The sequence below is a fragment of the Bufo bufo genome, chromosome 6 (genome assembly GCF_905171765.1).
Source record: "Bufo bufo chromosome 6, aBufBuf1.1, whole genome shotgun sequence".
NCBI lineage: Eukaryota > Metazoa > Chordata > Amphibia > Anura > Bufonidae > Bufo > Bufo bufo.
In genome coordinates, this window is record NC_053394.1 from 131,212,763 (window position 1) to 131,276,383 (window position 63,621).

The 63,621-nt window shown below is 44.0% G+C and overlaps 1 long non-coding RNA gene across 1 annotated transcript; it reads left to right on the forward strand.

Moving 5' to 3' along the window:
• Positions 1-35,526: 35,526 nt before the first annotated feature.
• LOC121003773 lies at positions 35,527-47,398 on the forward strand. The gene is made up of 3 exons (XR_005779603.1): positions 35,527-35,591; positions 46,523-46,560; positions 47,360-47,398. It is a non-coding gene; the product is annotated as an uncharacterized LOC121003773 (long non-coding RNA).
• The last annotated feature ends 16,223 nt before the right edge of the window (positions 47,399-63,621 follow it).

Below are 63,621 nucleotides of genomic sequence, written 5' to 3' on the forward strand. Positions count from 1 at the left end.
AACATCTCTGAGTTGTTGTGGCCACTCGATCAGGGGTGGACTGGGAACTTAAAGTGACCCTAGAAAAAAAAAACTATAAGTGGCCCCATGTGGTAGGCAAATCCAAACTGACTGAAGGTGGGGCAGCACAAGTAGGCAGGGCCAACAGAAGCAGACGGGGCCAGGAATACCTTAGTGCAGAACAAAATACCGCCCCAGCAGGACCAAATACCACATTGCAACACAAAATACTGCCGCCCTCACCACAGTATTCAACTGTATCGCCGTCCCGAGGACAGTGATAAACATGATCTAAGGAGGATACCTGCAGCCACTGGCCAGGTGTATATGTGCCTGGTGCTCATAGCATTAAAGGTGTTGTCTCATCATAGACAATGGGGGCATATCTCTAGGATATGCCCCCATTGTCTTATAGGTGCGGGCACCTATATCGAGAACAGAGCTCCGCAAGTGAAGGAGGGCGCACTGCGCATGCGCACCCGCCCTTCATTCATTTTCTATGGGGCCGGCGAAAATAGCCGAACGCTGGCTCGGCTATTTCCGCTGGCCCCATAGAAATGAATGAGAGCGGGGGCCGCGCATGCGCGGTACGCTCCCATTCACTTCTATGGGGAGCCAGCTTGGTGGTGGCCGGAACGGAGTCTTCCAGCCACCACCTTGCGGGGCTCTGTTCTTGATATAGGTGCGAGTCCCAGTGGTGGGAACCGCACCAATAAGACAATGGGAGCATAGCCTAGCGATATGCCCCCATTGTCCATGATGGGACAACCCCTTTAATTAACACTGAGAGCATCAGATGTACCCGGCTGGTGGCTGTCAGGAGGACTCGGGCAGCCCTGTGTGTCTCGGTCCACCGGGAAATATGGCCCAGTCTGCCCCTGCTAACTGTGGTCTCTGATCTCAAAGCTAGGTCCCAATCATACATGTTGACACTCTCTCAAGTCGTTCTGTCCTTACCAAGATTCCCATACAGATTGAAAGGTCACTGCCTCCCACAAGATCAGCACACTCCTTTTCTGCTGCTGTAGTGAGGGCTAGCTCATGCAACTTTATGCCCACATCCTATTTTATTTCTTTAGAAAAAATGGCTTGACCTTTGCACAAAACAAGCATTTATACCTTTCATGCCCCCCTATACCCTATTGCTGATTCGTTTGTTAATATGTAATCTCTGATTCGAGTTTAGAGACACAGCTGAGACCACTGTGCTACACAATTTCTGTGCTGCTATAGAAGTGAATGGGAGTCCCGGAGACAACATAGTACAATGTGCTACGTGGTTTCTGCATCTTGCTAGTTATAGAAACAGTATTGCTCACTGTGCCATGCAGTTTCCATAACTCCCATTCACTTATATGGGAGTTATGGAAGCAGCAAAGCACTGTGAGCACGGCTGTTTCTGTAAACCCGGCTACCACTCGTAGTCTGTATGTGACTGCCAGTCAGGGGCGTAGCTATAGGGGGTGCATCTCAGGCAGCAGGAAGGCTATGTGCACCCCTGGCCTTCGCCACAAAGCACTGAGGGAAAGGGGGAGTCCAAGCTGAACACTTTGCACCAGGGCCCATGAGCCTTTAGCTACGCCCCTGCTGCCAGTGGAATGAGGTTGGGGGACCCCTTTTCTAGAAATAGCAGTGGGTCCCTGGGTACACCTATCAGATATTTAGGACAGACAACGATATAGACATGGCATACATGTCTGAGATGAGAATATCCCTTTATCCTTGGCATCTTTTAGCACGGACAGAGTCCTGGATTGGAGCTGGGATAAATCTAAATATAACCATTTTTCCGAAGGATGATTGGTATAAGAACTAATTATTACTTGTATGTGCAAAGCTACGACTGTGCCTGAGGTCGGCTCTTATGGAAACTCACAAGTCCCCATAGTCATTTCCTGTTGCCATGGAGATAATGTAGCTATTGTCATTAATCAATTGCTCCGGATAGGTCCCTTGGAGACTTTTATTGCTTCGGCAGCTCCGTTTCTTTTCTTCTCCTTCTCTTTGATTCCTGTCCTCTCAATCTTGACCCCGAGAAGCACTATTTCCTTATAATAAGTGGAGACCTACCTCACCGCAAGCCTCCCTCTGTATTTTATTCTGGCTTTGCTATCTTTATGGCAGTTTGCGACTCGGCTAAAATTCTCAGTCTCTTCTCTCACCTATGTTTTCTACTATTCCTCTTCCTCCCCCTCAATCTCGCTCCAACACACATCTGTCCACGTCTTCTCTGCCTCCACCCACCATCCTCTGTACGTTTGCAACCCATTATTGATTTATTTTTGCTCTCAATCCTCCTCTCTCAATTTTTTTTATTTTTTATCTATCTAATCTGTGACCGTTATTTTTCCAAACTGGTCTCCAGCATTTTTTGCTGAGCGGTGATCCTTACAGGTTTCCAACTCCAACGATTCTGTTTTCTGAACTACATGCTGGGTACAATTCTTTAGTGTAGATAATATATTCAAAATGTATGCATGCAACATGGATATTTAAGATAGATAATTTGTGTATGTCCAAGCAAAGGAGTAGGAAGAGGGGATGGCGAGATTGTAAATTAATTTGAAGCCCAATGGATGGGGGAGAATCTATGGGTCCCACTGCAATACTAGAGAACCATATGCACTTTATATGAGTTATATGGGAAGTACTAATGACATCATCCTAATTGCCTAATGATATAATCAGACAAATTATACAGATAGGTCAAAATACTAATAAATACTAACCATTTTGGCAGGTCCTCGTGCCTATGGAGAGTGCATAGTCGGGGCCCCAGACCCTCACTGATCCTTTCTGTAACCAAAATGAGATTATTAACCCTAATACTCTTTTCTAGTAATGTGAAATTTACAAAGATAGAAGAAGAGATACCCACTCCAGTGATACTTGACAACAGGATGGTCTAGTGTGTCATGAGACCCCTCTTCCATATTTAGGGCCATTAATATAGCATTTTATGGACCTTTATCCTCCAATTATCTTGTATTTATATAATGAGACTGTACCATCTAATCAGTGTTGGGCTGGCGTGCTTAGGGTCCACCAGTAAAAGTTATTTTGGGGGCCCACAGTACGGATACATTCAAATATTACCTGCTCACACAGCAGCAAGATCCTCACAGATCACTGAATATGGGGGTCCCTGCAGTAACTCTGAGAAGGTAGGTCCTGGGGAAGGAGGACACTGGCTAGGTTTCCTCTATACCTAGAAGTCATCTCAGCTCTGATCGTGTCTATAATAATAAACTGGGGAGTTTCTTGAATAATCTATCAAGTTTTTATATGGACATAGGCTGGTTGAGGTGCTGTACATTGAACATACAGGGAGTGCAGAATTATTAGGCAAATGAGTATTTTGACCACATCATCCTCTTTATGCATGTTGTCTTACTCCAAGCTGTATAGGCTCGAAAGCCTACTACCAATTAAGCATATTAGGTGATGTGCATCTCTGTAATGAGAAGGGGTGTGGTCTAATGACATCAACACCCTATATTAGGTGTGCATAATTATTAGGCAACTTCCTTTCCTTTGGCAAAATGGGTCAAAAGAAGGACTTGACAGGCTCAGAGAAGTCAAAAATAGTGAGATATCTTGCAGAGGGATGCAGCACTCTTAAAATTGCAAAGCTTCTGAAGCGTGATCATCGAACAATCAAGCGTTTCATTCAAAATAGTCAAGAAGCATGTGGAAAAACCAAGGCGCAAAATAACTGCCCATGAACTGAGAAAAGTCAAGCGTGCAGCTGCCAAGATGCCACTTGCCACCAGTTTGGCTATATTTCAGAGCTGCAACATCACTGGAGTGCCCAAAAGCACAAGGTGTGCAATACTCAGAGACATGGCCAAGGTAAGAAAGGCTGAAAGACGACCACCACTGAACAAGACACACAAGCTGAAACGTCAAGACTGGGCCAAGAAATATCTCAAGACTGATTTTTCTAAGGTTTTATGGACTGATGAAATGAGAGTGAGTCTTGATAGGCCAGATGGATGGGCCCGTGGCTGAATTGGTAAAGGGCAGAGAGCGCCAGTCCGACTCAGACGCCAGCAAGGTGGAGGTGGAGTACTGGTTTGGGCTGGAATCATCAAAGTTGAGCTTGTGGGGCCTTTTCGGGTTGAGGATGGAGTCAAGCTCAACTCCCAGTCCTACTGCCAGTTTCTGGAAGACACCTTCTTCAAGCAGTGGTACAAGAAGAAGTCTGCATCCTTCAAGAAAAACATGATTTTCATGCAGGACAATGCTCCATCACACGCGTCCAAGTACTCCACAGCGTGGCTGGCAAGAAAGGGTATAAAAGAAGAAAATCTAATGACATGGCCTCCTTGTTCACCTGATCTGAACCCCATTGAGAACCTGTGGTCCATCATCAAATGTGAGATTTACAAGGAGGGAAAACAGTACACCTCTCTGAACAGTGTCTGGGAGGCTGTGGTTGCTGCTGCACGCAATGTTGATGGTGAACAGATCAAAACACTGACAGAATCCATGGATGGCAGGCTTTTGAGTGTCCTTGCAAAGAAAGGTGGCTATATTGGTCACTGATTTGTTTTGTTTTTGAATGTCAGAAATGTATATTTGTGAATGTTGAGATGTTATATTGGTTTCACTGGTAAAAATAAATAATTGAAATGGGTATATATTTGTTTTTTGTTAAGTTGCCTAATAATTATGCACAGTAATAGTCACCTGCACACACAGATATCCCCCTAAAATAGCTAAAACTAAAAACAAACTAAAAACTACTTCCAAAAATATTCAGCTTTGATATTAATGAGTTTTTTGGGTTCATTGAGAACATGGTTGTTGTTCAATAATAAAATTAATCCTCAAAAATACAACTTGCCTAATAATTCTGCACTCCCTGTATGTATGTAGTGCAGTAAGTCTACTGTGTTATGTCCACTTGTGCAGGGGGTGGGAGACTAGGAGCCCACCTTGCTCAGGGGCCCACCGGGTGATTCACCTGTACCCAGTGGCGTACACACAATCCATGGGGCCCCGGTGCAAAACTGATCCATGGGGCCCCCTCCCCATCCATCCCCCAACCCGCCGGTGCCCCCCCAACCTGCCTCCACCCCCCCCCACCATTCACCCAACATGCCTCCCAACAGTACCACTTTGTGCAGGACAGTCCGATTTTGGATGGCAATCCTGCTGTACTGCCATCTGTGGATGACACACTGTTATGGGGGATCTGTGGATGACACACTGTTATGGGGGATCTGTGGATGACACACTGTTATGGGGGATCTGTGGATGACACACTGTTATGGGGGATCTGTGGAGGGCACTGTTATGGGGGATCTGTGGATGACACACTGTTATGGGGGATCTGTGGAGGGCACTTATTGGGGATCTGTGGAGGGCACTTATGAGGGATCTGTGGAGGGCACTTATGAGGGATATCTGTGGATGACACTGTTATGGGGATATCTGTGGATGACACATAGATATGTGAACTCTCCATTATACTCACCTCGCCATTCCCCCGCCACTGCTGATAGTACTGAGCCCTCCGCTGTTCTACATTTCCTTCTCCTGTTCTCCACACGGCATTAAATGGCTGGGAATCCCCCTCAGCCAATCACTGACTGCAGCAATGACTCACCTCAGCCACTGATTGGCTGAGGGGGATTTCCAACCATTTCCTGTTGTGTCAAGAACAGGAAGTGGAGTGCATCAGGGACCCGGGCACTATCGGAACAGCAGTGGCATAGGAACCTCAAGGTGTGTATAAGATTTTTTTTTTTTTAACCATTTAAAGACTAGAGACATTGTTTTACTTTTGCTGAAATACCCCATTAATACCAGTATGAAGATCGACCTGTTTTCCAATCTTTGTGTATTTTTTCTTCATGTTTTTTAACCTTTTTTTTTGTTCTAACACATCAAAAACACACAGTCTTCTCGCTCATCTGAGCAAAATATGATCCTTCACTGAGGCGTAAATTCCTCCAAATGTCACTGGATCTGTCCCCATCTCACCTGTGACAAATGTATTCTGTTGCCACCCACACATCTAGTTCTTTCCTGATAACAGTGTCACATGTGTCTGTAGCAACAAACTGTGTGTGTGCCCGTGTATAGCACAGAGTAGGCCGCAAACATAGCACAGTAGAAATATCTGAATACGGCAAAAGGGAAAGCTTCTACATTCTCATAACAGGCAATTGAGTCTGGAGTCTAGGATGCTTGGATGAAAATTTGTAGGTGCATCAGAATGGTGTTCACAGCATCACCCTCACTAAACATATACAGATAAACATGGCATACATTCTTCTGTATTTTATTTCTATGCACAGCTTGTCACATGAGGCTCAGAGTGCAGACTCTTTCCATGTATAAATATCATACAAGATGAATTGCTATTTAAAGAGAATCTGTCACCAGGATCTTAGACTAGTATCTGCAGTAATACATGAATAGTACTGCAGATTGCTATGTTTTATTTTCCTACTGACCCCTGTTCTCCCGATGTCGGCGTTTAAAGCTGCACTGAAATGCATGTGCACATGACCCCTCTGCCATATGTTAGCACAGCACAGCAGTCCGGACTAGGTATTTCAGCGCATGAGGACCTTTTTACTGCCTGGCCCTGTCAATCAAAATGCAGAAGGTGCAGCAGTTACAGAGAGAGCAGAGCCTCTAGGTGTAAAGACAATGCCCCCGCTGCTCCGAGACGCTCATGTGCATATATTTAAACATAATTTTGCTCAGCAATACGGGCACATATGAATCTGGGACCAACACAGATGCCTTCAGCTGCCAAGTCCACGTACAACAGGTCAGCCAGTTCCAGAGGTACAAATCTGCTGACAGATGCCCTTAACCCCTTAAGGACTCAGCCCTATTTCACCTTAAGGACTGATAAGTGCTGATAACTTTAAAACGCTTTGACTTATCCAGGCCATTCTGAGATTATTTTTTCGTCACATATTGTACTTCATGACACTGGTAAAATGAAGTAAAAAAGATTCATTTTTATTTATAAAAAAAATACCAAATTTACCAAAAATTTGTAAAAAAAATTGCAAATTTCCAAGTTTCAATTTCTCTACTTCTATAATACATAGTAATACCTCCAAAAATAGTTATTACTTTACATTCCCCATATGTCTACTTCATGTTTGGATCACTTTGGTAATGATATTTAATTTTTTGGGGATGTTACAAGGCTTAGAAGTTTAGAAGCAAATCTTGAAATTTTTCAGAAATTTTCAAAAACCCAATTTTTAGGTACCAGTTCAGGTCTGAAGTCACTTTGCGTGGCTTACATAATAGAAACCACCCAAAAATGACCCCATTCTAGAAACTACACCCCTCAAGGTATTCAAAACTGATTTTACAAACGTCGTTAACTCTTTAGGTGTTCCACAAGAGTTAATGGAAAATAGAGATACAATTTCAAAATTTCACATTTTTGGCAGATTTTCCATTTTAATAATTTTTTTACCGTTACAAAGCAAGGGTTAACAGCCAAACCAAACTCAATATTTATGGCCCTGATTCTGTAGTTTACAGAAACACCCCATATGTGGTTGTAAACCGCTGTACGGGCACACGGCAGGGCGCAGAAGGAAAGGAATGCCATACGGTTTTTGGAAGGCAGGTTTTGCTGGACTGTTTTTTTTGACACCCATGTCCCATTTGAAGCCCCCTGATGCACCCCTAGAGTAGAAACTCCAAAAAAGTGACCCCATCTAAGAAACTACACCCCTCAAGGTATTCAAAACTGATTTTACAAACGTCATTAACCCTTTAGGTGTTCCACAAGAGTTATTGGCAAATGGAGATGAAATTTCAGAATTAAAATTTTTGGGCAAATTTTCCATTTTAATCCATTATTCCCAGTAACAAAGCAAGGGTTAACAGCCAAACAAGACTCAATATTTATGGCCCTGATTCTGTAGTTTACAGAAACACCCCATATGTGGTCGTAAACCGCTGTACGGACACACGGCAGGGCGCAGAAGGAAAGGAATGCCATACGGTTTTTGGAAGGCAGATTTTGCTGGACTGGTTTTTTTGACACCATGTCCCATTTGAAGCCCCCCTGATGCACCCCTAGAGTAGAAACTCCAAAAAAGTGGCCCCATTTTAGAAACTACGGGATAGGGTGGCAGTATTGTTGGTACTAGTTTAGGGTACATATGATTTTTGCACTGCACCGGCCCCGCCGCAAGTGTCCCCGCCTCCTCCCTCCCCACTGATACATTACTAGAAGGCACTTATGGGGATATGATTTTTTTTGTCTATATTACACTTTTTGTGAGGCAAGATAACAAGAAATAGCTGTTTTGGCACTGTTTTTATTTTTTGTTATTTACAACATTCATCTGAGGGGTTAGGTCATGTGATTTTTTTATAGAGCCGGTCGATACGGACGTGGCGATACCTATGTATACTTTTTTTTTATTTATGTAGGTTTTACACAATGATTTAATTTTTGAAGCAAAAAAAAATATGTTTTAGTGTTTCCATAGTCTGAGAGCCATAATTTTTTCAGTTTTGGGCCATTACCTTGGGTAGGGTATGATTTTTGCGGGATGAAATGACGGTTTTATTGGCACTATTTTGGGGTGCGTGTGACTTTTTCATCGCTTGCTATTACACTTTTTGTGATGTAAGGTGACAAAAAATGGTTTATTTAGCAGTTTTTATTTTAAGTTTTTACGGTGTTCATCTGAGGGGTTAGGTCATGTGATATTTTTATAGAGCCGTTCGATACGGACGCGGCTATACCTAATATTTATACTTTTTTTTTTATTTATGTAAGTTTTACACAATAATATAATTTTTGAAACAAAAAAAAATATCATGTTTTAGTGTCTCCATATTCTGAGAGCCATAGATTTTTCAGATTTTGGGCGATTATCTTAGGTAGGGTCTCATTTTTTGCGGGATGAGATGATGGTTTGATTGGCACTATTTTAAGGTGCATATGACTTTTTGATCGCTTGCTATTACACTTTTTGTGATGTAAGGTGACAAAAAATGGTTCATTTAGCACAGTTTTTATTTTTTACGGTGTTCATCTGAGAGGTTAGGTCATGTGATATTTTTATAGAGCCAGTCGATACAAACGCGGCGATACCAAATATGTACACTTTTTTTTATTTATGTAAGTTTTACACTATAACAGCTTTTTTCAAACAAAAAAAATGACGTTTTAGTGTCTCCATATTCTGAGCCATATTTATATATTTTTTTTGGGTGATTGTCTCAGGTAGAGGCACATTTTTTGCGGGATGAGGTGACGGTTAGATTGGTACTATTTTGGTGGGCAAACACCTTTTTGATCGCTGGCTGTTGTACTTTTTGTGATGTAAGGTGACAAAAAAATGGTTTATTTAGCACAGTTTTTTTTTTTTTTTTTACGGTGTTCATCTGAGGGGTTAGGTCATGTGATATTTTTATAGAGCCGGTCGATACGGACGTGGCGATACCTAATATGTATACTTTTTTTTTCCCCCTATTTTTTACCAATTTTTTTTTACTTTATTTGGTGAAAATTACGTTTTTGTTTATTTTTACTTGAAACTTACATTTTTTTGGGGGGAAAACTTTATTTTTTCAACTTTTTTTTTCACTTTATTTTTTGTCCCACTTTGGGACTTGAACTTTGGGGGGTATATTCCTTTACAATGCATTCCAATACTTCTGTATTGGAATGCATTGGCTGCAGTGGCGACTCTAGGAATAATATATGGGGGGGCACAAAGATACCACAGTCAAAAATGGGGGGGCAAAAACAAAATAAGTATATATAAATAAGATTACAAAATATGAGAGAATTGCGGTATGCAGGGATACATTTATAATAAAACTATTTACTTACAAAAGAAGCTGTTCAATCGTCTGCTGTGCCGTCTTCTGCTTGCTTCCGCGGTGGATCTGTGGAAGACACACTGTTATGGGGGCATCTGTGGATGACACTGTTATTATGCCTCTCATTAGCCCCCATATGCTGCCTCTCATCATTAGCCCCCATATGCTGCCTCTCATCATTAGCCCCCATATGCCTCTCATCATTAGCCCCCATATGCCTCTCATCATTAGCCCCCATATGCCTCTAATCATTAGCCCCCATATGCCTCTAATCATTAGCCCACATATGCCTCTCATCATTAGCCCCCATATGCCTCATCATTAGCCCCCATATGCCTCATCATTAGCCCCCATATGCCTCTCATCATTAGCCCCCATATGCCTCTCATCATTAGCCCCCATATGCCTCTCATCATTAGCCCACATATGCCTCATCATTAGCCCCCATATGCCTCTAATCATTAGCCCCCATATGCCTAATCATTAGCCCCCATATGCCTCATCATTAGCCCCCATATGCCTCATCATTAGCCCCCATATGCCTCATCATTAGCCCCCATATGCCTCATCATTAGCCCCCATATGCCTCTCCATTAGCCCCCATATGCCTCTCCATTAGCCCCCATATGCCTCTCCATTAGCCCCCATATGCCCCCAGCAGCCACATTTTTTTATAAAATAAAAAATCACTTACCTCTCCTGCTCCTGGACGCCGCCTGCCTCTCCTCAGTCGACTCTGTGCTCTGAACTGGCGCGCACAGCGTGAGGTCACAGAGCGCCCTCACGCTGTGCGCAGCCCTGCACAGCCGACAGCCGAGGACCAGGAAGTGGTGAGTACAGAGCGTTCACCACTTCCTGGTCTCTCGGTTCTAATGAGAGCTTCCATAATGGAAGCGCTCATTAGTATTCACCTGGGGGAATCAGCGGGGGGGCAACCGGGGGGGCAAAGGACAACATAGGGGGGGCGATTGCCCCCCCCCTAGCGACGCCACTAATTGGCTGTATGAGTAATACTGTGTGTATTACTCATACAGCTTCCTGCCTGTGAGATCCAGGGGGCTGGATCTCACAGGTTCGTCACCGGAAGGCAGCGCGATGCCTTCCTTAGACATCGCGCTGCCTTCCATGCCATCGGGTCCCCCCCACAGCCTCATGGGGACCCGATGGCACCGCCGCCCGCAACAACCGGATAAGGTAAAAGCCGCAAACCGCAGGTCTGAATTGACCTGCGGTTTGCGGCGATCGCTGATACGGGGGGTCACATGACCCCCCCTGGCGTTGTGACAGGATGCCGGCTGAATGATTTCAGCCGACATCCTGTTCGTATTAACCCCTGCAGCGCCGCTATCGCGATTTAAACTTAGGACGTACCCATACGCCCTGAGTCCTTAAGGATTCGGGAAATAGGGCGTATCGGTACGCCCTAAGTCCTTAAGGGGTTAAACACTACTGCCATAGACTGTAGTAGTTTGCAAAAATATTTAACACCTTAAGGACCTTGCCATTTTTCATTTTAAGGACCAGGGCGTTTTTTGGAAACTTGACATGTGTCACTTTTAGTGTTGAGCGAACACGAACTGTAAAGTTAAGATCCGTACTGAACTTTACGACTTTGCCAGAAAAGTTTGGGTTCGAATTCGGTGTTCGGGCATTTAATAAAGCTTGTTGAAAGGCTTTAGTGTAGCCAATCATCAAGCTTTTAAGCTGTGTGCCCTTAGAAGCCATCACAGCCATGCCTACTAATGGCATGGCTGCGATTGCCTGGTGCATCATGTGACCCAGCCTCTATATAAACTGGATCACGTGTAGCACCGCCCATCAGCTCTCAGTATTGAAGGGACAGAAAGCAGGCAGCTGAAGTGAGGGAGAGTGTTAGTGCGATTTTTGTGGGTGCAATACACCATCTTTGCACCCCTGACACAGATAGCTAATCATAAATCTGGCTGTTAATTCTGTGGGTGACCTACAGCGATTTTTTTTTGTGGGTGCAATGCAACATTGTACTTTGTACCCCTGACACACAAATATAATAGTTAATCCGTCTGTTAGTTAGGTGCACGTCATATACTCATTTTTTTGCGTGAAGTACACCTGCACTGCATACGTGACAGGGAAAATAATATAGTTAATCTGTCTGTTAGTTCAGTGGACCTCAAAGAATGAGGACAGCATCAAATAAGGAACATGGCCCATCGTGGTGCTGCTGGGGTTGGTGGAGCTCCTGTTGCAGGGAGAGGACGTGGTCAATCTGTGCCAGCTACACACCCAAATGAAACACCTTCCTCAGGTGCACGTAGGCGACAGAACGTTCAGCGTTATTTTGTAGGCCCGAATACCGGTGTACGAATGGTGAGGCCAGAACAAGTAGAGGCGATAGTAGATTGGGTGGCTGACAGTGCCTCCAGTTCCTTCACATTGTCTCCCACCCGGTCCCCTGCTGAAAGCGCAGAATAAGCACCTGCCGCCCATGGGCATCTGTCTTTCACCTCATCCCCTTGCAAATCAGCCAAGCAGTCTGAGCCCCAAGTCATGCAGCAGTCTATGATTTTTGATGACTCTGCTGGCAGGGTTTCAGAGGGCTGTCCACATAGCCCTGCTCCAGAAGTGGAAGAGATTGAGTGCACTGATGCCCAACCACTTATGTTTCAGGATGTGGACATGAGAGGACCACTGCAGCACGTCTCGGATGATGACGAAACACAGGTGCCAACTGCTGCAGCCTTCTACAGTGTGTAGACCGGAAAGGAGGGCAGGGGTGAATAGTGGGTGGAAGATTATGTGGAGGATGATGAGGTCCTAGACCCCACATGGAATCAAGGTCATGCGAGTGACGTGTGCAGTTCGGAGGAAGAGGCGGTGGTCACACAGCACCAGCCGCACAGCAAACGAGGGAGCAGTGTGAAAAAGCAGAGTGGCTGTCCCCTAGCCAGTATGCCTGCTACAGCCCACTGCACTCAGGGACTGAGCACACCAAAGCCAGCTCCAAGGAGTTCCCTGGTGTGGCAGTTCTTCAGACAATGTGCTGATGACAAAATGTGAGTGGTTTGCACGCTGTGCAATCAGAGCCTGAAGCGAGGCATAAATGTTCTAAACCTGACCACCACCTGCATGATCAGGCATCTAAATGCAAAGCACGAGCTGCAGTGGAGTAAACACCTCAAAAACCACGAAAGCTCTCAGGCTCCTCCTGGTCCCTCTTCTGCTGCAGTCTCGGCCTCTTCCTCCCCCTCTGGAGTGACAGTGGCACCTGCCACCCTGCAAACAGAGGATGTGGCAGCAACACCTGTCACGGATGGTGTACAGGAAACAAGACAATACCATATAAACAATGTCTCTCTGGATCCACAACTAAGGAACAAAGGGAGACCCCTGCAATAGACCTGCCGCTCTCCCTCACTGCTCAGCCTATGCGAACACCCCAAAGGTGGATGTCCGCATATCCACGTTTCTCGGCTATCTATTACCTGAAGACCCTACAATAGTGAAGGGACACGACTACCGGCTCCCTACACTGACACGGAGGGAGTCAGGGTCACCTGGATCCAGAAAAGACAAAATCATAAATACATAAACAGCACTTATCTTGCTGACGACTGACGACTGACGACTGGGAACTGGGAACTGGGAACAGCATGCACACACACTCCAGGAAGTTGTATCAGCCGCACACTACTGCATTATGGGGAGGAACTTAAAGGGTAGCGATCAGTCTGACTGCATGACAGCTGAGATAGACTAACGAGATGAGAAACTAAACCAAAACAAAGAAATTCAAGGAGGAGGATCTGAGAAGCTCCTGTGAACGCTTCTCAGCTGTCTGGCTGTGACAGTACCCCTCCCTCTAGGAGTGGACTCCGGACACTCAGGGCCCACCTTCTCAGGATGGGACCTATGGAAAGCCCTGATGAGACGAGAGGCCTTAATGTCCGTCACTGGGACCCACATCCTCTCCTCAGGACCATAACCCTCCCAATGAACGAGGTACTGGAGGGAACCGCGGACAAGACGAGAATCCACAATCCTAGAGACCTGAAATTCAAGATTTCCATCAACCATAATCGGAGGAGGAGGCAAAGGCGAGGGTACAATAGGTTGAACATAAGGTTTCAATAAGGACTTATGAAAAACATTATGGATCTTCCAAGTCTGAGGAAGATCAAGACGGTAGGCAACAGGATTGATGACAGACAGGATCTTGTAAGGCCCAATAAACCTAGGACCCAACTTCCAGGAGGGAACCTTCAATTTGATATTCTTGGTAGACAACCACACCAGATCACCAACATTCAGGTCCGGACCAGGCACACGTCTCTTATCCGCCACACGCTTATATCTCTCACTCATGCTCTTTAGATTATCCTGAATCTTTTGCCAAATAGATGACAAAGACGAGGAGAATCTGTCCTCATCAGGCAAACCAGAAGAGCCCTCTCCCGAGAAAGTCCCAAACTGCGGATGGAACCCATATGCACCAAAAAATGGTGACTTATCAGAGGACTCCTGGCGACGGTTATTTAAAGCAAACTCAGCAAGGGACAAAAAAGAACACCAATCCTCCTGATTCTCCGCCACAAAACAGCGCAGATATGTCTCCAGATTCTGATTGACGCGCTCTGTCTGGCCATTCGACTGCGGATGGAAAGCAGAAGAGAATGACAACCGAACCCCCAAGCGAGAACAGAAAGCCTTCCAGAATCTGGAAACAAACTGCGTGCCCCTATCAGAGACTATGTCTGAAGGAATCCCATGCAATTTGACAATGTGGTCAATAAATGCCTGCGCCAGCGTCTTAGCATTGGGCAAACCAGGAAAAGGGATAAAATGCACCATTTTGCTAAAACGGTCCACCACCACCAGAATCACAGACTTCCCCGAGGAACGAGGCAAGTCCGTTATGAAGTCCATGGACAGATGTGTCCAAGGACGGGAAGGAATGGGCAAAGGAAGGAGAGGACCTGATGGCCGTGAATGAGGGACCTTGGCACGAGCGCAAGTCTCGCAAGCTGCCACAAAACCCTCAACCGACTTACGAAGCGCAGGCCACCAGAATCTCCGAGCGATGAGATCCAGTGTGGCTCTTGCCCACGGGTGCCCAGCAAGGACCGTGTCATGGTGTTCTTTAAAAATCTTGTGTCTCAAAGCGAGAGGCACAAACAACCTCCCAGGAGGACAAAGATCAGGAGCTTCTGACTGGGCTGCCTGCACCTCTGCCTCCAATTCAGGAAAAAGAGCAGAGACCACCACACCTTCAGCCAAAATGGGACCCGGGTCTTCAAAATTCCCACCTCCCGGAAAACAACGTGACAGGGCATCTGCCTTCACATTCTTAACCCCAGGGCGGAACGTAACAACAAAATTAAACCTTGAAAAGAACAAAGACCATCTGGCCTGTCTCGGGTTCAGACGCTTGGCTGACTCCAAGTAGGCCAGATTTTTATGGTCAGTAAACACGGTAATAGGGTGTCTGGCTCCCTCTAGCCAATGGCGCCATTCCTCAAAAGTCAACTTGATGGCCAACAATTCCCTATCTCCCACATCATAATTTCTCTCTGCGGAGGAGAGTTTCTTTGAGAAAAAGGCACACGGTTGCCATTTGGCAGGAGAGGAACCCTGAGACAAGACCGCACCCACCCCTACCTCAGAAGCATCAACCTCAACTATGAAGGGTAACGAAATATCAGGTTGTACTAGGATGGGAGCGGAAGCAAAACTCTCCTTGATATTAGAAAAGGCCTTACGCGCCTCTACCGACCAGGAAGAAAAATCTACCCCCTTTCTGGTCATATCAGTGAGTGGTTTAACAACAGAGGAATAATTCAAAATAAATTTCCTGTAATAATTGGCAAAGCACAAAAAACGCATCAGCGCCTTCTGATTCTCAGGAAGCTCCCACTCAAGCACAGCGCGGACCTTCTCGGGGTCCATGCGAAAACCAGAAGCGGAGACAAGAAACCCCAGAAATTGGATTTCTGGAACCGCAAACACACATTTTTCCAGTTTCGCGTATAATTTATTCTCCCGCAGGATGAGCAAGACCTGACGTAAGTGTTCCTTATGAGTCTTGAAATCAGGAGAAAAAATCGAAATGTCATCCAAATACACTAATACAAATTTTCCCATTAAATGATAAAAAAATGCTGTTGACGAAATGCTGAAAAACGGCTGGGGCATTCATCAAACCAAAAGGCATAACCAAATTCTCAAAATGGCCCTCAGGGGTATTGAAAGCCGTCTTCCATTCGTCTCCTTCTCTGACCCTAACCAGGTTGTATGCCCCTCTTAGGTCTAATTTGGAAAAGACTTTAGCCCCAACAACCTGGTTAAACAGGTCCGGGATCAGAGGAAGCGGATAAGGATCACGAATAGTGATACTGTTCAGCTCCCTGAAATCCAGACAAGGTCTTAAAGAACCATCTTTTTTCTTAACAAAGAAAAAACCAGCGGCAACAGGTGACTTCGAGGGTCGTATGTGTCCTTTTCTCAGACTCTCAGAGATATAAGCCCGCATAGCGACCCTCTCAGGTTGGGAGAGATTGTATAAACGAGATTTAGGCAGCTTGGCGCCTGGGATGAGATTAATAGGGCAATCATACTCCCTGTGCGGAGGCAAACCCTGAACTCCACTCTCAGAGAAGACATCCAAAAATTCAGAGAGGAAAGGTGGTACAGTCTTAGTAGAAACCTCAGAAACAGATGTTATGAGGCAATTCTCTCTGCAAAAGTTACTCCAACCATTTATTTGCCTCGCTTGCCAATCAATGGTGGGGTTATGTTTAGTGAGCCAGGGTAGCCACAACACTAGAGGAGTAGGCAAACCGCTAAGGACGAAACATGACACATCCTCAACATGAGCATCACTCACAATTAAATGGATATTGTGAACTATGCCCTTTAATGATTTCTGAGAAAGTGGAGCTGAATCAATAGCAAAAACAGGAATATCCTTTCCCAAAGTGCATACCTGGAAACCATGAGTTATTGCAAATTGATTATCAATGAGGTTGACAGCTGCTCCACTATCCACAAAAATCTCACAAAAAATGCTCTTGCTCTCTAGCGCCACCCTAGCAGGCAGGACAAAACGGGAACTACAAGCAAATGGAAAACCTTCAATTTCCGCCTCAACCCTGCCAATAGTAACAGACGGAACATTTTTAAAAGATTTTTTCCTTTTTGTCTCTTTATTACTCCCAGAAAACTGCCTGAATCTCCTAGAGGGACAAACATTTGCCAGATGATTTATACCTCCACAACAAAAACAAACCCTCCCCTGCGGGCTGAATCTTCTATTGTCAGAGGCAATCAACCCCAGCTGCATGGACTCCTGCTCAGAAGGGGCTGACAGCGACTGAGACCCCTGTGCACAGAATGAGACCGCTGCACTGTCCCGGGACTGAGTATGACAGGAAGGAGAGATCTCTCCTCTCTCTCTAAGACGCCTGTCAATACGAACAGCCTGAGACATAGCAGAATCCAAGGAGGTAGGTCTTTCATGAAAGGCAAATGCATCTTTCAATCCCTCTGAAAGACCATGGCAAAATTGACTTCGGAGTGCAGCATCATTCCAACCCGTATCTGCTGCCCATCTCCGAAATTCTGAACAGTATATCTCTGCGGATTGTTTACCCTGGCATAACAGACGTAGTCTAGACTCAGCCAGAGCAATACGATCCGGATCATCATATATCTGACCCAGGGCTAAAAAGAATTCATCCACTGAACGAAGGGGCCGTGCCCCCTCCGGCAGCGAAAAGGCCCAGGACTGAGCGTTACCCCTGAGCAGCGATATAATGATCCCCACCCTCTGTTCTTCATCACCAGAAGAATGGGGAAGAAGGCGAAAATGGAGTTTGCAAGCCTCTCTAAAACGCACAAAATTCTCACTACCCCCGGAGAACATATCCGGGAGCGAGATCTTAGGCTCAGCACAAACTCCATGAACGCAAGCTGAACCGGTCACTTGAAACTGAGAAAAAGTCTTACGGAGATCAGCTACCTCCAAAGAAAGACCCTGAAAGCGTTCAGCCAAAAGTGAAACCGGATCCATGCTTGAGACGGTTTTGGCGGCTGATAATGTCACGGATGGTGTACAGGAAACAAGACAATACCATATAAACAATGTCTCTCTGGATCCACAACTAAGGAACAAAGGGAGACCCCTGCAATAGACCTGCCGCTCTCCCTCACTGCTCAGCCTATGCGAACACCCCAAAGGTGGATGTCCGCATATCCACGTTCCTCGGCTATCTATTACCTGAAGACCCTACAATAGTGAAGGGACACGACCACCGGCTCCCTACACTGACACGGAGGGAGTCAGGGTCACCTGGATCCAGAAAAGACAAAATCATAAATACATAAACAGCACTTATCTTGCAGACGAATGACGACTGACGACTGGGAACAGGGAACTGGGAACTGGGAACTGGGAACAGCATACACACACACTCCAGGAAGTTGTATCAGCCGCACACTACTGCATTATGGGGAGGAACTTAAAGGGTAGCGATCAGTCTGACTGCATGACAGCTGAGATAGACTAACGAGATGAGAAACTAAACCAAAACAAAGAAATTCAAGGAGGAGGATCTGAGAAGCTCCTGTGAACGCTTCTCAGCTGTCTGGCTGTGACAACACCACCACATCCGTCACCAAGCATATACACAATGTCCCATGGAAGGGTTCAGCTGTCCATCTCCCAAACACTGGAGAGAAAGAGGAAGTACTCCCCTACCCACCAGCGATCCCTTGCCCTGAATGCCAGCATTTCAAAATTCCTGGCCTTTGAAATGCTGTCCCACAGTACATGGTTCCCAGCCGCCACTACTTTTCCAGGAGAGCCATCCCCGCCCTGCACAACCAAGTGGCGGACAAAATTAGGTGTGCTCTGCGCAAAGCCATCTGTGGCAAGGTCTACATAACCACTGATACGTGGACCGGTAAGCACGGGCAGGGAAGTTATATCTCCCTAACTGCACACTGGGTAAATGCAGTGGCGGCTGGGGCTGAGGCAGATAGCAGTTTGGCACATGTCCTTCCGCTATCGAGGATTGCAGGACGTTTCTCTTTGCCTCCTGTTGCCTCCTCCTCCTACTCTGCTTCCTCCTCTACCGCCTCCTCATCTGGTCAGCGTAACACCTTCACCACCAACTTCAACACAGACAGGGAAAAACGACAGCAGGCTGTTTTGAAACTCATCTGTTTGGGTGAAAAAACCCACACCGCGCAGGAGCTGTGGCCGGGCATGGAACAACAGACCGATGAGTGGTTGGTGCCACTGAGCCTTGATGGTTTTTGTCGTGACGCCAGTACCGTTAATGGTGGTACAACCATAGGTAGTAATAATGAGGTAGACAGTGGTAAGATGCAACTCACAACTTTTACTTTAGAGGTCTTTCAGTTGCAGCAGTACAATTATGCAGTCTTTAGATGATACAGAGGTAATTCTGCAAATCCACTGTTGTAGGCTTGTCAGGTTTTGTGGTTTTGGAGCAGTGGGTTACTTCAATATCAGTGGAACTTCTGGTGAGGTTGCCGGAGGCTGTGGTATCCTTCACCTAAAATATCCCAAAGGTCCTTTATGCCTGGTTTACGGCTTTTATCCTTTGGATGGAGTTGAATCTTTCCTTTTCTCTTGTCCCTTTCTGGACTAAAACTTTTCTTTAGAGCTGAAGTGCTGGATCTGCACCTTTTCACTCTCCCAGTGTCAATATGCACACTGATCTTCACACTGACCTGTGGTCTCAGCTGAACTGATCTCCACTAACCACTGACCTGAACTAATCTGTTCTAATCTGATCTCCTCCCTCTCACTAGGCCTGACCAGGGTATATATAGGACCTGAACTTTATCCCCATCTAGTGGTGAGATGTATAAATTACACCTAATAGGCCTGTTAACAGGGATTTTGCAGATACACAAATGCAAAGTTATACATGACAACCTAGTGCTTGTAATAGAGTAAAAAGTGCTTTTAAGCAGTGCCCACACACACGTAGTGGGACGCTGCATACCCTCATGGTAAAATGTTAGTCGACCTCGACGTTGGTATGGTCTGAAGCTGTGGATCTCTAAGCCGTGTCCTGAAATACACCAAATACACTCCACCAAATATGCACGTGTGAATATAGACATTGCAATGCATTATCATGACTTTTCAATAACCTTCTGTAAATAAAGGGTTATGCACAAAAATACATTCTAGGCAAATATATAAAATATACCGCATACATTTTTTTCTTTATGGTAGATGTGTTACGGCCAAAATGGTTATAAGAGAATGATCTTACATAAGGGCAATAAAAGTCCATGACATGGGTGTAGAAGATAAAGTCCATACCTAAAATGGGGTATAAAACATGTATAAAAACATTTTAAAGTGCAAACATTTTGTTGTAGAACAGTAGAGCACAGAAAAGTTCTTTTGGGTACTTCACTTTAAATGTTGCATTAATAAAGTCCCTTGATAACCTGTAAATGGGGTAAAAAGGGGTTAAACATGGTAAAACACAACAGTAGTGCAACATTCTTGAGGTAGGTGGAGTCCTTGCAAAAGAACTTAGAGAGGGGCTCAATACAAAACAGGAAGAGAAGTCCTCTCAAACAATAGCAGCTCCTGCTCCATATTACGGATAAGACGGCCTACTTAATTGTAGGGATCCGAGCAGGAAGACACATCCGTCGGGATAGGGCTCCCAGAATCCCAAGAATCTGGACCCCAAAACAGCGCACAATAAGCAAAAGTCTCTTAAGCAAATAAAGGGGCTTATTCACATGCGACAGTCTCTCAAATATGGCGCAAGGGTTAATTATCCTGTTCGTGATGCCAAAAAAATAACCCTCCCAATGAACGAGGTACTGGAGGGAACCGCGGACAAGACGAGAATCCACAATCCTAGAGACCTGAAATTCAAGATTTCCATCAACCATAATCGGAGGAGGAGGCAAAGGCGAGGGTACAATAGGTTGAACATAAGGTTTCAATATGGACTTATGAAAAACATTATGGATCTTCCAAGTCTGAGGAAGATCAAGACGGTAGGCAACAGGATTGATGACAGACAGGATCTTGTAAGGCCCAATAAACCTAGGACCCAACTTCCAGGAGGGAACCTTCAATTTGATATTCTTGGTAGACAACCACACCAGATCACCAACATTCAGGTCCGGACCAGGCACACGTCTCTTATCCGCCACACGCTTATATCTCTCACTCATGCTCTTTAGATTATCCTGAATCTTTTGCCAAATAGATGACAAAGACGAGGAGAATCTGTCCTCATCAGGCAAACCAGAAGAGCCCTCTCCCGAGAAAGTCCCAAACTGCGGATGGAACCCATATGCACCAAAAAATGGTGACTTATCAGAGGACTCCTGACGACGGTTATTTAAAGCAAACTCAGCAAGGGACAAAAAAGAACACCAATCCTCCTGATTCTCCGCCACAAAACAGCGCAGATATGTCTCCAGATTCTGATTGACGCGCTCTGTCTGGCCATTCGACTGCGGATGGAAAGCAGAAGAGAATGACAACCGAACCCCCAAGCGAGAACAGAAAGCCTTCCAGAATCTGGAAACAAACTGCGTGCCCCTATCAGAGACTATGTCTGAAGGAATCCCATGCAATTTGACAATGTGGTCAATAAATGCCTGCGCCAGCGTCTTAGCATTGGGCAAACCAGGAAAAGGGATAAAATGCACCATTTTGCTAAAACGGTCCACCACCACCAGAATCACAGACTTCCCCGAGGAACGAGGCAAGTCCGTTATGAAGTCCATGGACAGATGTGTCCAAGGACGGGAAGGAATGGGCAAAGGAAGGAGAGGACCTGATGGCCGTGAATGAGGGACCTTGGCACGAGCGCAAGTCTCGCAAGCTGCCACAAAACCCTCAACCGACTTACGAAGCGCAGGCCACCAGAATCTCCGAGCGATGAGATCCAGTGTGGCTCTTGCCCCCGGGTGCCCAGCAAGGACCGTGTCATGGTGTTCTTTAAAAATCTTGTGTCTCAAAGCGAGAGGCACAAACAACCTCCCAGGAGGACAAAGATCAGGAGCTTCTGACTGGGCTGCCTGCACCTCTGCCTCCAATTCAGGAAAAAGAGCAGAGACCACCACACCTTCAGCCAAAATGGGACCCGGGTCTTCAAAATTCCCACCTCCCGGAAAACAACGTGACAGGGCATCTGCCTTCACATTCTTAACCCCAGGGCGGAACGTAACAACAAAATTAAACCTTGAAAAGAACAAAGACCATCTGGCCTGTCTCGGGTTCAGACGCTTGGCTGACTCCAAGTAGGCCAGATTTTTATGGTCAGTAAACACGGTAATAGGGTGTCTGGCTCCCTCTAGCCAATGGCGCCATTCCTCAAAAGTCAACTTGATGGCCAACAATTCCCTATCTCCCACATCATAATTTCTCTCTGCGGAGGAGAGTTTCTTTGAGAAAAAGGCACACGGTTGCCATTTGGCAGGAGAGGAACCCTGAGACAAGACCGCACCCACCCCTACCTCAGAAGCATCAACCTCAACTATGAAGGGTAACGAAATATCAGGTTGTACTAGGATGGGAGCGGAAGCAAAACTCTCCTTGATATTAGAAAAGGCCTTACGCGCCTCTACCGACCAGGAAGAAAAATCTACCCCCTTTCTGGTCATATCAGTGAGTGGTTTAACAACAGAGGAATAATTCCAAATAAATTTCCTGTAATAATTGGCAAAGCCCAAAAAACGCATCAGCGCCTTCTGATTCTCAGGAAGCTCCCACTCAAGCACAGCGCGGACCTTCTCGGGGTCCATGCGAAAACCAGAAGCGGAGACAAGAAACCCCAGAAATTGGATTTCTGCAACCGCAAACACACATTTTTCCAGTTTCGCGTATAATTTATTCTCCCGCAGGATGAGCAAGACCTGACGTAAGTGTTCCTTATGAGTCTTGAAATCAGGAGAAAAAATCTAAATGTCATCCAAATACACTAATACAAATTTTCCCATTAAATGATAAAAAATGCTGTTGACGAAATTCTGAAAAACGGCTGGGGCATTCATCAAACCAAAAGGCATAACCACATTCTCAAAATGGCCCTCAGGGGTATTGAAAGCCGTCTTCCATTCGTCTCCTTCTCTGACCCTAACCAGGTTGTATGCCCCTCTTAGGTCTAATTTGGAAAAGACTTTAGCCCCAACAACCTGGTTAAACAGGTCCGGGATCAGAGGAAGCGGATAAGGATCACGAATAGTGATACTGTTCAGCTCCCTGAAATCCAGACAAGGTCTTAAAGAACCATCTTTTTTCTTAACAAAGAAAAAACCAGCGGCAACAGGTGACTTCGAGGGTCGTATGTGTCCTTTTCTCAGACTCTCAGAGATATAAGCCCGCATAGCGACCCTCTCAGGTTGGGAGAGATTGTATAAACGAGATTTAGGCAGCTTGGCGCCTGGGATGAGATTAATAGGGCAATCATACTCCCTGTGCGGAGGCAAACCCTGAACTCCACTCTCAGAGAAGACATCCAAAAATTCAGAGAGGAAAGGTGGTACAGTCTTAGTAGAAACCTCAGAAACAGATGTTATGAGGCAATTCTCTCTGCAAAAGTTACTCCAACCATTTATTTGCCTCGCTTGCCAATCAATGGTGGGGTTATGTTTAGTGAGCCAGGGTAGCCACAACACTAGAGGAGTAGGCAAACCGCTAAGGACGAAACATGACACATCCTCAACATGAGCATCACTCACAATTAAACGGATATTGTGAACTATGCCCTTTAATGATTTCTGAGAAAGTGGAGCTGAATCAATAGCAAAAAAAGGAATATCCTTTCCCAAAGTGCATACCTGGAAACCATGAGTTATTGCAAATTGATTATCAATGAGGTTGACAGCTGCTCCACTATCCACAAAAATCTCACAAAAAATGCTCTTGCTCTCTAGCGCCACCCTAGCAGGCAGGACAAAACGGGAACTACAAGCAAATGGAAAACCTTCAATTTCCGCCTCAACCCTGCCAATAGTAACAGACGGAACATTTTTAAAAGATTTTTTCCTTTTTGTCTCTTTATTACTCCCAGAAAACTGCCTGAATCTCCTAGAGGGACAAACATTTGCCAGATGATTTATACCTCCACAACAAAAACAAACCCTCCCCTGCGGGCTGAATCTTCTATTGTCAGAGGCAATCAACCCCAGCTGCATGGACTCCTGCTCAGAAGGGGCTGACAGCGACTGAGACCCCTGTGCACAGAATGAGACCGCTGCACTGTCCCGGGACTGAGTATGACAGGAAGGAGAGATCTCTCCTCTCTCTCTAAGACGCCTGTCAATACGAACAGCCTGAGACATAGCAGAATCCAAGGAGGTAGGTCTTTCATGAAAGGCAAATGCATCTTTCAATCCCTCTGAAAGACCATGGCAAAATTGACTTCGGAGTGCAGCATCATTCCAACCCGTATCTGCTGCCCATCTCCGAAATTCTGAACAGTATATCTCTGCGGATTGTTTACCCTGGCATAACAGACGTAGTCTAGACTCAGCCAGGACTGAGCGTTACCCCTGAGCAGCGATATAATGATCCCCACCCTCTGTTCTTCATCACCAGAAGAATGGGGAAGAAGGCGAAAAATGGAGTTTGCAAGCCTCTCTAAAACGCACAAAATTCTCACTACCCCCGGAGAACGTATCCGGGAGCGAGATCTTAGGCTCAGCACAAACTCCATGAACGCAAGCTGAACCGGTCACTTGAAACTGAGAAAAAGTCTTACGGAGATCAGCTACCTCCAAAGAAAGACCCTGAAAGCGTTCAGCCAAAAGTGAAACCGGATCCATGCTTGAGACGGTTTTGGCGGCTGATAATGTCACGGATGGTGTACAGGAAACAAGACAATACCATATAAACAATGTCTCCCTGGATCCACAACTAAGGAACAAAGGGAGACCCCTGCAATAGACCTGCCGCTCTCCCTCACTGCTCAGCCTATGCGAACACCCCAAAGGTGGATGTCCGCATATCCACGTTCCTCGGCTATCTATTACCTGAAGACCCTACAATAGTGAAGGGACACGACCACCGGCTCCCTACACTGACACGGAGGGAGTCAGGGTCACCTGGATCCAGAAAAGACAAAATCATAAATACATAAACAGCACTTATCTTGCAGACGAATGACGACTGACGACTGGGAACAGGGAACTGGGAACTGGGAACTGGGAACAGCATACACACACACTCCAGGAAGTTGTATCAGCCGCACACTACTGCATTATGGGGAGGAACTTAAAGGGTAGCGATCAGTCTGACTGCATGACAGCTGAGATAGACTAACGAGATGAGAAACTAAACCAAAACAAAGAAATTCAAGGAGGAGGATCTGAGAAGCTCCTGTGAACGCTTCTCAGCTGTCTGGCTGTGACAACACCACCACGTCCGTCACCAAGCATATACACAATGTCCCATGGAAGGGTTCAGCTGTCCATCTCCCAAACACTGGAGAGAAAGAGGAAGTACTCCCCTACCCACCAGCGATCCCTTGCCCTGAATGCCAGCATTTCAAAATTCCTGGCCTTTGAAATGCTGTCCCACAGTACATGGTTCCCAGCCGCCACTACTTTTCCAGGAAAGCCATCCCCGCCCTGCACAACCAAGTGGCGGACAAAATTAGGTGTGCTCTGCGCAAAGCCATCTGTGGCAAGGTCTACATAACCACTGATACGTGGACCGGTAAGCACGGGCAGGGAAGTTATATCTCCCTAACTGCACACTGGGTAAATGCAGTGGCGGCTGGGGCTGAGGCAGATAGCAGTTTGGCACATGTCCTTCCGCTACCGAGGATTGCAGGACGTTTCTCTTTGCCTCCTGTTGCCTCCTCCTCCTACTCTGCTTCCTCCTCTACCGCCTCCTCATCTGGTCAGCGTAACACCTTCACCACCAACTTCAACACAGACAGGGAAAAACGACAGCAGGCTGTTTTGAAACTCATCTGTTTGGGTGAAAAAACCCACACCGCGCAGGAGCTGTGGCCGGGCATGGAACAACAGACCGATGAGTGGTTGGTGCCACTGAGCCTTGATGGTTTTTGTCGTGACGCCAGTACCGTTAATGGTGGTACAACCATAGGTAGTAATAATGAGGTAGACAGTGGTAAGATGCAACTCACAACTTTTACTTTAGAGGTCTTTCAGTTGCAGCAGTACAATTATGCAGTCTTTAGATGATACAGAGGTAATTCTGCAAATCCACTGTTGTAGGCTTGTCAGGTTTTGTGGTTTTGGAGCAGTGGGTTACTTCAATATCAGTGGAACTTCTGGTGAGGTTGCCGGAGGCTGTGGTATCCTTCACCTAAAATATCCCAAAGGTCCTTTATGCCTGGTTTACGGCTTTTATCCTTTGGATGGAGTTGAATCTTTCCTTTTCTCTTGTCCCTTTCTGGACTAAAGCTTTTCTTTAGAGCTGAAGTGCTGGATCTGCACCTTTTCACTCTCCCAGTGTCAATATGCACACTGATCTTCACACTGACCTGTGGTCTCAGCTGAACTGATCTCCACTAACCACTGACCTGAACTAATCTGTTCTAATCTGATCTCCTCCCTCTCACTAGGCCTGACCAGGGTATATATAGGACCTGAACTTTATCCCCATCTAGTGGTGAGATGTATAAATTACACCTAATAGGCCTGTTAACAGGGATTTTGCAGATACACAAATGCAAAGTTATACATGACAACCTAGTGCTTGTAATAGAGTAAAAAGTGCTTTTAAGCAGTGCCCACACACACGTAGTGGGACGCTGCATACCCTCATGGTAAAATGTTAGTCGACCTCGACGTTGGTATGGTCTGAAGCTGTGGATCTCTAAGCCGTGTCCTGAAATACACCAAATACACTCCACCAAATATGCACGTGTGAATATAGACATTGCAATGCATTATCATGACTTTTCAATAACCTTCTGTAAATAAAGGGTTATGCACAAAAATACATTCTAGGCAAATATATAAAATATACCGCATACATTTTTTTCTTTATGGTAGATGTGTTACGGCCAAAATGGTTATAAGAGAATGATGTTACATAAGGGCAATAAAAGTCCATGACATGGGTGTAGAAGATAAAGTCCATACCTAAAATGGGGTATAAAACATGTATAAAAACATTTTAAAGTGCAAACATTTTGTTGTAGAACAGTAGAGCACAGAAAAGTTCTTTTGGGTACTTCACTTTAAATGTTGCATTAATAAAGTCCCTTGATAACCTGTAAATGGGGTAAAAAGGGGTTAAACATGGTAAAACACAACAGTAGTGCAACATTCTTGAGGTAGGTGGAGTCCTTGCAAAAGAACTTAGAGAGGGGCTCAATACAAAACAGGAAGAGAAGTCCTCTCAAACAATAGCAGCTCCTGCTCCATATTACGGATAAGACGGCCTACTTAATTGTAGGGATCCGAGCAGGAAGACACATCCGTCGGGATAGGGCTCCCAGAATCCCAAGAATCTGGACCCCAAAACAGCGCACAATAAGCAAAAGTCTCTTAAGCAAATAAAGGGGCTTATTCACATGCGACAGTCTCTCAAATATGGCGCAAGGGTTAATTATCCTGTTCGTGATGCCAAAAAAATGGTTATGCAGCCAGCCAGTCGCAGGGGGAACACGTGAGGTTCACGGTGGACCAATGAGGGGCCAAATAATATAACACACAGTTCATCAGTTTACTAACGGTTAGCAAATAGCCTCCCTGGGCTGGCAGCACAGTGTTGAGGTGGACAGCACGAAATCCTCCGGGGCACGCTCTGTGGTAGGAAGCATCAGCCAAGATGGTGGTTGAGGTGCCCTTGATGTTAGGGGTGCTTAGGGTGCTTGTTGCGGCTGAGTCCCTTGATGGTTTTTGTCGTGACGCCAGTACCGTTAATGGTGGTACAACCATAGGTAGTAATAATGAGGTAGACAGTGGTTAGATGCAACTCACAACTTTTACTTTAGAGGTCTTTCAGTTGCAGCAGTACAATTATGCAGTCTTTAGATGATACAGATGTAATTCTGCAAATCCACTGTTGTAGGCTTGTCAGGTTTTGTGGTTTTGGAGCAGTGGGTTACTTCAACATCAGTGGAATTTCTGGTGAGGTTGCCGGAGGCTGTGGTATCCTTCACCTAAAATATCCCAAAGGTCCTTTATGCCTGGTTTCCGGCTTTTATCCTTTGGATGAAGTTGAATCTTTCCTTTTCTCTTGTCCCTTTCTGGACTAAAACTTTTCTTTAGAGCTGAAGTGCTGGATCTGCACCCTTTCACTCTCTCAGTGTCAATATGCACACTAATCTTCACACTGACCTGTGGTCTCAGCTGAACTGATCTTCACTAACCACTGACCTGAACTAATCTGTTCTAATCTGATCTCCTCCCTCTCACTAGGCCTGACCAGGGTATATATAGGACCTGAACTTTATCCCCATCTAGTGGTGGGATGTATAAATTACACCTAATAGGCCTGTTAACAGGGATTTTGCAGATACACAAATGCAAAAATATACATGACAACCTAGTGCTTGTAATCGAGTAAAAAGTTCTTTTAAGCAGTGCCCACACACACGTAGTGGGACGCTGCACACCTCCCACAGAGGACAGCTTGTCGTTGCCTCTGGGCAGCCTGGCAAATATAAGCAACTACATGCTGCAGTGCCTGCACAACGACTGCTAAGTTGCTCACATTCTAACCAGTGCTGTTTACTGGGTGGCCACCCTGCTGGATCCCTGCTACAAGGACAACGTGCTGTCCTTAATTCCGTCACTGAAGCGTGATCGGATGATGCGTGAGTACAAGCGCACGCTGGTAGACACACTGCTAATTCCCACCTGACACCGGGGCTCAATGGAAGCACAAGGCGAAGCAGAGGAGGAGGAAGAAGTCGCCAACGCAGCTGGGGCACCGCCAGTACTTCAGAAGGGAGGGTTAGCATGGCTGAAATGTGGAAAAGCTTTGTCAGGATGCCACAACAACCAGCACCACCAGCTGATTTGAAATGTCTTAGCAGGAGGCAGCATTTCAGCAATGTGGTGGAACAGTAAATGTAATTTTATTTTTTAGGATCTTATAAGGCTTAGAATTTTAGAAGCAAATTTTTTAATTTTTAAGAAAATTTCTAAAACCCACTTTTATAAGGACCACTTCAATTCTAAAGTCACTTTGTGGGGGCTTACAAAGTGGAAAACACTCATAAATGACTCCATTGTAGAAACTAAACCCCTCAAGTTATTCAAAACTGATTTTACAAACTTTTTTTTAACCCTTTAGGCGTTCCACAAGAATTAAAGGAAAAAGGAGATTACATTTTTAAATTTAACTTTTTGGGCAGATTCTCCATTTTAATTCATTTTTTTCCTATAACACACCAAGCATTAACAGCCAAATAAAACTCAATATTTATTACTCTGACTCTGCAGTTTATAGAAACACCCATATGTGGTCGTAAACTGCTGTATGGGAACACTGCAGAGCGCACAATTTTTTAAAGAAAAACAATCATGTTTTTATGTCTCCATTTTCAGAAAACCAAATCTTTTTTATTTTTTTGGGCGATTGTCTTAGTTAGGGTTGATTGGTACTATTTTGGGGTACATACTACTTTTTGATCGTTTAGTATTACACTTTTTGTGATGTATGTGACAAAAAAATTTATTTTTTGGCACGTTTTTTTTTTTTTTACGGCGTTCACCAGACGGGTTAGCTCTATTGATGGACGAACATCGGCCGGGACGGTTCGCAAACGAAATGTTCGCGAACCGCGTGTTCGCGGCGTGCCCCATTGACTTTAATGGCAGGCGACCCTGAAAAATAGTCCCACAACATGGACAGTGACATGCCAGAGGGGGATCATTGTCAAAAATTCCCACAAAAAATATGTATTTTAATCAGGGGCCATTTGTATGGGTCTTAAAGGGAAACTCTCAAAAATGTGCCCTACTGGAGCCTAGAAATTTTTTATTTTAGGCCACGGGAATACAGGCCCCAAAAATTAGGCACTCACCTGACAGAAAAGAACTCGTGATTATGTGACTGGAGGTACATTAGGAAGTCACTGGATAAAAATTTTACTGTCAGCCAGTACAGGCCCCAAAAATTAGGCATTCACCTGACAGAAAAGAACTTGTGATGATGTGGCTGGAGGTACATTAGGCGGTCACTGGATAAAAATTCTACTGCAGGCCACTGGAGTACAGGCCCCAAAAATTAGGCATTCACCTGACAGTAAAGGCCTTTTATGCCGCTGTATATACATAAGACAAGGACCATTCTTTGTTTTGGGTGGTGGCAGATATGTGTGGGCTGGCATGAGGAAATTCAATTACACGTGGTCGTCACAGGTGTTGAATTCCTCTGAGATCCATGCCTCATTCATTTTTAGAAATGTGAGGTAGTCCACACTGTCGTGAGCTAGGCGAGTGCGCTTATCGGTCACGATCCCCCCTGCTGCGCTGAACGTCCGTTCGACCAGGGATCCCCGAAAAATTTAAAGTCCCCATCAAACCCTGCTCTTTTTGCTGTGCACGGACCAATAGTTGTACACCGGGCGGGACCTGACAGAGACTAGACAAATCAACGATGGTCGCGTCATCTCGCGAGACAATGCGAGGATGACGTCAGCCATCACATGACCCGCTAAGGCCGGGTAAAGGGATACATCACGCAAGGCAAAGAGAATGAGATCGCAAGTAAAATCGCGATCACGTGATCCTACGCCACCTCCTAATATGCAGATTACTATCTCACCATGGTAACCGGCAATTCCATAAGCTCACCATCTCACCACGGCAACTCAAAAGCCCTACCATCCACATCTAATATTATGCACAACTATTTAGCAATAGAGAGGGGGCAGAATAATCCATGATAAGATTTTGGCGATATAACAAATCTATAACAGACAACAGAACCACAAGACTATATAGTTATAATAATATAACACAATATAGTGCTTTATAAGCGCAATGAAAGTGCTGAGTGCATAATAAATACATAATATTATCCTGAATGTAATCGAACACACTAAGCGGCAAAGCCACATCACAGTATAGCTATAATGACGTAAACAATAAATGCACATATAGCGCTAAAAAAGCGCAATAAAAGTGCTAAGTGCATAATAAATACAGAAATATTTCCCTAAATACTGAATTTGATAAAACACAGTAATTATATACAATAAGAGACATTAGATAATAATGACCTTAGAAGAGCCTTTAAACATTTCATATAATAAATAAATGAAAAATAAAGTGCTGGTGTAAAAACGCAAAAATAAAAGTGAAAAATAAAAATAAAAAAGTGAAGTAAAGTGCAAGTGCAAAGTGATAATAGAGTGGCATGCAGTGACCAAGATAAATATATTATAAAGTAAAAACACATAATCGTCATACGGTTCGAAGGCACATACAGTATATCTCATGATTCTATATAAGAGTGCCAATTAAAAAATCACAAGTTAAAATAACAACAGATGGTCCCCCAAATAGATGTCCAAAGAGAACTCCCTTAGTAGCTGAGGGTATCTCCAACAATAATCTCTTGTCCTTACTCCTGTATCCCCTTCCAAAATTCGGGTATATGTACACCAACCAAATAACCTGAAACGTATACGTAGTCAGCAGGTACTAGATACCATATGTGTATAACCTGTTAAAAAATAGAAAACAATGTTACTATAAAAAAAACTGTTAAAATCAACATACGTGAGCGGCTGGTTCGGAACCCGGACCGTAGATGCTATGTCACACCAATATGTGGAAGGCTACAGAAAAAGAAGAAGAACACATCCAGTAATAAAAGAGGGACTGATCTAAATGAATGGGGCAAAGCTATTGCCCTCACTCAAACCTGAAGGTGTAATGGTATTGAGGAGAAAAATCCATTTAGTTTCTCTTTGAGCCAGCACTTTTTTCCAATTACCACTTCTAGTGGTTAACTAAATATTTGGATATACTATTGCAGGATTACCAGCTACAGGGTGTTATACCCCCACACCCCTCTATAACCTTTAGGAGGGCAAAAAATGGCCAGAGATTTTCCTGGCCTGCCACAAGACGTCCTGGGCCCCGGGGTATTTGGCAACAAATCGCTGCATGATGTGTGTGCCATGCACAGCACATGTGTCAGTTTGCCCTGTTTTAGCATGCTCAGCAGATTGACACCGTTGTCGCACACCACTTTATCAACTGTCAAATTGAGCGGGGTTAGCCACTGATCGGCCTGTGACCGCAGAGCTGAAAGCAGTGCAGGATCGGTGTGGCTCTTGGATTCTAGGCACAACAGCCGCAGCACAGCATGGCAACGTCTCACTTGGGACATCGAATAGGTTCTGGGGAGCTTGGGGGGCGCAGCGGAAGAGGCGGTAGCAGTGGAAAAGGAGGAGTCAGTCGAGGATGAGACAAATGATGGAGTAGGAGGAGAAGTAGAGGCAAGCCTGCTTGCAATCCATGGCGTTAACACCAAATCCACATGGGAGCCACGGGGTTACATGCTTGACAGCCGTCAGAAGGCTCACCCAGTGGGCAGTAAAAGTTATGTACCTTCCCTGCCCGTGTTTGCTACACCACATGTCTGTGGTCAGATGTATCTTGGCACCAACACTGTGTGCCAGAGATATATTCACTTGCCGCTGAACGTGGCCATATAGCTCTGGGATGCCCTTCTGGGAGAAATATTTCCTTCCGGGGACCTTCCATTGCGGTGTGCCAATGGCCACAAATTTTCTAAAGGCCCCTGAGTTCACCAGTTTATATGGCAGTAGTTGGTGGGCTAGCAGTTCCGACAAGCCAGCATTCAGCCGTTGGGCAAGAGAGTTATCCGGCGTCATAAACTTTTTACGCTCGAACATTTGGGCCACGGAAGCCTGCCTTCTGCCAGATGAACGCGACGGCGGCACGGTGGAAGGTGGAGTGGAGGACAAATGGGAGGAGAAGGAGAAGAGGCAGGACGTGGAACGCCGGGAGTGAGGCTTTGTGGGTTCTGACGGCGTTGCTCCCACTGGGCTCGGTGATGGGAGGCCAGGTGCCTTTTTAAAGCGGTCGTCCCTAGGTGAGTGTTGGGCTTACCGCAACTTATTCGTTGACAGCATAGGCAGCAGATGGCAACACTATTGTGAGCAGCTGACATGTTAAAAAAAGCCCTCACTCTGGAGCCATGTGCCGGCGTCCTGGGAGCGCCAGAAGTGACCGGGCATAGTGGATGGCTCACTCCAGATACATTTGCAGTGTGATTTTTGCCTCCTATGCAATGTAAGTTCTGCTTGCTTCTCCTCCTTCTCCTCCCTCTCTGCTGCTCTGTCTCTCCTTCTGAATTCCCCTCCTCTTCCTCTCTTGTGGACAACCACATGACGTCCATCGACTTGTCATCGTCGTCACCCTCACCACCACTGACATTTGAGATCTCGGAGTAGGCAGCAACAGCGGGGAACTCCCTCCTTTGGCTGATCTGGGTACTTTCACCAGACCGCTGGGTGGCGTTCGTTGCTGCCTCCTCTTCTTTATCCGATGTCAAGAATGGCTGTGCATCGGTAACGTCTGGGAGTGGATGGGAAAATAATTCTTCTGACTCGAGTGGAGGGGCTATGGTGGTGGTGGTTGTGGTGGTGTATTTGGTGGTGCACACAGCAGAGTGAGGAGGGTGCAGATACAGAGGATGAGGAGGGTGCAGAAGCAGAAGGCTAAGTGAGCCACTCAACCAACTCTGGTGCACCGTTTGAAGTAATCGCACGTGCCTTCTCCAACTTCCCACTTAGGCTCCGGCCTGGTGCACCTGCCCGAGTCCTACCACCCCTGCGGAACAGCCTGCCTCTTTCTCTGCCTGACATTTTCAAAATGACCCTGTGCCTAAGTCCCTAGAGAAGAGCAGTATTTGGTGGAAACCAACAGGTATATCGAACCCCTTAATCGGTATATTGTGGAAGCAGGTATATCGCAGGCCTCAATCATAATTTAGTAGAAACAGGTATATCGAACCCCTTAATCAGTATTTTGTGGAAGCAGGTATATCGCAGCCCTCAGTTCGTATTTTGTGGAATCAGATATATCAAACCCCTTAATCAGCATTTTTTGGAAGCAGGTATATCGCAGGCCTCAATCAATATTTGGTGGAAGCAGGCATATCAAACCCCTTTATCAGTATTTTGCGGAAGCAGGTATATCAAACCCCTTAATCAGTATTTTGTGGAAGAATGTATTGTCACGGCTGAGGATGGGGGAAACCCTCACCCGTTCGATGCCAGGAGATGGTAGGTCGCTACTTGGCCAGGACCACAGAATTAGGGAGCAGGTCACCTCCTATCGCATCCCTAATCTGACCCAGACTCCTAGCTGCATGAGCCGACCATGATGGTAGGAGGGCTCATGCTCCGGAACCTCGGATCCCTACTAACCCTCCGCAGATCCCTGAGCTAGGAGCTGAGTAGACAGCCCGTTCCTCCTGGACGTGGAGAAACAGGAGTCTAAAGTGGCCAAGCTGCAAGGGGATAGGAACAAGAACAGCCTATGGATATGGCAGGAGAACTACACTAGTTCACACCTACCTGCCACAGCCTTGCTGACTGGATCCCGTGCTCACAGCTGATGTCCACACTATAAATAAATGGACACAGCAAACACACATACACACACAGGAACCCAGATCCATAGCTGCATTAAACATGAAAGGAAAACAACCTCAAGTTAACATCACATATAAACATTTGACATCACGTAAAAACTTATGACCACAAAGGTGGCCCTCATTGACAGATGGTAATAACCAGGAGGATGACTCCAGCTTACAAACAAGGCTGGAGTACCCCTCAGACTACAGGTCATTACTGAGGCTTTATAGCCCAAAGTGGCCACACCCACACACAGACACACCCAGTGTACACACACAAAGAAGGAAGTTAACCCTTCCTACACCAGGCACTGAAAGACTGCCACTTAAAGGAGAAATGTCCAAACAAACCTTACACTGCAGCTGTAACCGCAGGCAACGACATGCGTGGCAACTATGTCTTGGGAAACAGCCAGAAGGCCGAGACACTGCCACCACATGTAACACACCACACGCTGCCAAGGACAGCCACCAGTGAAGGGAAATGACACAGTGCACACCAAACAAGGAAAGTGAACACAAACAGACACACCAAACCAAAGGCAACCGCACGTATACCTGTTGTCCGCGGCAACCGCACTTGAGGCAAACAACTAAGTGCCCCCAGCTGCGGTTGACACAACACCCAGACCGCGGGCAACTGCATGTGGCTCCCAAGCAGTCACGACCATAACCATGGGCGTGACATGTATATCGCAGGCCTCAATCAATATTTGGTGAAAGCAGGCATATCAAACCCCTTAATCAGTATTTTGTGGAAGCAGGTATATCGCAGCCCTCAATCAGTATTTTGTGGAAGCAGGTATATCAAACCCCATAATCACTATTTTGTGGAAGCAGGTATATTGCACCCCTCAATAAATATTTGGTAGAAACAGTTACAGTATATAGAAACCCTTAATCAGTATTTTGTGGTAGAAGTTATATACAAAACCCTTAATCAGTATTTTGTGGAAACAGTTATATGAAACCCCTTAATCAGTATTTTGTGGAATCCGGTATATCGCAGGCCTCAATCAATATTTGGTGGAAACAGGTATATCAAACTCCTTAATCAGTATTTTGTGGAAGCAGGTATATTGCAGACATCAATCAATATTTGGTGGAAGCAGATATATCAAACCCCTTAATCAGTATTTTGTGGAAGCAGGTATATCGCAGGACTCCATCAAAATTTGGTGAAAACAGGTATATCGAACCCCTTAATCAGTATTTTGTGGAAGCAGGTATATCGCAGGCCTCAATCAATATTTGGTGGAAGTAGGTATATCAAACCCATTAATCAGTATTATGCAGAAGCAGGTATATCAAACCCCTTAATTAGTTTTTTGCGGAAGCAAGTATATAAAACCCTATAATCAGTATTTTGTGGAAGAAGGTATATCGCAGGCCTCAATCAATATTTGGTGGAAGCAGGCATATCAAACCCCTTAATCAGTATTTTGTGGAAGCAGGTAAATCATAGGCCTCAATCAATATTTCATGGAAACAGGTAAATCGAACCCCTTAATCTGTATTTTGTGGAAGCATTTATATCACAGCCCTAAATCAGTATTTTGTGGAAGCAGGTATTTAAAATCCCTTAATCAGTATTTTGTGGAAGCACGTATTTCGCAGGCCTCAATCAATATTTGGTAGAAGCAGGTATATAAAACCCCTTAATTAGTAGTTTGTGGAAGCAGGTATATCGCACCCTTCAATCAATATTTGGTAGAAACAGTTATATAGAACCCCTTGATCAGTATTTTGTGGAAGCAGTTATATATAAAACCCTTAATCAGTATTTTGTAGAAGCAGTTATATGAAACCCCTTAATCAGTATTTTGTGGAAGCCAGTATATCGCAGGCCTCAATTAATATTTGGTGGAAACAGGTATATCGAACCCTTTAATCAGTATTTTGTGGAAGGAGGAATATCAAACCCCTTAATCAGTATTTTGTGGAAGCAGGTATATTGCAGCCCTCAATCAGTATTTTGTGGAAGCAGGTATATCAAACCACTTAATCTGTATTTTTGGAAGCAGGTATATCGTAGCCTTCAATAAGTATTTTGTGGAAGCAGGTATATCAAACCCCTTAATCAGTATTTTGTGGAAGGAGGTATATCAAACTCCTTAATCAGTATTTTGGGGAAGCAGGTATATCGCACCATTCAATACCCCTTAATCAGCATTTTATGGAAACAGGTATATCGCAGGCCTCAATCAATAATTGGTGGAAGCAGGCATATCAAACTCATTAATCAGTATTTTGTAGAATCAGGTATATTGCAGACATCAATCAATATTTGGTGGAAGCAGATATATCAAACCCCTTAATCAGTATTTTGTGGAAGCAGGAATATCGCAGGATTCAAAAAAAATTGGTGAAAACATGTATATCGAACCCCTTAATAAGTATTTTGTGGAAGCAGTTATATCGCAGGCCTCAATCAATATTTGGTGGAAACAGGTATATCAAACCCCTTAATCAGCATTTTCTGGAAACAGGTAAATCGCAGGCCTCAATCAATAATTGGTGGAGGCAGGCATATCAAACTCATTAATCAGTATTTTGTGAAAGCAGGTATATCAAACCCCTTAATCAGTATTTTGTGGAAGCAGGTATATCAAACCCCTTAATCAGTATTTTGTGGAAGCAGGAATATCGCAGGCCTCAATCAATAATTGGTGGAGGCAGGCATATCAAACTCATTAATCAGTATTTTGTGAAAGCAGGTATATCAAACCCCTTAATCAGTATTTTGTGGAAGCAGGTATATCAAACCCCTTAATCAGTATTTTGTGGAAGCAGGCATATCAAACCCCTTAATCAGTATTTTGTGAAAGCAGGTATATCATAGGCCTCAATCAATATTTGATGGAAACAGGTATATCAAACCCCTTAATCAGAATTTTGTGGAAGCAGGTATATCGCAGGCCTCAATTAATATTTGGTAGAAGCAGGTATATCAAACCTCTTAATCAGTATTTTGTGGAAGCAGGTATATCGCACCCCTAAATTAATATTTGGTGGAAACAGGTATATCGGACCCCTTAATCAATATTTTGTGGAAGCAGGAATATCGCAGCCCTCAATCAATATTTGGATGAAGCAGGCATATCAAACCCCTTAATCAGTATTTTGTGGAAGCAGGTATATCATAGGCCTCAATCAATATTTGATGGAAACAGGTATATCAAACCCCTTAATCAGAATTTTGTGGAAGCAGGTATATCGCAGACCTCAATCAATATTTGGTGGAAGCAGGTATATCAAACCCCTTAATCAGTATTTTGTGGAAGCAGGTATATCGCACCCCTCAATCAATATTTGGTCGAAATAGGTATATCGAACCCCTTCATCTGTATTTTGTATAAGCAGGTATTTCGCAGGCCTCAATCAATATTTGGTAGAAATAGGTATATTAAACCCCATAATCATTATTTTGTGGAAACAGGTATATCGCAGCCCTCAATAAGTATTTTGTGGAAGCAGCTATATCAAACCCCTTAATCAGTATTTTGTGGAAGCAGGTATGTCGCACCACTCAATCAATATTTGGTGGAAACAGGTATATTGAACCCCTTAATCGGTATTTTGTGTAAGCAGGTATATCGCTGGCCGCAGTCAATATTTGATAGAAACAGGTATATCGAACCCCTTAATCAGTATTTTGTGGAAACAGGTATATCGCAGCCATCAATCAATATTTGGTAGAAGCAGATATATCAAACCCCTTAATCAGTATTTTGTGGAAGCAGGTATATCGCAGGACTCAATCAAAATTTGGTGAAAACAGGTATATCGAACCCCTTAATCAGTATTTTGTGGAAGCAGCTATATCGCAGGCCTCAATCAACATTTGGTGGAAACAGGTATATCAAACCCATTAATCAGTATTATGCAGAAGCAGGTATATCAAGCCCCTTAATTAGTTTTTTGCGGAAGCAGGTATATCAAACCCCTTAATCAGCATTTTGTGGAAGAAGGTTTATCGCAGGCCTCAATCAATATTTGGTGGAAGCAGGCATATCAAACCCCTTAATCAGTATTTTGTGGAAGAAGGTATATCGCAGGCCTCAATCAATATTTGGTGGAGGCTTCCGGTTCCGGCGCCAGCATGGTGAGAAGCGCGAACTGAGAGCTCCGCACCAGAGGACACAGATTCCCATATAAATCCCCTGTAAACAACTTAAAAAAAAGGCACGGAGTGGGTGAGAGTGGGCCGACTTGAATACAGTCCTAGTGGATGGACCGATACGTGGTGCAAATGGGGAGCAAATCTAAAAAGAACACAGCAAAGCCTGGAAAGGCGCCAACCGAGATAAAGATGGCGCTGTCACCTGAGGACGAAGCTCCGGAGATGTCGCAGCCGGACCGAAAGGAAAGTGAAGGAGCCAGTGAGTCATTTATTGCCACAGAGGAGAAGTTAGTCATAGACTACAAATTCTTAGCGATAGAAGTAGCGGCAAGAATCGCACCTGATTTACAGGAAGCTTTAACAGCCACAGTGGTAGCCTCCTTTAATGAGTTGAAAGCGGAGGTGGTACAACATGACTCGAGGCTGGAGTCGCTGGAAACAAGAATGGCTGAGATGGAGGGGGAATATGAAGAGGTACGCAAACAACTTAAGAGAGCCCTGAGGGAGAATGCCAATCTATGGGACAAAGTGGATGACTTAGAAAACCGCTCCCGTAGGAGCAACCTGCGGATAATAGGCCTCCCGGAAATGATAATGGCGAAAGACTTAGAAATAATATGTGCTAAAGAAATACCAGAGGCACTAGGCATAGGTGCTGATTGCAAGGTCGAAAGGGCACACAGGATAGGCCCTTATAACCCACAGCAGGTGCTAGAGAGAAGCGCAAAAAATATAAATGTGCCAAAATCTAAAATCAGGTCAAGACAGGTGATTGCCAAATACCTAAATTATGCCGACAAAGCCGCCATATTAAGGGCGTTCAAGCAAGCTGGAAAGGCCATTGAAATAAGAGGACATCGGGTACTACTTTTCGGAGATTTCTCGGCGGAAGTATCCAAAAGAAGAAGGGCCTTTGCTCCAATATGTTCCGCGCTATTCAAGAATCAAACAAGATTCTCTCTGCTATATCCCGCAACGCTGAGGGTTTTCTTCCCTAACAATAAGATGGAATCTTATACAGATCCGGAGGAGGCAGAAAACGCGCTTCAAGGAGTATTCACAAATAGACGGTCAGTACCAGCGATTGCTTACCACGACGTGGATCAGGCAACGTCAAGAGAAGACAGAAATCAGCCATGGCAAGGGTCCGGTGCGGTGAAGAAAATGTCCCGAGGAGAAATGGCTGCGGACTAATCAGTTGATAGACTATCTATACATGTGAAGTCATGATAAGTATACCGATTGTTGGTACAAGTGTTGTTTATCTAACATAATGACTTGCATTTTCAGGAACTGTCTGTGCATATGGTTGTGACTAGTTCTGAGGCTGTTAATCGAATTGTCATTTTACTGTTAAAGGTGACACACGCTATTAAGGTTGATGTATACTTAGATCGCATAGGTGTCAAGGGGAACGCAAGAAGGAGTTTTCTTTTCCTTTTCACTTTTGTTGGAAAAAAGTGAGGCCAAAGCTTGAATGCTGATGGGAAAGTTAAGCAAGGGTTCTGATTTACCCTGGAGTGTTACATGGGTTATGCATTTTGAGATGTTAGTTTTAGGGAAGGGAGGGATCCAGTTCATTAACACAGGTCTACAAAGGCAATTAACCAAGGAAAGAAATTCTAATGGATAGCCACATCAAAATTGTCTCCTGGAATGTTAAGGGGCTTCGGTCGCCGAAAAAGCGTAGGATGATTTTGAAGTTTTTAAAAAAAATGGGGGCAGATATTGCCTTATTGCAAGAAACTCATCTTCCAGAAGAAGAGCTAGATCGAATGAAAAAGTTATGGGTGGGAGAGGTATATGGATCAGGAGCCATAGGTAAGAAAGCGGGAGTGATTACACTGTTAAAAAGGGGACTCCCATATAAAGTAATAGGTCACACACATGACCAACAAGGTAGAATCTCCAGGCTAAATCTAGCAGATGGCGAAAAAACTATTAGTATTTATAACGTTTACGGGCCTAATGAGTATGACCGAGGTTTTTTTAACGCACTCACCAGAGATGTTTCGGCCGAATTAATAAAAATGAAGATAGTAGCAGGAGATATGAACGCGGTGCTAGATGAAAAGGAGGATAGAAGGAGAGGTCCTGAGAAAGAGGGAAAAAAATAAAAATCTGCTGATGTTAGGTTAGCACAATTCATTGAGGACGCAGGAATGATGGACATGTGGAGGGCCCGAAATCCTGAGGGACGGGAATACACGCACTACTCGCACGCTCATCAGTCGTGGTCGAGATTAGATTATATATTGTGTGATAAATCAGAATCACGGCACTTATCAGATCCACACATAGAAGACATGGTAATATCGGACCATTCGCCGGTGTCTGTCATCTTGAGGAGGGAGATTCCCTCTAGGAACCGACTTCTTATGGAGGTTCCCATCAGCTTTATATAAAAATGAGGAATTTACTAGCTTCCTGAGAGGCTGGTGGTTAGAGTACGAGCAAGAGAACAGGAACATAGAAAGCCATCAAACATTGTGGGACGCGGGGAAAGCAGTAATCAGGGGACGAATTATGGCATACATGTTTGGCAAACATAAAAAGATAAAAGAGAAGCTAAGCCAGCTGAGTAACAACCTTAGAAGGGCCTATACCCTGTTTCAAACCACACTCACTAATGTTTCGCGGGAATCTTGGCAAAATGCTAAATCAGAATATGAGGCTTGGCTTAAAAAATGGGACAGCTATGCAACAACAAGATGGGAGGCTCATCTGTACCGTTATGGTAATAAGGCAGGCAGACTTCTAGCGAGACTGGCAAAGGGGCGTAGGATGGTTTCCACGATTCACTCCCTTAAGGGGAAAAATGGGATAAAGACCTCACACCGAGGCGAAATAAATAAAATATTGGAAGGTTTCTATGGTGACCTATATACAGCAAACCCGCCCCAGATTCAAGAAGGGAGGAAATGGTTAAAAGACGTCCGCTTGTCTAAACTAACAATAGAAGAAAAAGAAATGCTAAATGCTCCAATTTCTGTAGAAACAATAGTCACATATATAAAAAATGTACCCCTAGAGAAGGCGCCAGGACCGGATGGGTTTAGTGGGGAATTTTATAAAATCATAGCCCAAGACACAGCACCAATCCTCTCCCAGATTTACTTAGGCTATATGAAGGGAAATCCAGTCCCGGCACTAACTAACACAGCTCACATTATGGTCCTACCGAAGCCTGGCAGGGACCCCCTAGACCCAGCCTCATACAGGCCGATCTCCCTCATCAATGTCGATTTAAAAATTATCTCTAAGATACTACCTGACAGGCTCTCGGGACTATTACCCAGATTGATTTCATCTGCTCAGGTGGGCTTTGTTCAAGGAAGATCGGCAGTGATGAACGTAAGAAAAGTGTTATTGGCGCTGGATGAAGTGAAGCTTAGGCCATCCTCCCATTCATTCCCAGCCATTATATCCATAGATGCAGAAAAAGCGTTTGATAACGTGGACTGGGGATGGATGGGAGAGGTGTTAGATGAAATGGGTTTTGAGGGACCGTTTAGGAGTTTTTTGAGGGGCATTTATTCCAGTCCTCAGGCTAGGGTGGCTACACCAGGATTTTTATCTAGTCCCATACAATTGGGAAGGGGCACAAGGCAGGGATGCCCATTATCTCCCCTCCTTTTTAATTTGGCATTAGAGCCTTTGTCGAGAAAGATTGAGAAGGATACTAAATTGGAGGGGATCAAAATTGGGAAGCTTGGGAAAAAGGTAATTAAGCATGCACTCTTTGCCGACGACCTATTAGTATTTTTGGAAAATCCGCATAGAGACATAGGCAATTTACTGGAAACGCTGGAGGCGTTCGGCTCGTTTTCGGGATTTAAAGTAAATACAGATAAGTCAGAAATATTGTTCATAGGTCCCCAAGCGAAGTTGGCTAAATCGAAGGTACTTAGATTTCCCCTACAGGTAGCTAGCTTCTCGATCAAATACTTGGGAATACATGTAGGGAATACACCGGAATCCCTATACTATTTGAACTATCCACCATTAATCAAAAAGATTCTTGCAGATATTGAAAGGTGGGCATTGCTGCCATTGTCCATGGGTGGGAGATGTCAGCTGCTGAAGATGATAAGTGTAGCACAACTTCTTTATCCCATACAAACAATACCCATACTACTAAAGCATAAAGATATAGAAACCCTAGAAAAAGCGTTTAGAACATTCCTGTGGAGAGGGAAAAAATGTAGAATCTCGCTGGCAAAATTGCAGCTACCAAAAAATTTAGGGGGGTTAAACTTTCCAGACATAAGAGCATATAATCTGGCGGGGCTTCTAAGGCATAGCTTGGACTGGGTATTTGGCACACAGTTTTATACTAACACCAAGCTGGAGATACATTTGGTAGCACCCTGGTCGCTAACAGCTTTGTTACATACTAAATTCAGTGCCCTGCCGGCCGAGATCAAAGGGAGCCTTTTGTTGAAAGACACAGTGGCGAGTTGGAAAGAAATTCGTAAGCTATATTCCCTGCCATTTAATGTATCCAGGTACATGAGTTTGTGGGGCCATCCAGAATTCCCGGCAGGAAATGAAGCTAAACATTTTCAGAAATGGAGGGAGCTAGGGATAGGCAAAATAGGGGACCTATGGGAGGTACAAATGGGAAGATACCTCAATCAGGAGGAATTTGCTGCGAGATTCCCAACGCTGCGTAATCAACATCCGTTGGCATATACACAAATTAAAGATTTCTTAACTAAAAGGGCTATAAACTTAAACAGGGAAATGGGCCTGAAAGATTTTGATTTACTCATTGGGCAGGGAGTTAGGAAAAAATCAATGGCGGAGCTATATGGAGGCTTAAGAGATATGAAACAGAGGCAAGTGGCGGAGAAAATATTCTCACAATGGAAAAAGGAATTCCCATTGATAGACATAAAACAAACTATTCTAAAAGGCTGGGAGGTAGTTAGGAAGGTGACACCAAATGAGGGATGGAGAGAGACATATTTTAGGATGGCACATAAAGCTATCTATGGTTTTCGTTTTGCTCCTCGGGTGTCCCAAATGGACAGGATCACTGCATGTCCAAAATGTCACGAAAATGGTACAGACCTATTTCATGGGGTTTGGTCTTGTAAAGAGACTAACAAATTCTGGACTGAGATTGTTTCTCAAATTAAGTTTTACCTGAAAATAAAAATTCCAATGACACCGGAGTTGTTGCTGTTCCAGGTGGCACCCGGGGGGCAAAGGGTAATTCCATTGGTGCACTTGTTGCTGTTAGCAGCTAAAAGATGTCTTTTCAAGAATTGGCTTCAAGCTACAACTCCATCAATGGAAGAAGTTTTCACACAAACTAAGGCTGGGTTCACACGGGCGTGACGGATTGGCTCAGGATGCGTTCAGGGTGCGTTCAGTGAAACTCGCACTATTTTGCAAGCAAGTTCAGTCAGTTTTGTCTGCGATTGCGTTTAGTTGTTCAGTTTTTTCCGCGCGGGTGCAATGCGTTTTGATGCGTTTTTCACGCGCGTGATAAAAAACTGAAGGTTTACAAACAACATCTCTTAGCAACCATCAGTGAAAAACGCATCGCACCCGCACTTGCTTGCGGATGCAGTGCGTTTTTCACGCAGCCCCATTCACTTCTATGGGGCCTGTCCTGCGTTACAAACGCAGAATATAGAACATGCTGCGATTTTAAAGCATTGCAGAAGTGATGCGTGAAAAAAAACGCTCATGTACACAGATCCATTGAAATGAATGGTGCCGGATTCAGTGCGGGTGCAATACGTTCACCTACCGCATTGCACCCGCGCGGAAATCTCGCCCGTGTGAACTCAGCCTAAGTCTTGTTTTCTGCTTGAGAGAGCAGAAGCAGAACATCTCAAGGGAAAATGGGTGGAGGTTTTCTTCACCAGATGGGAACCATTTATAAAAGTCGCATTAAGCAGTGCTGAAATACTAGAAACGATGTATCCATTCACAGGCTCAGAGTGGTACTTGAAAAGGAAGCTACAGAACACCCTAGGGAAGATGCAAGTAGACTAGGGAGGAATAAGCGACGTAATAAATATTACATTAGAAGAGATATAGGTATATACAGTGGACCTGAAGAAGTTGGAGGGGGGGGGGGGAGTTTAAGTTTTAGTTTAGGGTCAAAGAGGGAAAAATTTAAAAAATGGATGGATATATCTTCATAATGATCTGCAAAATGGTTGTCTGTAACATAAAAGAATGTGACATTTAGGTGACAAGTTTTGTACGCTTCTGTTTGATATGTAAAACTGATATAGGTCACTAAGTATTGCATAAATGTAAATTGACATTTAATCGGTTGTTGTAACCATACGCTATGTCATGCTAAACAATGTTTGGACAACTGTATGTACTTCGTTAATCTGGAATTGATATTTCTATTTTAATAAAAAGTATATTTAAAAAAAAAAAATATTTGGTGGAAGCAGGCATATCAAACCCCTTAATCAGTATTTTGTGGAAGCAGGTATATCATAGGCCTCAATCAATATTTCATGGAAACAGGTAAATCGAACCCCTTAATCTGTATTTTGTGGAAGCATTTATATCACAGCCCTAAATCAGTATTTTGTGGAAGCAGGTATTTAAAATCCCTTAATCAGTATTTTGTGGAAGCACGTATTTCGCAGGCCTCAATCAATATTTGGTAGAAACAGGTATATAAAACCCCTTAATTAATAGTTTGTGGAAGCAGGTATATCGCACCCTTCAATCAATATTTGGTAGAAACAGTTATATAGAACCCCTTGATCAGTATTTTGTGGAAGCAGTTATATATAAAACCCTTAATCAGTATTTTGTAGAAGCAGTTATATGAAACCCCTTAATCAGTATTTTGTGGAAGCCAGTATATCGCAGGCCTCAATTAATATTTGATGGAAACAGGTATATCGAACCCCTTAATCAGTATTTTGTGGAAGGAGGAATATCAAACCCCTTAATCAGTATTTTGTGGAAGCAGGTATATTGCAACCCTCAATCAGTATTTTGTGGAAGCATGTATATCAAACCACTTAATCTGTATTTTTGGAAGCAGGTATATCGTAGCCTTCAATAAGTATTTTGTGGAAGCAGGTATATCAAACCCTTTAATCAGTATTTTGTGGAAGGAGGTATATCAAACTCCTTAATCAGTATTTTGGGGAAGCAGGTATATCGCACCATTCAATACCCCTTAATCAGCATTTTATGGAAACAGGTATATCGCAGGCCTCAATCAATAATTGGTGGAAGCAGGCATATCAAACTCATTAATCAGTATTTTGTGGAATCAGGTATATTGCAGACATCAATCAATATTTGGTGGAAGCAGATATATCAAACCCCTTAATCAGTATTTTGTGGAAGCAGGAATATCGCAGGATTCAAAAAAAATTGGGTGAAAACATGTATATCGAACCCCTTAATAAGTATTTTGTGGAAGCAGGTATATCGCAGGCCTCAATCAACATTTGGTGGAAACAGGTATATCAAACCCCTTAATCAGCATTTTCTGGAAACAGGTAAATCGCAGGCCTCAATCAATAATTGGTGGAGGCAGGCATATCAAACTCATTAATCATTATTTTGTGAAAGAAGGTATATCAAACCCCTTAATCAGTATTTTGTGGAAGCAGGTATATCAAACCCCTTAATCAGTATTTTGTGGAAGCAGGAATATCGCAGGCCTCAATCAATATTTGGTGGAAGCAGGCATATCAAACCCCTTAATCAGTATTTTGTGAAAGCAGGTATATCATAGGCCTCAATCAATATTTGATGGAAACAGGTATATCAATTCCCTTAATCAGAATTTTGTGGAAGCAGGTATATCGCAGGCCTCAATCAATATTTGGTGGAAGCAGGTATATCAAACCTCTTAATCAGTATTTTGTGGAAGCAGGTATATCGCACCCCTCAATTAATATTTGGTGGAAACAGGTATATCGAACCCCTTCATTTGTATTTTGTGTAAGCAGGTATATCGCAGGCCTCAATCAATATTTGGTAGAAACAGGTATATCTGACCCCTTAATCAATATTTTGTGGAAGCAGGAATATCACAGCCCTCAATCAATATTTGGATGAAGCAGGCATATCAAACCCCTTAATCAGTATTTTGTGGAAGCAGGTATATCATAGGCCTCAATCAATATTTGATGGAAACAGGTATATCAAACCCCTTAATCAGAATTTTGTGGAAGCAGGTATATCGCAGACCTCAATCAATATTTGGTGGAAGCAGGTATATCAAACCCCTTAATCAGTATTTTGTGAAAGCAGGTATATCGCACCCCTCAATCAATATTTGGTGGAAATAGGTATCTCGAACCCCTTCATCTGTATTTTGTGGAAGCAGGTATATCGCAGCCCTCAATAAGTATTTTGTGGAAGCAGCTATATCAAACCCCTTAATCAGTATTTTGTGGAAGCAGGTATGTCGCACCACTCAATCAATATTTGGTGGAAACAGGTATATTGAACCCCTTAATCAGTATTTTGTGGAAACAGGTATATCGCAGCCATCAATCAATATTTGGTAGAAGCAGATATATCAAACCCTTTAATCAGTATTTTGTGGAAGCAGGTATATCGCAGCCCTCAATCAGTATTTTGTGGAAGCAGGTATATCAAACCCCTTAATCAGTATTTTATGGAGGCAGGTATATCAAACCCCTTAATCAGTATTTTGTGGAAGAAGGTATATCGCACCCCCCAATCAAGATTTGGTATAAACAGATATATCGAACCCCATAAATCAGTAATTTGTGGAAGCCAGTATATTGCAGGCCTTAATCAATATTTGGTGGAAGCAGGTATATCAAACCCCTTAATCAGTATTTTGTTAAAGCAGGTATATCGCACCCCTCAATCAATATTTGGTGAAAACTGGTATATCAAAACCCATAATCACTATTTTGTGGAAGCAGGTATATTGCAGTCCTAAATCAATATTTGGTAAAAACAGGTATATCGAACCCCTTAATCAGTATTTTGTGGAAGCAGGTATATCGCAGCCCTCAATCAGTATTTTGTGGAAGCAGGTATATCAAAACCCATAATCACTATTTTGTGGAAGCAGGTATATTGCACCCCTCAATCAAAATTTGTTGAAACAGGTATATCGAGGCACTTAATCAGTATTTTGTGGAAGCAGGTATATCGCAAGCCTCAATCAATATTTAGTAGAAACAGGTGTATGGAACCCCTCTATCAGTATTTTGTGGAAGCAGGTATATCGAACCCCTTAATCAGTATTTTTTGGAAACAGGTATATCGCAGGCCTCAATCATTATTTAGTGGAAGCAGACATATCAAACCCCTTAATCAGAATTTTCTGGAAGCAGGTATATCATAGGCCTCAATCAATATTTGATGGAAACAGGTATATCGCAGGCCTCAATCAATATTTGGTGGAAGGAGGTATATTAATCCCCTTAATTAGTATTTTGTAGAAACAGGTATATCAAACCCCTTAATCAATATTTTGTGGAAGCAGGTATATCGCAGGCCTCAATCAGTATTTGGTGGAAGCAGGTATATCAAACCCCTTAATCAGTATTTTGTGGAAGCAGGTATATCGCAGGCCTCAATCAATATTTGGTGGAAGCAGACATTAAAACTCCTTAATCAGTATTTGGTGGAAGCAGGTATATCGCAGGCCTCAATCAATGTTTGGTGGAAGCAGGTATATCAAAACCCTTAATCAATATTTTGTGGAAGCAGGTATATCGCACCCCTCAATCAATATTTGATGGAAACAGGTATATTTAACCCCTTAATAGCTATTTTGTGGAAGCAGGTATAATGTAGGCCTCAATCAATATTTGGTGGAAGCAGGTATATCAAACCCCTTAATCAGTATTTTACAGAAGCAGGTATATCAAACCCCTTAATTAGTATTTTGTGGAAGCAGGTATATCAAACCCCTTAATCAGTATTTTGTGGAAGAAGGTTTATCGCAGGCCTCAATCAATATTTGGTGGAAGCAGGCATATCAAACCCCTCAATCAGTATTTTGTGCAAGCAGGTATATCATAGGCCTCAATCAATATTTGATAGAAACAGGTATATCGAACCCCTTAATCAGTATTTTGCGGGTGCAGTTATATCGCAGCCCTAAATCAGTATTTTGTGGAAGCAGGCATTTAAAATCCCTTAATCAGTATTTTGTGGAAGCTCGTATTTCGCAGGCCTCAATCAATATTTGGTAGTAACAGGTATATCAAACCCCTTAATCAGTAGTTTGTGGAAGCAGGTATATCGCACCCTTGAATCAATATTTGGTAGAAACAGTTATATAGAACCCCTTGATCAGTATTTTGTGAAAGCAGTTATATAAAAACCCCTTAATCAGTATTTTGTAGAAGCAGTTATATGAAACCCCTTAATCAGTATTTTGTGGAAGTCGGTATATCTCAGGCCTCAATCAATATTAGGTGGAAACAGGTGTATGGAACCCCTTAATCAGTATTTTGTGGAAGCAGGTATATCGCAGCCCTCAATCAGTATTTTGTGGAAGCAGGTATATCAAACCCCTTAATCAGTATTTTTTGGAAACAGGTATATCGCAGGCCTCAATCAATATTTAGTAGAAACAGGTGTATGGAACCCCTTAATTAGTATTTTGTGGAAGCAGGTATATCGCAGCCCTCAATCAGTATTTTGTGGAAGCAGGTATATCAAACCCCTTAATCAGTATTTTTTGGAAACAGGTATATCGCAGGCCTCAATCAATATTTGGTGGAAGCAGGCATATCAAACCCCTTAATCAGTATTTTGTGGAAGCAGGTATATCATAGGCCTCAATCAATATTTGATGGAAACAGGTATATCGCAGGCCTCAATCAATATTTGGTGGAAGGAGGTATATCAATCCCCTTAATGAGTATTTTGTTAAAGCAGGTATATCGCACCCCTCAATCAATATTTTGTGGAAGCAGGTATATCAAACCCCTTAATCAGTATTTTGTGGAAGCAGGTATATCGCAGGCCTCAATCAATATTTGGTGGAAGCAGGCATTAAAACCCATAATCAGTATTTTGTGGAAGCAGGTATATCAAACCCCTTAATCAGTATTTTGTAGAAGCAGGTATATCGAACCCCTTAATTAGTATTTTGTGGAAGCAGGAATATCGCACCACTCAATCAATAATTGGTGGAAACACGTATATTGAACCCCTTAATAGCTATTTTGTGGAAGCAGGTATATCAAACTCCTTAATCAGTATTTTGTGGAAGCAGGTATATCACACCCCTTAATCAATATTTGATGGAAACAGGTATATTTAACCCCTTAATAGCTATTTTGTGGAAGCAGATATATTGCAGGCCCCAATCAATATTTGGTGGAAACAGGTATATTAAACCCCTTAATAGCTATTTTGTGGAAGCAGGTATAATGCAGGCCTTAATCAATATTTGGTGGAAGCAGGTATATCAAACCCCTTAATCAGTATTTTGTTGAAGCAGGTATATCGCAGGCCTCATTCAATATTTGGTGGAAGCAGGCATATCAAACCCCTTAATCAGTATTTTACAGAAGCAGGTATATCAAACCCCTTAATTAGTATTTTGTGGAAGCAGGTATATCAAACCCCTTAATCAGTATTTTGTGGAAGAAGGTTTATCGCAGGCCTAAATCAATATTTGGTGGAAGCAGGCATATTAAACCCCTTAATAAGTATTTTGTGGAAGCAGGTATATCATAGGCCTCAATCAATATTTGATAGAAACAGGTATATCGAACCCCTTAATCAGTATTTTGTGGAAGCAGTTATATCGCAGCCCTAAATCAGTATTTTGTGGAAGCAGGTATTTAAAATCCCTTAATCAGTATTTTGTGGAAGCACGTATTTCGCAGGCCTCAATCAATATTTGGTAGTAACCGGTATATCAAACCCCTTAATCAGTAGTTTGTGGAAGCAGGTATATCGCACCCTTCAATCAATATTTGGTAGAAACAGTTATAAAGAACCCCTTGATCACTATTTTGTGAACGGATTTATATAAAAAAACCTTAATCAGTATTTTGTAGAAGCAGTTATATGAAACCTCTTAATCAGTATTTTGTGGAAGACTGTATATCGCAGGCCTCAATCAATATTAGGTGGAAACAAGTATATCGAGCCACTTAATCAGTATTTTGTGGAAGCAGGTATATCGTAGGCCTCAATCAATATTTAGTAGAAACAGGTGTATGGAACCCCTTAATCAGTATTTTGTGGAAGCAGGTATATCAAACCCCTTAATCAGTATTTTGTGGAAACAGGAATATCGCAGGCTTCAATCAATATTTGGTGGAAGCAGGCATATCAAACCCCTTAATCAGTATTTTGTGGAAGTAGGTATATCATAGGCCTCAATCAATATTTGATGGAAACAGGTATATCAAACCCCTTAATCAGAATTTTGTGGACGCAGGTATATCGCTGTCCTAAATCAATATTTGGTAGAAACAGGTATATCGAACCCCTTAATCAGTATTTTGTCGAAGCAGGTATATCGCAGCCATCAATCAATATTTGGTAGAAGCAGATATATCAAACCCTTTAATCAGTATTTTGTGGAAGCAGGTATATCGCAGGACTCAATCAAAATTTGGTGAAAACAGGTATATTGAACCCCTTAATCAGTATTTTGTGGAAGCAGGTATATCGTAGCCCTCAATGAGTATTTTGTGGAAGCAAGTATATCAAACGCCTTGATCAGTTTTTTATGGAAACAGGTATATCGCAGGCCTCAATCAGAATATTGCTGAAGCAGGTATATCAAACCCCTTAATCAGTATTTTGTGGAGGCAGGTATATCAAACCCCTTAATCAGTATTTTGTGGAAGAAGGTATATCGCACCCCTCAATCAAGATTTGATAGAAACAGATATATCAAACCCCTTAATCAGTAATTTGTGGAAGCCGGTATATTGCAGGCCTCAATCAATATTTTGTGGAAACAGGTATATCAAACCCCTTAATCAGTATTTTGTTAAAGCAGGTATATCGCACCCCTCAATCAATATTTAATGGAAACAGGTATATCGAACCCCTTAATAGCTATTTTGTGGAAGCAGGTATATCGCAGGCCTAAATCAATATTTGGCAGAAACAGGTATATCTGTCACCGCCAGATCTCTGAGAAGTTCTGACAGACGTTCTTCAGTACCTCTTGCATGATGTTCTTTTGTTTTTGTTTCGTTTTGTCATCTCTTCTCCCTCTCCCAGCTGTTATCTATTAGCAGTGATCGCCTCCCTTTATATCCCCTCCCATACTGCCTCACTTTGCGGTTTATACTACTTCCTGGATTGTGCTCACTGCTAGATGCTGCAACTGCTGGTTCCTCAGATAAGTCTATTCCTTTATTTGTGTTTTCCTGTTGGCTTGATTCTAGGTGACCCTGACACCCTCTGTATTGAGTGCAGGGAGCCGGTGGTCGTGTCCCCTCACTATTATAGGGTTTTAAGGTGTCACTCAGTCTAGGTACGGGGGCATGCAATTTTCTATCATACAGATCTTTACATGGGCTGAGCAGTCATGGAGAGCTCTAGGGCTTTTATAGGGCTCACCCATATGTTCCTTAGTTTGGGATCAAGTCAGTCGGATCTTTATTTGTGATTTCTAGTTTTCTGTAACACCAGCCGTGACATTATAAACCGCCAAAACCGTCTTAAAGCATGGATCCGGTTTCAGCCTTGATTGACCGCGTACAGGGTCTTTCACTGGAGGTCGCAGATCTCTGTCTCTCAGTTTTAGGTGACCGGTTCTGCTTGCGTTCATGGAGTTCATTCTGAGCCTAAGATCTCGCTTCCGGATACGTTCTCCGGGGGTAGTGAGAATTTTGTTCGTTTTAGAGAGGCTTGCAAACTCCATTTTCACCTACTTCCCCAGTCATCTGGTGATGAGGAGCAGAGGGTGGGGATCATCATCTCGCTGCTCAGGGATAACGCTCAGTTTTGGGCTTTTTTCGCTACTGGTGGGGGCACGGCCCCTCCGATCGGTGGATGAATTTTTTTGTAGACCTGGGTCAGATATATGATGATCCGGATTGTATTGCTCTGGCTGAATCTAACCTGCGTCTTTTATGCCAGGGTAAACAGTCCGCAGAGATATACTGTTCAGAATTTCAGAGATGGGCAGCTGATTCTGGTTGGAATGATGCTGCACTCTGAAGTCAATTTTGCCATGGTCTTTCGGAGGGATTGAAAGATGCATTTGCCTTTCATGAGAGACCTGGCTCCTTGAAGTCTGCCATGTATCGGGCTGTTCGTATTGACAGGCGTCTTAGAGAGAGAGGAGAGATCACTCCTTCCTGTCATATTCAGTCCAAGGACAGTGGGGCGGTCTTATTCAGTGCGCAGGGGCCTCAGTCTCTCTCAATCCCCTCTGAGCCAGAGCCCATGCCTCTAATAATAAAGGATTCAGCTCTCAGAGGAGGGTTTGTTTCTGTTGTGGAGGTATAAATCATTTGGCAAATGTTTGCCCCTCTAGAAGATACAGGGAGTTTTTTGAGAGTAATAAAGAAACAAAAAGAAAAAAGTCCTCTAAAAATGTTCCATCTGTTACTATTGGCAAGGTTGATACGGAAATTGAAGGTTTTCCATTTGCTTGTAGTTCCCGTTTTTTCCTGCCTGCCAGGGTGGCGCTAGAGAGCAAGAACATTGTTTGTGAGATTTTTGTAGATAGTGGAGCAGCTGTCAATCTCATTGATAATCAATTTGCTATAACACATGGTTTCCAGGTATGCACTTTGGGAAACGATATACCTGTTTTTGCTATCGATTCCGCTCCACTTTCTCAAAAGTTGTTAAAGGGCATAGTTCACAATATCCGTTTGACTGTGGCTGATGCTCATGTTGAGGATGTGTCATGTTTCGTCCTAAGCGGATTACCTACTCCTCTAGTGTTGGGGCTACCCTGGCTCACTAAACATAATCCCACCATTGATTGGCAAGCGAGGCAAATAAATGGTTGGAGTGACTTTTGCAGAGAGATTTGCCTCTCAGCGTCTCTTTCAGAGGTTTCTACGAAGACTGTACCATCTTTTCTCTCAGAATTTTCGGATGTGTTTTCAGAGAGTGGTGTCCAGGATCTGCCCCCTCACCGGGAGTACGATTGCCCTATTAATCTCATCCCAGGCGCCAAGCTGCCTAAATCTCGTTTATACAATCTCTCCCAACCTGAAAGGTCGCTATGCATACTTATATCTCTGAGAGCCTGAGAAAGGGACACATCCGACCCTCGAAGTCACCTGTTGCCGCTGTTTTGTTTTTTTTTGTTAAGAAAAAAGATGGTTCTTTAAGACCATGTCTGGATTTCAGGGAGCTGAACAATATCACAATATCCCAGACCTGTTTAACCAGATTGTTGGGGCTAAAGTTTTTTTCTAAGTTGGATTTAAGAGGGGCATACAACCTGGTCAGGGTCAGGGAAGGGGACGGATGGAAGACGGCTTTCAATACCCCTGAGGGCCATTTTGAGAATTTGGTTATGCCTTTTGGTTTGATGAATGCTCCAGCCGTCTTCCAACATTTTGTGAACAGCATTTTTTTTATCATTTAATGGGGAAATTTGTACTGGTGTATCTAGATGACATTTAGATTTTTTCTCCTGATTTCAAAACTCATAGGGACCACCTACGTCAGGTCTTGCTCATTCTGCGGGAGAATAAACTATACGCTAAACTGGAAAAATGTGTGTTTGCGGTTCTAGAAATTCAATTTCTGGGTTTTCTTCTCTCCGCTTCTGGTTTTCGCATGGACCCTGAGAAGGTCCGCGCTGTGCTTTATTGGGAGCTTCCTGAGAATCAGAAGGCGCTGATGCGTTTTTTGGGTTTTGCCAATTATTACAGGAAGTTCCTTTTGAATTATTCCTCTTTTGTAAAGCCACTCACTGATATGACTAGAAAGGGGGTAGATTTTTCCTCCTGGTCTGTAGATGCACGTAAGGCCTTTTCTAGTATCAAAGAGAGTTTTGCTTCCGCTCCTATCTTGGTACAACCTGATGTCTCTCTGCCTTTCATTGTTGAGGTGGACGCTTCTGAGGTGGGTGTGGGTGCGGTCTTGTCTCAGGGTCCCTCTCCTGCCAAATGGCGACCGTGTGCCTTTTTCTCAAAGAAGCTCTCCTCCGCAGAGAGAAATTACGATGTGGGAGATAGGGAGTTGTTGGCCATCAAATTAGCTTTTGAGGAATGGCGCCATTGGCTAGAGAGAGCCAGACACCCTATTACAGTGTTTACCGACCATAAGAATCTGGCCTACTTGGAGTCAGCCAAGCGTCTGAACCCGAGACAGGCCAGATGGTCTTTATTCTTTTCTAGGTTTAATTTTGTTGTCACGTTCCGCCCTGGGGTTAAAAATGTGAAGGCTGATGCCCTGTCACGTTGTTTTCCGGGAGGGGGGAACTTTGAAGACCTCATTTTGGCTGAAGGGATGGTCGTCTCTGCTCTTTACCCTGATTTGGAGGCAGAGGTTCATGCAGCCCAGGCAGAGGCTCCTGATCTTTGTCCTCCTGGGAGGTTGTTTGTGCCTCTCGCTTTACGACACAAGGTCTTTAACCACCTCAGCTCCCCTAGCTTAAACCCCCTTAATGACCAGACCACTTTTTACAATTCTGCACTACACTACTTTCAGGGTTTATTGCTCAGTCATACAACTTACCACCCAAATGAATTTTACCTCCTTTTCTTCTCACTAATAGAGCTTTCATTTGGGGGTATTTCATTGCTGCGGACATTTTTACATTTTTTGATATTAATCGAAATTGACCGAAATATTTGCAAGAAAATGAAATTTTTCACTTTCTGTTGTAAAATTTTTCAAACAAAACTACATTTCTATATAAAATTTTCTTTAAATTTATTGTTCTACATGTCTTTGATAAAAAAAAATGCAATAAGTGTATATTTATTGGTTTGCGCAAAAGTTATAGCTTTTACAAACTATGGTACAAAAATGTGAATTTCCGCATTTTGAAGCAGCTGTGTCTTTCTGAGCACCTGTCATGTTTCCTGAGGTTCTACAATGCCCAGACAGTAGAAACACCCCACAAATGACCCCATTTCGGAAAGTAGACACCCTAAGGTATTCGCTAATGGGCATGGTGAGTTCATGGAAGTTTTTATTTTTTGTCACAAGTTAGCGGAAAATTATTTATTTATTTTTTTTTTTCTTACAAAGTCTCATATTCCACTAACTTGTGACAAAAAATAAAATTTTACATGAACTCACCATACCCCTCACGGAATACCTTGGGGTGTCTTCTTTCCAAAATGGGGTCACTTGTGGGGTATTTATACTGCCCTGGCATTTTAGGGGACCTAAAGCGTGAGAAGTAGTTTGGAATCCAAATGCGTAAAAAATGCCCTGTGAAATCGTAAAGATACTCTTTGGAATTTGGGCCCCTTTGCGCACCTAGGCTGCAAAAAAGTCATACATGTGGTATCACCGTACTCAGGAGAAGTAGGGCAATGTGTTTTGGGGTGTCTTTTTACATATACCCATGCTGGGTGAGATAAATATCTCTGTAAAAGACAACTTTTCCCATTTTTTTATACAAAGTTGTTATTTTACAGAGATATTTCTCTCACCCAGCATGGGTATATGTAAAAAGACACCCAAAAACACATTGCCCTAGTTCTCCTGACTTTTTTGCAGCCTAGGTGCGCAAATGGGCCCAAATTCCAAAGAGTATCTTTACGATTTCACAGGGCATTTTTTACGCATTTGGATTCCAAACTACTTCTCACGCTTTAGGTCCCCTAAAATGCCAGGGCAGTATAAATACCCCACAAGTGACCCCATTTTGGAAAGAAGACACCCCAAGGTATTCCGTGAGGGGTATGGTGAGTTCATGTAAAATTTTATTTTTTGTCACAAGTTAGTGGAATATGAGACTTTGTAAGAAAAAAATAAATAAATAAATAATTTTCCGCTAACTTGTGACAAAAAATAAAAACTTCCATGAACTCGCCATGCCCCTCAAAAGTGATCTTTATAGCGCCGCAGCGATTTTACAGTGTTTTTGCAGTGTTTAGAAAAAACTAAATTTCTGTCACTGCGGTGGGGCGGACTGAACACAAGTGTGCGCACAAGATCAGGCCTGATCGGGCGAACACTGCGTTTTTTGTAGAGCCTATAGAACATGTCCTATTCTTGTCCGCAATTGCGGACAAGAAAAGGCATTTTCTAAATAGTTCTCGCAATGTGCGGATCCGCAAAATGCGGAAAGCACATTGCCGGTGTCCGTGTTTTGCGGATCCGCGGTGTCCGTGTTTTTCGGGACATCCGTGGATCCGCGGATCCGCAAAACACATACGGACGTCTGAATGGAGCCTTACAGGGGGGTGATCAATGATAGGGGGGTGATCAGGGAGTCAATATGGAGTGATCACCCCCCTGTCATTGATCACCCCCCTGTAAGGCTCCATTCAGACGTCCGTATGTGTTTTGCGGCTCTGCGGATCCGTGGATCCGCAAAACACATACGGATGTCTGAATGGAGCCTTACAGGGGGGTGATCAATGACAGGGGGGTGATCAGGGAGTCTATATGGGGTGATCACCCCCCTGTCATTGATCACCCTCCTGTAAGGCTCCATTCAGACGTCCGTAGGTGACAGGGGGGTGATCAGGGAGTCTAATATGGGGTGATCAGGGGTTAATAAGTGACAGGGGAGGTGTAGTGGTTTTTGGTGCTATTTACAGAGCTGCCTGTGTCCTCTAGGGGTCGATCCAAGCAAAAGGGACCACCAGAGGACCAGGTAGCAGGTATATTAGACGCTGTTAACAAAACAGCGTCTAATATACCTTTTTGGTGTTAAAAAATGATCGCCGCTGGCAGGCTGTAGATGTACTCATTTACATCCCGATCCTGTGAACGCGTGCTCCTGTGTGCGCGTGTTCACAGGAAATCTCGCGTCTCGCAAGATGACGCACCGAAGCGTGAAGGAGGAACAAATCGACCGCCCCCGGAACGCAATCCTGCATTAGGCGGTTAAGGAGCACCACGATACTGTCCTTGCTGGGCACCCAGGGAGTAGAGCCACAGTGGATCTCTTTGCTCAGAGATTGTGGAAGACTGTGATTCTGGTGGTGGTGGACCGTTTTAGCAAAATGGCGCATTTCGTTCCCTTTCCTGGGTTACCCAATGCTAAAACGCTGGCGCAAGCATTTGTTGATCACATTGTCAAATTGCATGGCATTCCTTCGGACATAGTCTCTGATAGGGGCACGCAGTTTTTTCCAGATTCTGGAAGGCTTTCTGTTCACGCTTGGGGGTTCGGTTGTCGTTCTCTTCTGCTTTTCATCCGCAGTCGAATGGCCAGACCGAGCGCGTCAATCAGAATCTGGAGACATACCTGCGCTGTTTTGTGACAGAGAATCAGGAGGATTGGTGTTCTTTTTTGTCCCTTGCTGAGTTTGCTTTAAATAATCGTCGCCAGGAGTCCTCTGATAAGTCACCATTTTTTGGTGCATATGGGTTTCATCCGCAGTTTGGGACATTCTCTGGAGAGGGGTCTTCTGGTTTACCTGATGAGGAGAGATTTTCCTCGTCTTTGTCATCTATTTGGCAAAAGATTCTGGGTAATTTAACCACCTCCGGACCGCTGTACGCAGATTCGCGTTCCGGAGGTGGCAGCCCTGCGCTCAGCGACGCATATACGCGTCATCTCGCGTGAGCCGGGATTTCCTGTGAACGCGCGCACACAGGCGCGCGCGCTCACAGGAACGGAAGGTAAGAGAGTTGATCTCCAGCCTGCCAGCGGCGATCGTTCGCTGGCAGGCTGGAGATGTGTTTTTTTTAACCCCTAACAGGTATATTAGACGCTGTTTTGATAACAGCGTCTAATATACCTGCTACCTGGTCCTCTGGTGGTCCCCTTTGTTTAGATCGACCACCAGAGGACACAGGTAGCTCAGTAAAGTAGCACCAAGCACCACTACACTACACTACACCCCCCCCCCCCGTCACTTATTAACCCCTTATTAGCCCCTGATCACCCCATATAGACTCCCTGATCACCCCCCTGTCATTGATTACCCCCCTGTCATTGATCAACCCCCTGTAAAGCTCCATTCAGACGTCCGCATGATTTTTACGGATCCACTGATAGATGGATCGGATCCGCAAAACGCATCCGGACGTCTGAATGAAGCCTTACAGGGGCGTGATCAATGACTGTGGTGATCACCCCATATAGACTCCCTGATCACCCCCCTGTCATTGATTACCCCCCTGTCATTGATTACCCCCCTGTAAAGCTCCATTCAGACGTCCGCATGATTTTTACGGATCCACTGATAGATGGATCGGATCCGCAAAACGCATCCGGACGTCTGAATGAAGCCTTACAGGGGCATGATCAATGACTGTGGTGATCACCCCATATAGACTCCCTGATCACCCCCTGTAAAGCTCCATTCAGATGTCCGCATGATTTTTACGGATCCACTGATAGATGGATCGGATCCGCAAAACGCATCCGGACGTCTGAATGAAGCCTTACAGGGGCGTGATCAATGACTGTGGTGATCACCCCATATAGACTCCCTGATCACCCCCCTGTCATTGATTACCCCCCTGTCATTGATTACCCCCCTGTAAAGCTCCATTCAGACGTCCGCATGATTTTTACGGATCCACTGATAGATGGATCGGATCCGCAAAACGCATCCGGACGTCTGAATGAAGCCTTACAGGGGCATGATCAATGACTGTGGTGATCACCCCATATAGACTCCCTGATCACCCCCTGTAAAGCTCCATTCAGATGTCCGCATGATTTTTACGGATCCACTGATAGATGGATCGGATCCGCAAAACGCATCCGGACGTCTGAATGAAGCCTTACAGGGGCATGATCAATGACTGTGATGATCAATGACTGTGGTGATCACCCCATATAGACTCCCTGATCACCCCCCTGTCATTGATTACCCCCCTGTCATTGATCACCCCCCTGTAAAGCTCCATTCAGACGTCCGCATGATTTTTACGGATCCACTGATAGATGGATCGGATCCGCAAAACGCATCCGGACGTCTGAATGAAGCCTTACAGGGGCATGATCAATGACTGTGGTGATCACCCCATATAGACTCCCTGATCACCCCCCTGTCATTGATTACCCCCCTGTCATTGATCACCCCCCTGTAAAGCTCCATTAAGACGTCCGCATGATTTTTACGGATCCACTGATAGATGGATCGGATCCGCAAAACGCATACGGACGTCTGAATGAAGCCTTACACGGGCGTGATCAATGACTGTGGTTATCACCCCATATAGACTCCCTGATCACCCCCCTGTCATTGATCACCCCCCCTGTCATTGATCACCCCCCTGTCATTGATCACCCCCCTGTCATTGATCACCACCCCTGTCATTGATCACCCCCCCTGTCATTGATCACCCCCCCTGTCATTGATCACCCCCCCCCTGTCATTGATCACCCCCCTGTCATTGATCCCCCCCCTGTCATTGATCACCACCTCTGTCATTGATCACCCCCCCTGTCATTGATCACCCCCCTGTCATTGATCACCCCTCTGTAAGGCTCCATTCAGACATTTTTTTGGCCCAAGTTAGCGGAATTATTATTTTTTTTTCTTACAAAGTCTCATATTCCACTAACTTGTGACAAAAAATAAAATCTCACGGAATCCAAATGCGTAAAATTTTTTAGACATTTATATTCCAGACTTCTTCTCACGCTTTAGGGCCCCTAGAATGCCAGGGCAGTATAAATACCCCACATGTGACCCCATTTCGGAAAGAAGACACCCCCAGGTATTCCGTGAGGGGCATATTGAGTCCATGAAAGATTGGAATTTTTGTCCCAAGTTAGCGGAACGGGAGACTTTGTGAGAAAAAAATTAAAAATATCAATTTCCGCTAACTTGTGCCAAAAAAAAAAAAATTTCTATGAACTCGCCATGCCCCTCATTGAATACCTTGGGGTGTCTTCTTTCCAAAATGGGGTCACATGTGGGGTATTTATACTGCCCTGGCATTCTAGGGGCCCCAAAGCGTGAGAAGAAGTCTGGTATCCAAATGTCTAAAAATGCCCTCCTAAAAGGAATTTGGGCCCCTTTGCGCATCTAGGCTGCAAAAAAGTGTCACACATCTGGTATCTCCGTACTCAGGAGAAGTTGGGGAATGTGTTTTGGGGTGTCATTTTACATATACCCATGCTGGGTGAGAGAAATATCTTGGTCAAATGCCAACTTTGTATAAAAAAAATGGGAAAAGTTGTCTTTTGCCAAGATATTTCTCTCACCCAGCATGGGTATATGTAAAATGACACCCCAAAACACATTCCCCAACGTCTCCTGAGTACGGAGATACCAGATGTGTGACACTTTTTTGCAGCCTAGGTGGGCAAAGGGGCCCATATTCCAAAGAGCACCTTTCGGATTTCACAGGTCATTTACCTACTTACCACACATTAGGGCCCCTGGAAAATGCCAGGGCAGTATAACTACCCCACAAGTGACCCCATTTTGGAAAGAAGACACCCCAAGGTATTCCGTGAGGGGCATGGCGAGTTCCTAGAATTTTTTATTTTTTGTCACAAGTTAGTGGAAAATGATGATTTTTTTTATTTTTATTTTTTTCATACAAAGTCTCATATTCCACTAACTTGTGACAAAAAATAAAAACTTCCATGAACTCACTATGCCCATCAGCGAATACCTTGGGGTCTCTTCTTTCCAAAATGGGGTCACTTGTGGGGTAGTTATACTGCCCTGGCATTCTAGGGGCCCAAATGTGTGGTAAGGAGTTTGAAATCAAATTCTGTAAAAAATGACGAGTGAAATCCGAAAGGTGCTCTTTGGAATATGGGCCCCTTTGCCCACCTAGGCTGCAAAAAAGTGTCACACATCTGGTATCTCCGTACTCAGGAGAAGGTGGGGAATGTGTTTTGGGGTGTCATTTTACATATACCCATGCTGGGTGAGAGAAATATCTTGGTCAAATGCCAACTTTGTATAAAAAAATGGGAAAAGTTGTCTTTTGCCAAGATATTTCTCTCACCCAGCATGGGTATATGTAAAATGACACCCCAAAACACATTCCCCAACGTCTCCTGAGTACGGAGATACCAGATGTGTGACACTTTTTTGCAGCCTAGGTGGGCAAAGGGGCCCATATTCCAAAGAGCACCTTTCGGATTTCACAGGTCATTTACCTACTTACCACACATTAGGGCCCCTGGAAAATGCCAGGGCAGTATAACTACCCCACAAGTGACCCCATTTTGGAAAGAAGACACCCCAAGGTATTCCGTGAGGGGCATGGCGAGTTCCTAGAATTTTTTATTTTTTGTCACAAGTTAGTGGAAAATGATGATTTTTTTTATTTTTATTTTTTTCATACAAAGTCTCATATTCCACTAACTTGTGACAAAAAATAAAAACTTCCATGAACTCACTATGCCCATCAGCGAATACCTTGGGGTCTCTTCTTTCCAAAATGGGGTCACTTGTGGGGTAGTTATACTGCCCTGGCATTCTAGGGGCCCAAATGTGTGGTAAGGAGTTTGAAATCAAATTCTGTAAAAAATGACGAGTGAAATCCGAAAGGTGCTCTTTGGAATATGGGCCCCTTTGCCCACCTAGGCTGCAAAAAAGTGTCACACATCTGGTATCTCCGTACTCAGGAGAAGGTGGGGAATGTGTTTTGGGGTGTCATTTTACATATACCCATGCTGGGTGAGAGAAATATCTTGGTCAAATGCCAACTTTGTATAAAAAAATGGGAAAAGTTGTCTTTTGCCAAGATATTTCTCTCACCCAGCATGGGTATATGTAAAATGACACCCCAAAACACATTCCCCAACGTCTCCTGAGTACGGAGATACCAGATGTGTGACACTTTTTTGCAGCCTAGGTGGGCAAAGGGGCCCATATTCCAAAGAGCACCTTTCGGATTTCACAGGTCATTTACCTACTTACCACACATTAGGGCCCCTGGAAAATGCCAGGGCAGTATAACTACCCCACAAGTGACCCCATTTTGGAAAGAAGACACCCCAAGGTATTCCGTGAGGGGCATGGCGAGTTCCTAGAATTTTTTATTTTTTGTCACAAGTTAGTGGAAAATGATGATTTTTATTTATTTTTTTTTCATACAAAGTCTCATATTCCACTAACTTGTGACAAAAAATAAAAACTTCCATGAACTCACTATGCCCATCAGCGAATACCTTGGGGTCTCTTCTTTCCAAAATGGGGTCACTTGTGGGGTAGTTATACTGCCCTGGCATTCTAGGGGCCCAAATGTGTGGTAAGGAGTTTGAAATCAAATTCTGTAAAAAATGACGAGTGAAATCCGAAAGGTGCTCTTTGGAATATGGGCCCCTTTGCCCACCTAGGCTGCAAAAAAGTGTCACACATCTGGTATCTCCGTATTCAGGAGAAGTTGGGGAATGTGTTTTGGGGTGTCTTTTTACATATACCCATGCTGGGTGAGAGAAATATCTTGGCAAAAGACAACTTTTCCCATTTTTTTATACAAAGTTGGCATTTGACCAAGATATTTCTCTCACCCAGCATGGGTATATGTAAAATGACACCCCAAAACACATTCCCCAACTTCTACTGAATACGGAGATACCAGATGTGTGACACTTTTTTGCAGCCTAGGTGGGCAAAGGGGCCCATATTCCAAAGAGCACCTTTCGGATTTCACTCGTCATTTTTTACAGAATTTGATTTCAAACTCCTTACCACACATTTGGGCCCCTAGAATGCCAGGGCAGTATAACTACCCCACAAGTGACCCCATTTTGGAAAGAAGAGACCCCAAGGTATTTCGTGATGGGCATAGTGAGTTCATGGAAGTTTTTATTTTTTGTCACAAGTTAGTGGAATATGAGACTTTGTAAGAAAAAAAAAAAAAAAATCATCATTTTCCGCTAACTTGTGACAAAAAATAAAAAGTTCTATGAACTCACTATGCCCATCAGCGAATACCTTAGGGTGTGTACTTTCCAAAATGGGGTCATTTGTGGGGTGTTTGTACTGTCTGGGCATTGTAGAACCTCAGGAAACATGACAGGTGCTCAGAAAGTCAGAGCTGC